The 72,089-nt window shown below is 34.5% G+C and overlaps 1 protein-coding gene and 1 pseudogene across 1 annotated transcript; both read right to left on the bottom strand.

The window, feature by feature from the left end:
• Positions 1-34,202: 34,202 nt before the first annotated feature.
• On the bottom strand, positions 34,203-65,417 carry LOC150107547 (neurotactin-like). Its single transcript, XM_090392125.1, has 7 exons — positions 65,139-65,417; positions 61,281-61,559; positions 58,711-59,032; positions 57,513-57,584; positions 55,472-55,627; positions 38,797-38,945; positions 34,203-34,508 (listed from the first exon to the last, which is right to left on the bottom strand). The coding sequence occupies exons 1-7, from the start codon at positions 65,415-65,417 to the stop codon at positions 34,203-34,205; spliced, it is 1,563 nt and encodes a 520-aa protein (XP_090248251.1).
• LOC150107548 (U5 spliceosomal RNA) lies at positions 40,878-40,991 on the bottom strand (annotated as a pseudogene).
• Positions 65,418-72,089: the final 6,672 nt, after the last annotated feature.

Raw genomic sequence — 72,089 nt, 5'->3', positions numbered from 1 at the left:
AGCTAATAGAGATTGCTGGCTCTGATTTCATGGCAATTCATTTAAACTGACAACGAGACCATTCTGTATCACCGATACGAAGAACGTTAAAGGACCCAATCGTTCCCTCCTCCCTTACTTTAACGTTTTTGTGGTACATAGAATGGTCATTTATTGTAACAACAGGAGACAGTAAATTTATTTGCTCCCCTCTGGGGAAACCTCCATTACACGCTGAGGGGAAACTAATATTCCTCTCCGTATATAACTAATATCCCCCAGTGCATGAGTTTCATATCCCTTTTAGCTTCCAATGGTGACCTCCACATATTTTACTGAATGAAAGAATGGGGAGTGTCCGGATATTGTTAGAACTTTATTAGCAACTACATTTGGCTCTTACCTCGATGAACTATTTTTCTTTTAGTAGCACCGCTTCTGGGTGTAGACAATGTAGCATCCTGGTGATATTGATTTTGCCTATTGCGAACGGAGCTAATTAGGATGTGTTGGTATTTGATAGACTACAATAATTATTATTTTCATGATGCACTATTATTTCATATTTATTCTTGCAATTATAGTTTACTTTATTCGTATTATTATTAATAATTAGTAATAATATTAATATTAAATCCAACGCAAGAAAGCAATGCTTATACAACATCACTATCACAACAGAACCGAATGTTCGACCAAAATGCCTTTGAATGATTTGAATTCATTGATTGAATTATTATACTTAATACATAATGTTACTATTAACAATCAGTCATGTATTGTATGTTCTTACCCAGAGTACAAGGAAGATCAAATGACTAGCTGCCTTAGACATGCTAAAGAAATATTGCGTACATATGCTTGCTTAATATGCAATATGTCAAATTATGTGAGCAAAAAGAATCCACTTTTTACTTAATTACTGTTGATTTTTTTATTAAAAATAAAGCAACCATAATGATATGTTATATTATTCTTGTTACTCTTTTGCATTTTACTGTTTAATATTTTATTCCCCTAATATGTCTTAGGGAATCATTAATGTTATTTTTTTATTTTTATAATAATTAAAGTTGGGTAAAATTTGACGAGGTGATGAACTATTTTACTGTTCTGTGTTTATTTTCCCATGCTCTTATCCCAATCATTTCTATGATTCTGCAAAAATATTGAACGGACGGAGCAGAACGTTAAAAACAAAGTCAATTTTATATATTTTTGACCAAAAGATCAACTTTACAGATTATCGACTCAACAATACTTCATACAACAATTGTTGAATGCCTCAGTATTTACATTCATTTTTTAAAAAAAAAAAAAATAGAAAATATTTTCGAAGATAAGTACCAGTTTACACAACCACAATCTTAATGAGAGATACGAAGGTAATATTCCCACTTGACGTACCCACTTCCTGGATGGCAGACAAAGTGCTGACTAGAAAGATAGCAATTATGATTTATTAATTCGCTAATACACGATACAAAATGATCTCTATGACGTTCATAATTTACTATCTTCCTTTCATAATTCCCAAGAAACTGAAAGAAAAAAAAAATCGCTTGCTAAGCACACATCGAAATTTTCCTAATTTTATTGGGACATTAGGTCGTAAAGGGAGAGATAAATGTCCGGAGCAGTTCACCTACTGTTTAAAACACAACAAAGACTATTAAAACAGAAAAGCACGAAGTAGAGCTCGCTCAGTCATGACTGCTTGGAGAAGTCTTTAATGCCATCATACAAATACGGGACTGTTGCAAAAAGGGCTATTATTTTTAACGAGTCTACTATAGGGCTGTTAGAAGACAGAAAATTTATTGTATGCTTTTAGAACGGGGGGATATAGGAAGATAAGGATGAGAAAGGGGATTTCTTCTGTCATTTCTTACAGAAAACTGAAGCCTCTGGTATCTGAAGAAGAATAAGGGTAATTACTCCAAATGATCTTACGGTCCATAGGAAAGCAAAGCATAAGACGCAAAGAGATAAAAATAAACTCCGGATATAAATAAAGGGAAGTTGCATTTTACCAAACGAAACGACATATTCCAACAGTAGGATTGGGTGATATACGACTGGAGGTAACGTTTATATGAGGGAATTTCTTAAGGGGAAGTTTTCTCTCATATTTATTGCACCTACTTTGTGGAAAGAGTTTAAATGCGAAAAATTTCATTTTTTTTTCTCCTGAATTCTCCCGTTTTTTTAACCAAATATTTTTCAAAGTGGTCTTTAAACATGGAATTGCAGTGTTTAATTCCCCTATCTTAGGGTGCTATAAAGATAAAAGTACGCTAACAGCGCCTCTAAATTATCCAAGTTACAACAAAAGTATGTAAAGGTACCCAAGTGGGTGGAAAAAACATGAAAAATCACTCGAGAGAAGTGCATATTTTTGACAGATATAAAACACACTTGTCATAAACATAAGAGGATGTTCTAGTCCCCAGCTTTACCCTCTTTTCCCCCCCCCCATCCCCCCCCCTTTACACACTCGCGATGGTGCCTGAAGAGCAGCCCTTCCATGTCATTACCAGTCCGACGCGAACAGCTTTTACATCGATATCGAATAATCATTTCGATACCAGTTGTGCTACGAGAGAGTACCTTGGCTAATGGGCACCGTTCACAAAGTGCTACTTGCCTTCAAACTGTTTCCGTCGACTTTAAAAAGTTTTTATGATAGAATGAGCGCACCATTACACGGTGCTAAGTCTGCAAGGAAATGATATTACCTGACTCGTAAAGTAGTTTCGGATTTCTTAGCGTAATGTCACTGTCGTAAAGTTCTAGTGAACTACAGGAGGAAGAAAAAAAAAAATAAGATGGGGCAACTTACAAAATGTGTTGCTTGACAAGGAAACCTTTACATCCGGGTACTTAAAATACTGAAGTTTTCTGAGAGAAGAATTATGGCAGTTCATCGCTTCTACGTGTTTTCGTTATTCGTACAATTTCTGTTTTATTATGGATGGTAAATAGAGATCCGTTTCGGAGATTCGATAATAAGATGTTCTCCGTTAAGAGATGCTAAAAGACGTTCTGGCACTTAAGTGTTTCGTACATTAAAGTTAGCTGCTCACTCAGCATAAACTCGAATGCTCATAATGCTATAAAAACAATCTTCGGCATATAGTAAATGCAGTTGACGATTTATGCACAGTTCCTACATAAATACACTTTTAGGGAACTATAACCCTTATCAGTTTAGCACTCAATCTCGTTTTCGCAAGGCATTTTTCTAAAAACGGAACTTTATTATGGACAAAAACTGTTTTTTTTATTTCATTTTTTATTTTTGAATTCTGTTTTAACACACACACACACACACACACACACACACACACACACACACACACACACACACACACACACACACACACACACACACACACACACACACACACACACACACACACACACATATCCAGTCCAAATATTATAACCACTTCCATTCCAACTCACAAGTGGCACTCGCATAACGGTAAAGCCAACATACAGTATATGATAATGGACATGACCTGATGGACTTTGAAAAAGTCATGATTATAGGGTAAAGAATGAAGGATCGTTGTATTCAGGAAACTGGCAATAGTGTAGGCTGTTTGACGAGTACACTAATTGAGGTGTTCTGGGAGTGGAAGGATACTAGAAGAACAACTATCGCCTGGCCAGTCGCGGACATATCTCATTGATGTGGATGGTGAACGCCGGTTGTCCCGTCTTGTGCAAACTCACAGACGAAAAACTGTGGAACGGCTGACTATGGAATTTAACCAGAGGAAGATGTCAGCGTTTTCCTGACCACAGTTCAATATACCTTCCTCTGTGGATTCCCTCCCGTCAAGGTAACCATGCTCACATCTAATCATAGAAGACCACGTCTATGGTTGGCATCTGAGAGACATCGATAGGCCATTGAAGACTGGAAAAAGAAAATAATTTGCCTTTTTGTGTGAATCTCATTTCCAGTAATAGCCAGTAGGTTGTAGGTATAAGATTATATGAAAAGCTGTGTGAAGAATCACACTGATGTTCATGGTACAACAGGAGACAGGAAGCGGCAGCATTATGGTATCACTACTCAAATAGATTCTTAGGCAATCATTTTACAGGCCCAGAGCCGCTTAAGCAGACGATGTGCGTCGCATCGGGGCACCTTCTTCAAGAGGCGCTGAAGTGAGTGGAAAAAAGTAAATAAAAACAGATTTTAATATTAGCGTTTATTAAATGTGGACATGCACTAAATATATTGTGATAAATACTAAGACTTTTAATAACATTTAACAAAAACTGCAAGTTGTTTTTTCGTAGTATAGTGCTTCCGCAAGCTTTCTTTATTACATGCACTGAATGATCATACGTGATAGTCACAGCTTTAAACCCACCGAAAATATTGCAATGTATATAGGCAAATGATTTAGAAAGTGTCTTTATTAATTTAACAGTTTATGTTATAATATTTTTGACACTTCCAGTTTTAGTAGCAAATGGCGGAAGATTATCTTCAAGACTGAAACTAATTAAAACATATCTAAGATCACGTATTTCACAGGAAAGACTGGTTGGACCATCAATCATCGCAACAGAGGGTGATATCTGTGAGAAACTAGAAACAAGTGAAGTTTTGGATGAATTTGGTTCCATAAAATCAAGAAAAATAAACTTTTAAATCATTTAATTTTTTAATACATTTCTTTTTCCATTAAAAATTAAATGATTCTTTGTCATTGTTCAATTTTTCCAGTTTGTACATTTCTAGTTGTAACATCTCATAGTCAGTAATAAGCAACTTACCTATTTGTAATTCTAGTCTATGTGCCCCCCCCCCCCCTCCATGGTGACCATTTTCCCAGATGACACCCGGCATGTTCCAATAGCAAAATGCGTCATGCCACCTTGCCGCTCAGTTATTTTTATTATTTTATTTTATCCAACACTGTAAGAACCCTATGCATACACCCAACTCACGATGGCAATGCGCCGTTTATCGAGGTGCATGTTATACATGCACCTCGATATAGGGTCCAATGGACGGAGCAGTGACTTCTAGGTATTGCCATTTTATCATTCTACCGAATTCGTCAGATTGCAATCCCTTATAGTATCTCTGAGATTACGTAGATAAACAGTTTCGGGTTTGAATCTTCTACTCCGAACATCTATGGTTAGAAATCCTTAAAACATTGTACAGCACACCTTCCGCAAGTCTCCAACGTTTAATGGAGTTCGTGCTACGCCGAGTAGCGGTAGCTCTGGCAGCAAGAAGGAAAGCCTACGAACTATCCGTATGGTGGTCATAATATTCTGAACAATATATATATATATATATATATATATATATATAAGGGACACAACGAGCTCAAAGTGAATTTCGTAACCATAATTGCAAGTGTTCATTTTCGTTTGCAGTAAAAAAAAACGTTTCTAGGATAAAAGCCTCAACCTCAACCTCTGAAAAGTTTTGACAAAGATTATTCGCCTATACAGGTCTTTTCAACCAAAGGGCTTCGTCCTAACTAACTAATCATAATTAAGTTAAACTATTATTAAAGTTTCTTCAGCAACAGTAATTTAATTTTTTTTAGTAAAAAAGCAGTTGAATTAATAATTATCACAATCAGAAATACAATTATAATTACAAATTAATAATTTTTAATACAATTTCGTATAAAATATACTATAATATTAAATTTAATTTATTAATATATTTTATTATTTTATATGATAGATTTCAAAATTAAAATTTCATCATACAATATATTTTGTTTCGCATACTTTAAATTGATGTTTTATGTATGTTTAGAAATTGAATATCGGATAGTAAAAATTATGATTGTGCGTTTGCGCACCATAAGTAGATACGTATTTGAGAAATTACACAACCAGCGTGAACAAACAATTAACAACACAAATATAAATGATTGCATACTAATATTACCTGATAAAAATATAATAAATAAACTACAGTAACAAATGGACTAAGATTATTGAGTTTGCTTTGTTAAATAATCTGAAATGAAATAGCAACTCCCCACCCCCTTTTTTTTTTGATAAACGCACCTGCGAAACAAGAAGTCTTAAATTCATCACTGATTGCATAATAGAAAACAAAACTACCACGCCTAATAGAGGATTTTCATAGTTTCTGGAAATTTACATTTACACGCATCTCATTATGCAGTTTTTGAAAGATGTCAGTAATTCTAACAGAAATTCTAGATAAAATGGAAAGATTCTGGAAGTGATTATATAAATATAGAATTATGATCTATGGAGGATTGGCAATCGAGAGAATAATTTAAAATCAGGAAATTAGTAATAAAATTTAAAAATCAGAGACAGTTCCAATGACTGCAAAAAATCGAATTTATTGTTGAAACCAAGTAAGCTATTCAAATTATAGAAGAAGAAGTGTCTACCGGGCTCTAGATACAAATATTATTAAAAATATTTGTATCTTATTAAAAATAAGAATATTAAAATATTAAAAAGAGGAAATTAAAACAACTATATAGAAAAATATCTAATAGAACCAGTAGAATATAGTGATTTAGGACGTTGTTAAACAAGAAAGTCCCCAAGCCATACTGAACAGGTGATTTTTTAAAACCACTGCCAGAAGCCCAAAGCGAGCCAAAGGAAGACAATGGACTTGGGACAAACATCCTGAAAAACTGCACCGAATAAGTAAAGTTTTATTTATTTATTTATTTTAAACTTAACGCAATAGCCAACAAGTGGCGAACTAAGTGCTCATCAATCATCTTTAATCCAAAAATTTCTTTGTAGATCCGACGTAAAGGTAAGAGACCATTAGCCCAATCAATCAATCGTATAGCATAGAGTCAGAATCAAATTTCTCAGAAATTATTATTATTATTATTTATGGTATCTCCATGAAGTCCGGAGACTCATAAGTAATTCATTCCACTCACTCACTCACCGCTCTCCACTCAAAAATTGTGAACCGCACATCCCTACTAACCACACTCTTAGACAACTTCCACGGATGGTCCCCCAGTTCTCTATTTGTCATATATCAACTATCTACCTCCTATCAACTAAATCTTGTAACCTATCCTCGTAGGGAGTATTCCACAGACCTGTCACCATCTTGGTCACTAGTCTCTGAATTGTCTCTACAACCTCCTGGTCCCAAAGAAACCCAGGTGACAAAATCTGTACGCAGTACAAGATGTTGCCAAAACACAGCCTTATAAAGAGTGATAATAACAACTTCCTTATTTTTACTTGTTAGCGAGTTTTCAACATCCAAGTAATCCTTTGAGATATTTTACCAACTTTTGCAATATATACCCTCTGAACTTCAAATACAACCATGAAAAGATAATTATGAAATATGGTAGGCATTTAAAGGAAAGGAGCCAATATAAAGCATAATAGTTATATATAATAAACCAATACGAAATAAGTTAATTTTAATTATCTTCGTTGTGATGTTAAGTTACAATGAAATAAACAGTTTCAAAACATAAAATTAATAAATTTTTCAAAATTGTTTGCACGATTACTAATATTAATTTTTAAGCCAAATTTAATAAAAAAAAACGGAGAAAGAAATGTAATATTAAAAATATTTAAACTTTTTAATATAAGCCTATTATACGCAACGCTTTTTTGGAAGAACACACAACAATACTGTGTATGCGGTATTGTTTTATAGAACTTTTCCTGCTAGGAAAGAATGTGTACTGGCACTTATTGTTTTTTCAAAAAAAAAGTGTTTATTATATGCAGTGAAAGACAGATGAAAAAAAAAAATAGACCAATGAAAAATAAATAAAATTGAAGGACAGTAGGATACGCTAAACTACATACGAAACGCAACGCAGACATTCTACAAAGCCTACAAGATCACTAACTTTTCAAGCAGCAGATACTTATAACAGTTTCTTAAGTTCACCTGGACGAATGCACTGTACGTGTTTCTTTCAATTTAAATGATCTTGCACATCTCTACTCCTAAATATCTATCTTTTTTATCACTTCGCCTCGTGATGATACCAGCCTACCTGCTTTCAATTCAATACTAGTTCTTGGTATCTGCTGTTTTCTTGTTTTCTTTGTCCATCTATTGTCAGCCATTCTCATCAAATGTCCTGCCCATTGCTATTTCGTACCTTTTTATTATGGTAGCAATATCCCTTACTGTTCTTTGTCCCCTTATATACACTTATGAGTCCTTTTATCTAACAGCATTATTCCCAAAATGGCTATTTCCATGTTTTGTTATGTAGTTTTCTCTCTTCGCTTCGGACATGGATGTTTGTAAATGTTATTAGGGGAGAGAGAGAGAGAGAGAGAGAGAGAGAGAGAGAGAGAGAGAGAGAGAGAGAGAGAGAGAGAGAGAGAGAGAGAGAGAGAGAGAGATGATCATTTCATTGTCTGGTGTCAAGCCACAGCCCATTAAATGAAGAGGCTTGAAAAAAGTTCCATGTTTGGTCTCTGGATCAGAGTTTTCGGAATATGTAAAAAAATAAAAAAATAAATGCCAAAATAAATAAAAATATAAAAAATAATCATTTAGTTCGCTTACTGTAATGTATTCGCTTACTAATGTATCACAGGTTTAAAACCTTCACTGGTCGGAAGGCACATAAAAAAGTCATGGTAATTATAGATTATCAATGTTCTTCGATGCTGGCTGAGACACACGTATGGTAAAGATAGCTCTAGCGGTTATTAAATAAAAGCAGCAAAATGCTACCATCATATAAAAACTCCTCTCTGTTGCTTGCGTATTCTTGGTTATAATGATATGGTGCTTGTACCAACACTACAGACTCTTTAACTGCCTTTCCGGTAAACCACTATTATCTGGAATTTCTCCAAGAAATGACAATTTTTGAACCTGTTTTTTATATATAAAAAACAGGTCCAAAAAATTGTCATTTTAAGTGGTTATTTTTATTCACAAATTAGTGAAATTTTCAGGCAAATAATCCCGTTAATGAATTCCGTTGATGAACAAAATTTAGCTTCAGCTTCTACTAGAAAGCCGTCTCACGTATAAACGCTTAATGGTGTTACATCAAATAGCTTGGTATGCTGCATTTTGCAAGTTGTGGCGTTAGAATGTCTAACCTAACTGTAACTCTTCGTTATCGTAGAGTTAGCAATAGTCATTTACACAAATTGGTGTTGAAGAAGTGGGCAGATTATGCAGAAATAAAGTGTATTTCATTAATGCGGCGTGAAATACTTTTTTCCTGATAAAATTCAACAATTATGTTATCAGGAAAGCTTTTTCGCTGTGTAGTAAATTGTACTGTATTATTATTATTATTACTGGTTTACTAATAGGCAAGCAATACGCATTATTAATCCTTTACCTTCAATTGTCAACTCCACCTTATTGAGGTGTGGCTTGTTTCCACAAAGGGCTCTATCGTACCCAGCTATCATTCACTGTGTGAAAAAGTATCTTCTTAGTTGAGCTAAAAGCCAATTGGACCAACTAAGTGGGACGCTGTTGATGAAAACTTACCCCACTTATTGAGGCCATGCAGGTATGAAGTGGCAAATTCCATGTTCTGTATAGGGTTTCCGGTTTCCCCCCCCCCATACAGTGTGGGTGATAGTCTGCAGAGGCATGCATGCTAAATTCCCCAAAACGTTTTCCATTTCGAGGATACAGCAAAAACGATGACGTATGCCAACTGCCAGATAGTACACGGTTTCAAACCTGTAGAACTGAGACAGCTTGCTTGCCAACTGGAACATAATTCTCCACCACGTACTCCAACAGATTTTTCGCGGAAGAGGAGTACGAGTAGTGGTTTGTGGGTGACACTGTCGAGGTCACGTTATGTCAAGGAGACTTGTTGCTCTCTGCATGGGCATAACGTACATGAGTCTTCTCCTTTGAATGCATATATGAATTCTATTTCAACTATTTTCCTAATCAAACATGAAATGGACGATAAACAATTATAGTACCACTACGATCCAAAAAACGTCTTTGTAAAACTAACTTCAACAGAAACGACAAATCAAACAAAACATGTAAAACGCGAAAAACCTCTAATAAAAAGTATTTTTTTTTTGTAGTGAAGTCATCTTGTCTATTTGGATAGTAGAGTGAGTGACCTTATTGTCAACTGGCTTTCCTGTTCCATCACTACTGATGAAGCTAAAATGCAAAAATATTTGCTCTAGGTAATGAAATAATGCAGATCATGCACATATCAACCCAAATACCCGATAATCCCTCCCGTTTCCCAATATCCTTCATTTTTTCTCAACCAGTTCTCTTTCAAATATACTGTGAAGGTCACCTTTCCTCTCGGTATGTAACTCAGATTGCGATCTTGTGCAAGTTATCTCTCACACAAAAAATCAAACTATTCTCAACCTCGTTCTTTGGAACCGCAAACGGTACCAAGTGGGATGATCTCTGGAACTTCTACTCTATCTTTCCATGCTCATACTATATCCGGCACTCCCTTCTGATCGAAACGCTTGATGTGAGCGGGTCACAAAATTATTACTACTTGTATGAAATCCTTCTCGTCCACTTTCTGAGCCATATTTAATGCAAGGAAAGTAATCGAAAAAAAATTAGTTTACAGTACCTGGCTTGAAACAATAACTCCCGCTTCATACTCAGCCTATACTGAAGCATGCAAATCCAACGTTCGTAAAGGATCCACAGCAGAAAATTCGCCTCTGTCCAAATCGAAGTCAAGCCTTTTGGTTTGGTTCTTTGCCAAGGCCATTGGACGCAACTTATGCTCGTCTGCACATTCATCATTCTCTAGTTCAGATCGCATCAACGTACCCAAAGACAAAGCTGACGTCTTAGTATTTTTTTTTTCTTTTGCTCCAATTCAAACAGAGCAGCATATGCCACTTGTGGTCTTTTTGTGAAAAGACATCAGAAAATTATTAAATAACTTAGACACCAAAAACGTCTTCCAGTGGTGGGGTTATTTTGTTTCTAGTTGTATTGCTCAAAAACAAACACCCATTTTCGTCTCTAATATCTTTTATACTCAAAATATTATCATGGAATAATTTATGACTGAGTCTGAGAGCAAGCAGATATCCAACCAGTTTCCAAAAAAAGAGGATGATAAAAGTCTACCGTCAGACAACCGATCAATCCTCTTCACATCGATCTTTTTCAAAAATAATGTAGAAAATAATCAGCATTCAATTTCTTTACTACTTAGAAGCTCAATTAATCAACTTCATCGACAGCTGATCTCTCTCTCGTAACCTAGATCTCCCACCAATAGATATATGTCATAAAAACATTTGGGGAAACATGTATACCGTTGCTCTTTTATCATTTCATGTGATCGGGTTTGGTATCGAGGCCTGCTCAGTAAATTACATCCTTTTGCCCACCATCCACCCTCTGTGGGAGTAGCTAGCATCCTCTCTAGTCGTTCAATGTTAGTTATGATAGGTTCCTTCTTTTCGTGAGGGAAAAGAAGGAACCACCAATGCAGGAGTGTAAAAGGACTCAACAATCTTGTTTCTTCTATATGTAAATGACCTGCTCTCATAGTATGCAACCACCTTAAAAAGCTAGTCTTTGGATCATCCTTGAATGGGGAGATGATAACCTGATCATGTTCAGTTCTTCCAAAATACAATCTTGGTCTTTTGTAAATTGAGGATCTTACATCATCATCTGTGTTTACCCACAGATATCAAATCCCTAAATAAGATCAGATCTCTCTCTCTCTCCTTGGACTGACATTTTCTGCAATCTCTAAGGAAATAAATACATCACATTAATAGCGTCATTATCCAGTACATTATTATTTTTTAATCAACGGACTACTTTTCACCCATCGAGCTTCTAATTCTGTTCTGAGAAATCCACCAATCATTGGAATATTGTTCACCGAAAACATGTTTCGGGTGCTGCCCCTAAAACTTCTCGATGCTGTTCAGAGGAGATTGAATAATTTCAAACACTCTCACAGATGCACCATTTCGAACTTTGATTCTTTTCTACAAGTATTTCCACAGATACTGTTCCACTGAACATGCACCATCATTATTCAGTTTTCTGTTGGATCTGTTAAAACATGAGCAGTAGATACCCCCACTTCGCTTTGTCTCGCTGCAAAGACACCGAACCTGCTTCTATTCTTTTTCTTTTATTTCATCTACCTGGGTACTCTGGAAGAACTTTTATTATAAACTGTTCCACAAAAACTACAACCTCCTACTGTTTAAGAAAAATGCCAACAAATCTCGCCCCCCTCCCCCAATCCTCACCTACGCTATACACACGCACAGCATTGATATGTTTAGGTTCTTCAACCCCTCGTATATGGAATAGATATTAAAAATATATTATTTCTTATTTTTATTAATTTCGCTAGATGTTTTGAAGCAAACTTACGGGCCACATACACGGTGATGCATAAGTCACAAAGGGATTTAAAATGTGAATAATTCATAACTAATAAAAAATCTCCAGGTTCTGTATTTCATTATAACAAAAGGAATAGAAATAATTGATAAAAAGGTTATTAAATATTTAAATCCCTTCGAGATTTATGGTCCACTCTGTATTCAAAAAAAAACAAAAACAAAAAAAAATATATATATATATATAATTATAATTAATAAAATAATATTTTATTCTATATAATCTATATATAGTAATTCAGTATTGTGACATTTTATTTATTGAAATAAATTTATTCAAATCCACAAGATAGACTTATTCTTCATAAGCCAGAAATAACATAATATAATATAATATAATACGAGTTCTTAGTTCTTAAAAGAACTGGGCGATGGACTGAGTCCTTGACTCTTTATCCCGTCATCTGAATGAAGAAAATCTGTGTGGATGGAGTGTTATTGAACTGAAAGCTCTAGTCATGGCTGGGTAAAGGCAATAGCCTCAGTTAAAACTTCATTGGTTACAACATTGCCATTTGTTACCCTGGAAGTCCTAAAAAGGACTTTTTTTTTCTAATATATATAACACGAGTCCTTTCCTTAGTCCTTATAAGGACTGGCTTAAAGGGGCGAAGCAAGAATGCTTTTCATATTCCCCGTTATCTGTAGAGGACAGTGTAGGGATAAGGTGTTATTGAGCAATCAAATCTCTGATCATGGTAGGAGGGTAACAGCAATAGCCGAGCCTCAGTTAGAACTTCATTAGCTACAGCATTGCGATCCATTACCCTCCAAGGGTATTGGATTGAATGAATCAATCACCGAATGTTTAAGTAAAGGTGATAACTCAAAAATATCGAACGATCTCTAGGCCACTCATTCGTGGGCGAAAGACCGTCCAAATCTCAGCGTTGGTTCTACTCAGTGAAACTCGACCACCGAGCAGAACCGCTCATTCCGAAGAAAATAATTCATCGGCAAGTATCCCTCAGCGGGCCGTGCCAGAGAACACCTTCCCCGGAGACTCAATTGCTCCCTTAGGACAAAATCTAAGAGAGCGAACTCATCACACAGGATAACAGCAACAACCAAACCTCAGTTAAACTTCATTGGTTCAGCATTGCCATCCGTTACCCTATATGGGCATCTCATATAAAATCAATCACCGTATGTTTAAGTAAAGGTGATATCTCAAAAATATCGGACGATCTCTAGGCCACTCATTCGTGGGCGAAAGACCGTCCAAATCTCCGCGTTGGTTCTACTCAGTGAAACTCGACCACCGAGCAGAACCGCTCATTCCGAAGAAAATAATTCACCGGCAAGTACTCCTCAGCGGGCCGTGCCGGAGAACACTTTCCCTGGAGACTCAAATTGCTCCCTTAAGGCAAAACCTAAGAGAGCGAACTCATTACCCAGGATAACAGCAACAGCCGAACCTCAGGTAAACTTCATTGGTTCAGCATTGCCATCCGTTACCCTTCATGGGCATCTCATATAAAATCAATCACCGACTATGTAAGTAAAGGTGAAATCTCAAAAATACGGACGATCTCTAGGCCACTCCATAGTGGGCGAAAGACCGTCCTAATCTCAGCGTTGGTTCCACTCAGTGACGGGCCCCGCGACCACTGAGCAGAACCGCTCATATTCCGAGGAAAATAATTCACCGGCAAGTACCCCTCAGCCGGCCGTGCCGGAGAACACTTTCCCCGGAGACTCAAAGTGCTCCCTTAGGGCAAAACCTAAGAGAACGAACTCATTAACCCAGGATAACAGCAACAGCCGACCTCAGTTAAACTTCATTGGTTCAGCATTGCCATCCGTTACCCTATATGGGCATCTCATATATAAAATCAATCACCGACTATGTAAGTAAAGGTGAAATCTCAAAAATACGGATACGGACGATCTCTAGGCCACTCCATAGTGGGCGAAAGACCGTCCTAATCTCAGCGTTGGTTCCACTCAGTGACGGGCTCCCCGACCACTGAGCAGAACCGCTCAAATTCCGAGGAAAATAATTCACCGACAAAGCCCCTCAGCGGCCCGTGACGGAGAACACTTTCCCCGGAGACTCAAAGTGCTCCCCTAAGGCAAAAACCTTAAGAGAGCGAACTCAAAAACTCATCGCCCAAGGGGGTAACAGCAACAGCCGAACCTCAGTTAAACTTCATTGGTGCAGCATTGCATTGTTGCCATCCGTTACCCCCAAGGGCATTAATGAATCAATCACCGTATGTGTAAGTAAAGGTGATATCTCAAAAATATCGGACGATCTCTAGGCCACTCATTCGTGGGCGAAAGACCGTCCAAATCTCAGCGTTGGTTCTACTCAGTGAAACTCGATTACCGAGCAGAACCGCTCAAATTCCGAGGAAAATAATTCACCGACAAAGCCCCTCAGCGGGCCGTGCCGGAGAACACCTTCCCCGGAGACTCAAAGTGCTCCCTTAAGGCAAAAACCCTAAGAGAGCGAAGTCAAAAACTCATCGCCCAAGTGGGTAACAGCAACAGCCGAACCTCAGTTAAACTTCATTGGTACAGCTTTGCGTTGCTATCCATCACCCCCAAGGGCATTAATGAACCAATCGACCGCATCTCACGGTCGATTGATTCAATTACAATCTAATATAACATAACACGACCTTCTCCTTCAGTAAACTTATATGATAATGATATAAAATAATTAAAGGTTTCGGAAATCTTTTAAACTTTCATATTTTATTTCAAAATAAATTAAGTTAAATTTTCAAAAGTTCTATAAAATATAATTTCTACTATTATTTCTATAAAAAATAAAAGAGATTTTCTATAAACTATGTTTATATTTTTAACGCAAGTCCACTAGGCTTGAAGCGACTTACTTTTCACAAGCCAGAAATAACATAATATAATACGATAGAACTTTACTGTCTTTAAAGGCGAAGCATAATGCTTTTAATCCCTGCTACCTGATAAGGTTAACGTGCAGGGAGAAATTTATGAGCTATGCTCAGTCCGATTTGGGCAAGTCATAAGTCCTGAAAGGGAACTAGAATGGCCTTAGGTCGTCTATATTTGCATAATTCCAATTCATCATAATTTGCTGCTTGTTGAACTAATTCATTTGGGTGTGAAGACGATTTCGAGAAGTACTTTACTGCTAGAAATTTCAGGTAATACACACTGCTTATCCTTGGAGGGTAATGGATGGCAATGCTGTAGCCAATGAAGTTCTAACTGATAAGCCATTCCTTATATATATATATATATATATATATATATATATATATATTATATATATTAATATATATAATTATCAGTTATAATATATATAATATATATATTATAACTGATAAGCCAGTCCTTATATATTATTATTATTATTATTTGTGAATTAAACGTATCTCATCAACTTACTCCACAGGCCAATGATGAGATACGTTTAACTCATCATTGAGGGGTGATTCTAAAACGGTCGTTGATTTTTCACTTTTGAAAAGGAAAAATCCTGAAAAGGAAAAAAAATGGAGAGACTAAGCAAATTTAAGAAGTGTAAATATATCTAAAGACTATGTGGAAGACAATTCTAGAAAGGAATGAGTTTGCCGAGCAAACCCAGAACAGTATAACCAGGAAAAGAAGGGAGATGACCTGGCCCGGAAGACCCCGCCCTGAAAGGGCTTGGGACCACCTCGATGTTGGCCTTCGCAGTCCGGGTTTGTTCAAGTCAATCCCAACCTGGGGAAAGAAAAACTTTCGACTGCGAAAACACTAGACATACCTGTGGGTTAAACGCTGATCAGGAAGGAAGATCGAGATAGCGTCAACACCTACAACTTGAAGGTGTTATAGGTGCAAACACAACCGGATTCCCCCCCTGTATGATCTGGCAGATGGTTGGTGGGTCGCACCATCTCCTCAGGAACCGCTCTTCTCCCCGTAAGTACCTTTCCTGCTCCAGGAAGCGGCGGAGGTAGGCTGAGAGACAGTTCTTAACATATATATATATATATTATTATTATTATCGCATCTATCGGAGATAGATGCGATCCTCCTCGTTAAGAAGGTGTTTTTTCCTGATTTTCCAAATGTGGTGTTTAATCACATTTATTAGGAAAATCAGGTGTTTCTTGTTTTTTGTTACTGGGGGAGGAAACTGTAGCAAGACTACTTCAGCGAATGTGAGCGCTGGGATTGCAAACACTTCAGCCAGTCTGTGCCAAACACGCTGTACTGACGGGCAGTGAAAGAAGAGGTTCCCTACGGGTTCTACCGAGCGCCGCAGACGTCGCAGAAGGGGTTGCACGGTCGCGAGCTGTAGGCTGATTTTACCAGTTTCACCGGGAATCTGCCGTAGGCGATTCTCCAGGCTAAGTCCCGGTGAAATGGTTGTCTCCAGCTATTTTTTATGTTGGTGAACAGCACCTCTTCGTTTGTGCACAGATCGGGCTTTTCCCAGTCAAAGTTGTCAAACATTTTCCAGTACAGCTTGTTTGGGCTGAGCTGAAGTACTCGAACTCCATCCGTTGCCATTTTTTTGAAAAGTTTGCATATTGTGTAGTACCACTCTGGCACCGTCTCCGCACATGGTCCGGCATGGCCAGTGATCCCGAAGTAGGGTAGGAAAAATCCTATGAAGTATTTAATCAGATTGCCTGAAGGGTGATTTGATGCCAATGCTTTCCGTAGGGTCTGAGCAGTGTTGGTTAGGTGGCAGTATTTGAGGATTGGCAGGCCGAATTCCCCTTGTGTCTCCACACAAGGGGGATTCGGAAGATGGAGAAAGGCCCTGCGCACCTCGTGTTTCCTGTTGTTCCAGAAAAATTAGTGATGTGTTTGTGAATGGCGTTGTCTTGTGTCCCTGTGATGTTTGTGAGATTAATGGTGTGCATAAACATCGGTTTTAGGACTGTTTTGATAACTGTTGCTCTACCTTCGAATGATAGGTAGTTGGGATTGAAGGGTTTGAGTTTTTCGCGACATATTTCTATTAAGTGTTGTGTTTGCAATACTGGGGTCGCTAGGAAGGGAATTCCTAGTATTGTTAATGGGCCGGTTGTGGGTTTCAGACCATAAAATACAAAGTAGGATGCAGGACATATATGGCGCAGAGGGTGAAGCTTGACGCTTTTCATATTCCCTGTTGTCTACTTCGGGAGCAGTGATGGGAGAGATTTGTGAGCTATTTTAGATCGCCCTGAGTGGGCAGAAGTGGTTATTCGTCGTTGGGTGTTAGGATGGCTTTCGGTCTTTTATGCTTCCAGTAGTCATTACCGTCATAGTTTCCGGCTTGTTGTATCAGTTGGTTTGGATGGGTAGATGTCTTCATAAAGAATTTTTCAGCTAGGGAGCGTAGTAGTGGAGAGATGTAGGGGATATTTATGTCCCGGTGGATCTGGGCGTTCCTGATGAACCACGGGGCGTCCAGAATCATTCGCAGGCATTTGTTCTGTAGTCTTTGTAGCTTGAGGATGTTTGTCTTGGAGGTATTGCTCCAGGCTGGGGAGGCGTATATGACTGTGGGACGGATAACTGTCTTGTACAGTAGTATTTTATTTGTTGAGCTTAGTTTGCTGTGTCTGTTGATCAAGGGGTATAGCTGGGCGATAACTTTTGAAGCTTTGGTGCATATGCTCTTGATGTGGCTGTTGAAGCATAATCGCTTATCGAGAAGTATTCCTAGGTATTTTGCTTCAGTTTTCCAGGGAATTTTAGAGTTGAACAGGGTGATGTCTCCTTTGGTGGATGCTCGTCTTCTTGTGAAGAGTATCGTTGTACTTTTCTGGGGGTTTAATTGTAGTCGCCAGTCTTTAAACCATTTTTCTAGATTCAGGATGGTGTCTTTTAGTTTTTTGGTGACGAGAAGTGGTTGACGAGATCTGGCTAGAATAGCCGTGTCATCAGCATAAAGGGCGATGGTGGATGTGAGAGGATTTTGAGGGATGTCTGCCATATAGATGTTGAACAGGATCGGGGCTAGTAGTGATCCTTGAGGAACTCCAGCGAGGATTTTCCGTTGGGTTGAGACTGTTTCATTGATTTTGACTTGCATCCTCCTGTTGGAGAGGTATGATTTGATCAGGTGTATCATGTTTAGTGGAAGGTTAGCGATGATAAGTTTGTAGAGAAGGCCTTGGTGCCAGATCTTATCGAAGACCTTTGAGATGTCTAGGAAGACAGCTCCAGTGTGTTGATTCCAATTGAATCCTGTGGTGATGTATTCTACTAGTCTATGGATTTAATGGGTGGTGCTGTGATTTTGACGGAAGCCGAATTGTTCTTCTGGAATGATATTTAATTGGTTGACATGATCTTGGAGTCTGATGAGGATGATTTTCTCAGCTATTTTCCCTAAATTGGATAGCAGGCTGATGGGACGGTAATTTTCAGGTAGGTGTGGGTCTTTGCCTGGTTTGTGAATTGGGATGATGTCAGCTATTTTCCATGACTGGGGGAAGTGCTGCCATTTGAGAATGGAGTTTATGATGTTTGCCAGATGTGCTATGGCTTTGCGTGGTAGTGCCTTGATGACTTGGTTAGTGATGCCGTCAGGACCTGGGGATGATGATCATCAACCATCTCAACCTGATCTTGAGATGGTTGATGATGCCGATTATTTCGGTAGGTGAGGTAGGCATTATAGGACTTGGATTGACATCGGGACGATTTACTGTGAACCTGACTTTACGATGGATCTTGTATACGTGGCTGATGTTTAGGTTATCATATGCAGGACTGCATTGTTTCTCTAGGTTTCTTGCTATGGCTTCGGCTTTGCAGCATCTGTGTATGCAAGGTGCTGTTCTGCTTGCAGAGGGGGGGGGGATTTGCGCTTGATCCTGAGGTTGTTTAGGAATTTCCATATAGAATGATCTGCTGTGGAGATGGAGGTGAGCTTGTTGTCCCATTGCTGGTTCCTGTGGTTCTGGAGAGCTTCTCGGAAAGATTTGTTTAATCTGTTGAGGGCTGTTTTGTCCTGGGGAGCACGAGTGTTGTGATATCTTTTTCTTTGTCTGTTTTTTTCCCTTATTAAGTTCATGATTTCTTCCGGGAGACGATTTTGTTTGTGGGTAATCGTGGATACTGTGGCTGCTGTTATGGCTTTATTGATTTGATTGGTGAGGTTCTTTATTGCCGTGTCTATTTTTTCCTTGGCTTTTATATGGGGAACCGGACCAATGTGTTCTGGTAGCACTTTCTTGAGTTTCTCCCAGATGATGGAGGTTTGGGGGGGGGGAGGTGACTGATCTTTGTTCCCTAAGTGAAGTAGGATTGGGTTGTGGTCTGATGATAATTCGTTCAGTGGTTGAATGCTGTGCTTGTATTTGATGTTGTGTAGAATGGCGATGTCTAGGATGTCGGCTGTGCCAGTTGGGCTGTGGTGGGTTGGTTCACTGGGTCCTGTTACGACAGTGTTGTTTAATCCTGTGTAGCTGAAGAGGATACGGCCATTTTTATTTGTGGTTCTTCTGTTCCAGGAGGGATGTTTGGAGTTTAAGTCCCCAGCGACGATGATGGATAAAATACGAACTTTTCCTTTAGTAAACTTATATGATAATGATATAAAATAATTAAAGGTTTTCAAAGTCTTTTAAACTTTCACATTTTATTTTAAAATAAATTAGATTAAATTTGCAAAAGTTAAATAAAATATAATTTCTACTATTATTTCTATAAAAAATAAAATATACTTTCTGCAAACTATGTTTATATCTTAACTTTTCTTTCACTTTTTATTACGCAACATTTTTATTTATTGTACTCTACAGCGAGAAACATAAACATGAATTCATTCTCTTCATTATCCAACCACTCAAATCTTATTTACACTTAATATTAGTGTAAATATTTGAGTATAATATATATAACAAATCAATGACAATATAAATGATGACTAAAACCTTAATATATACCAAATTAGCTTTCTATTTATTATTCTATAATAGAGTGCGATTATGAGTTGATTATTATCAGGAATATCTTACACATCCACTAACACTCTTGAAATGTTTGAGATTTTAAGACTTCAAAGTGATAGAAATTTATTGCTTCTGAGTCAGCAATATTCAATCAACTATCCAGAAAACAGAAAAATGCTCTCTATGGCCACGAAAGTTCAATTCTTTAGCGATTCAAGGGAATTCGATAGGCAGCAAATAAAGTATAAAAAGTTCCGATTCCAGAAAGTCTGACAAAGAACAAACTATTGTTGGAAGCTAAGTCGATAGAAAATAAAGAACCAGCTAGTGCTGAGAAAGCTCTCAGAAGTTTCTACTAACTCTCTTTTTCTTACTTCCATTCTTTCTTTCTTTCTCTTGTTACATTTGGTGTAAATGCGGCCACCCTTTGTTACCGACAAATCATAGAACACCTATCTGCCGTTACCACCAGGTTACTGGTAATTGTAGCTGATAACCTGCTTCCTGTTTCGGGCTCAACTGGGAGGACTACAGGAAGGTCACTGTGTGTAAAAAGCTTTGTCGTACTTTGTGCTTCCTAAGAAAGGTACAGACGACGAATAAGAGCCATTTGTCTTGATCCGCGGGCGGTAGAAGCAATAATATATATATCGGACGTAATCCCGACACTGATCTGGTAATAACGGTGGCTGGCCACGGAGAGAAACACATTTAACTTGACCGTAAATAAAACGTTATCCACTGCCATATTGATGCACGCTGTGTAAGACACAGGATGAAATGTGTTCATTTCAGAGTTTTATAAATTTTTTTCCCCCTTCCCCAACCTCTTCAGATGATAGGGATGAATTCAAGTTTCGTTCCCAATAATTTATTTATTTAAAAGTTGCAAGAATTTTCAACATAAGATACCAGAGGGCGTGCAGTTCATAAAGTAACTTTTCTTTAATGATGTTGATTCGTCTGAAGATAAGTTTGTTTATTGACTATTTTTTTTAGCGTTGCTCTTTAGTTTGATATTTGCTTAATGGGTTTTAATACAATCAGGGAGACGCATAGTGATTAATAAAAATAGTGAACTTTAAGTATGAAAAAAAAATTTCAGTGATGATATGAAGAATAAATTGTAAAAGAAAAACGTGTGCCTACTGGAAATGAATAGGCTGTGATTATGCGTTCAGTGTGCCCGTGGAATTTACCAGTTATAATGTTTGATGTGGTCTGTTACCCGAAGTAGAATCATGTTTGTTCGATGCTTGTTTATTTGTATTAACCCAAAATAACTAAGGCTATGAGAAAAGCGTATTATTGTTGTTACCTGCGTGTATTCTGTGATATTCTCCAGCTTGGTTAGCCAAGTGGATAGCAAATCTGCTTCTCCAAGCAACAGACTCTGGGTTTGAACCCCCACTGAGCATGCATTTTTGTAAAAGCCTGCTCGCTTGTATAGCTCCCTGAGTTTATTAGGTTTACCTAAAAATATGCATATCTTCTTTGATAAAAATCCTAAGTTCTAGAAGGAGGAAATATTATCACTCTCTCTTTAAGACCGGCATTCTCTTTGATTGAAAAACTGTTTGATATATATATATATAACACACACACACACACACACACACATATATATATTTACCTTGGGTATAATATATGTTAAAGATACCAAGTTATTTTAAACCTGGTTTTTACTCCATTTCCCAAGTAAGCAAAAATTACGGGTCAGTTAGACTTGCATTACATGCAGGCGAAAACTTGACTTATTTGTCTGTTTGCTTACTTGTGAAATGGAGTAAAAACCAGGTTTAAAATAACTTGGTATCTTTAACACACACACACATATATATATATATATATACACATTGGGAGCTGAACCTAGGGTCAGTTCGACCAAAGGAACTTTGGTTGAACTGACCTGAGTTCAGTGCTGAGTTCTGATCTTCTCCGCACTAACTGTGCTATGGAGTCGATCTGTTTGCTAAGAAGGAAGTCATCTCTCCTTTCCTAGGTAATGAAATACTCTGGTTTAAGAAATTACAATTAATTTTTTGAGAACAAGTAGGGAACTCACTATAGTGTATGAAGGTAACTTGAGATGTATTTCATAATAGTTGTTGACTGGTATGATCAGAGTTATCGCTGTGTTTTCAGAAATAGAGGTTTGGCTATTTTCTTTTACTCAAGAGAGAGAGAGAGAGAGAGAGAAACCAGTGTGAGTGAAATCATCTCTCTCTCTCTCTCTCTCTCTCTCTCTCTCTCTCTCTCTTATATATATATATTCATTTCTAAAGGGAAAACCGCGTTTAAGGCACAACTCTAGTTAAGGTAATCATCAATATTCATGCAATGCCTTCGACCACTTCCGTTTTTCATTGTTATTTGTCTCAGTACATTTTTCATAAGTGGACGTAGTGCTAATATTGTTGTTCTTGTGTTGTCACATAAATGTTTAGTTGTTTGCATTATCTAAGTTTTACCAAAAGTTTTTTGGACAAGTTTTAAGGACATCTATGATCGATTCATGCCCAGCTGTGATTTGTAGTCATAGGGATGTTGGATAATTTCATTGATGTGTGGAGACGTCATCATTTTAAACATGTCTCTTACGTATATATGGTGGAAGAAATGAAAGACACCATAACAAAAGGAAGTTTTTTTTTCTTTGAACACGCGAGAAAAATTTTCGATAGAACTGGACGGAAGTGTTTTGTATACAAAAAAGGACGATTGTGAAGGAGGATTTCGTTGAAAAAAGAGAGAATAAGACCGCATCGATGGGAATATAAATAAGTTTTCACATCGCTTCAAAGAGCCAGTATGGGTCCTGTAAAGGGAACAGGGGGAGGGAATAAAAACGGTAAAGAAATACAAACAAAAGCTGAAAACTGTGGAAAGTATCTGAATATATTCACCGACTTGAGTAAAAGTAAACATGACTAAGCTTGTCAAATTTTCATGGCAAGAAGTATTCTGGTTGGAATATAATGACGTTTATAACGAACGAGAAATGTAGCTAATAATTAAGATAAGTATGAAGTCTATCATTCAGGATTACATTCCATTTTACGGTGACAAACAAATGAATGAAATATTTTCTTAAATGTGACTTACACTCACTATAGTATATTAATACTATGGACGTTGTAGGATTCGTTTTTTATAGTTTTATTCCTTTTACATTGTTTTTTGGTATTTTATTTTAAATTTCAAGCTACTTCATGCTTCCAATAAGCAGGATGGTAGTCTCGAACAATGAGATTTATCTATCACACAAACACAAATGCCCAAGGCAGATTCGATACAGCTGCTTGGTGGTTGGAGATACTTTGACTTTTGTGATTGCCAGAATATATTTAAGAAACATTATGCCATTATCAGCAGCAATTCAGTCCATTTATTGATTTTTTTTTATTTGCATCGTAAACAGTTTGAGAAATGATCAGCGAACTAATATCAAAAAGGAGGCAGGAATATAACTTCCTCTCATGCAAGCTCTGAATGATGTGAAAATAATAGTGAGATGGCAATTTTTCATGTTACGTAATAACATAATGAAAACACTCATCGAAATGATGTGTGTGTTTTTGGTAGACACATATCCATAACGTGTTCGATGTTTCGTATGGAAGTCAAAACCATCTTCCGGTTTCAAGGCAAGCAGCATATGTCTTCATATATTCGTATCGAGAACTAATCACAGAAAGAATAGAAACTAGCCAATTTGCATTGAACTGATTAAGATCGTCAAATGGATTGTGGTTGGGGATGGCTAGGATAATGAATCACTTCTATAACAGGAATAACATCAAACATGATCAATTCTCATCTTTGGATAATATCAGAATGACTGCAACGGAAACCATTTGAGAGATGGCAAAAATTAAGTCATCTTTATCTTTGGGTGACGTTATGATGACATCACCTGGGTGTAGAAGAAGCAGAAGTACGGGAGGGTACAAGATGTGCCCAGTATCTTTGATGAAGGGGAAGATTGCTCGACTGCCGTTTGAGCATGCGAAAAGTTTTCTGTATTGGGAATCCTAAAAGGCATATTTAGATTCGTTGATAATTTTGTAGTTGTTATAAGAAGCTGTGAAGATTCAGTGAATGCTAGATTTTTTTAGAGAAAAAAATGCTGGCACTGCTTTGATACATTCGTTAAAGAACTAAGGTTTAGGTAGTGCTCGGAGGTTTGGATGTAGTGCGAGATGAAGGTCTTCGTTCCGGCACGGAATACTTCAGTATTCTGTCACGACAATTGTTTGGATCAGGAGAGCAGATCATGGAAAGGAAGATTGGAAATCCACAGACGACTTCCCATTTTCGAAATATTATTAAAGTTCTATTGGAAAGGAAGCATTTACGAGGCTATTGGTCTGAGGTGTCAAGAGTTGACATCTACATTATTTGGAAGGAAAACTGTTAAGAAAAGGTCACTTAACTTGGAAAGATAATTGGGAATTGTTTTCTTCTGAAGGTAGATAATTTGTATTAGATCTTTACTAAAATGAAACGCATATTGAAAGTTCTGCCTTGTCAGTAGAATTAGAGAAGTAAAGCCAGTTCGAATCATTAACACTGACGTTACTATGAAAAATACCCCCCCCCCCCCCACTGACTGTTTGGTTGTTCAGATGCAATAAAAATTGTGCTTAAGTATTAAATAATGCAAAAAACAGTAGTAAGGGTTTTCTGAATTTGAAGGTTGACGGAGACAGCAAATAAATGCGTCCTCATGTGTGATAAGAAAACTGTCAGCCAGAGCGGATCCTGAAGAAGGATCACGAGATGAGCACTAGTTTTTCATTTCATTCTTTGAAATGATGTCGGATCAGAAAAATGCATAGATACCACCTTCGTAAAGAAAGTAATTAGTTAAAGTGTAGTTTGAATAGTTACGTGGAGAGTAGTTGTTGAGGTTCCGTGAAATTAACTGATAGAGTTTACATGGAGGTTTGTGATTGCGACCGTCATTTTTGTTTGACTTAAAATCGCTAATGCTAGTGATGGGAAGTGTTTTTTGTTGTTATTTTGTTCATTTTTTTTTTTTTTTTTTAAATTATGTTTGATACTTTTTTTGTAGGAGACTTATTTTGATTGGCATAGTTCTATATTTCATGTTCGTGATGCGAAAGAGTTAGAATCTCCGTAGCTCAACGTTTTAAACGTCAAACTTCAAACTCAACGTCAAAGTTTTAACGATACCATTCGGATGGAAAAACTTTGATTCGAATCTTGTTTAGGACGGGAGATGGAAGAGTTCTTGACATTAACATGGAACTCGAATGGAAGATTGATTGTCGTTGTTTGGAATTATGGCAAAGTGGCTAAGGCGTTTGAGGCCGAAGTATTTTGGATGAAGAAAAATCCGCTTGTCTGAGAACAAAACCTTTCCACCTCTTTATGAGAATCACTAACTGACCTTCAGACGGAAAAACGGTTATGAGAGTTTTTTTTGATCTCGACGGTTTCGAAACTAGTTCAAATCAACAATATCATAAAAAATGATATTGTTGATATCAACGGAGCTTACAAAGACCCTCGGTAAAGATGAAAAGACAATATTAAAACAGGTGGGAGCGGATACCTTATAATATTCGACATCTTAATCATAATTAATACTAATTCTCTTTTTTAATGAAACATTACGGGCATCAATTCAAAAATTATCACTCTTCAGTCATGCAATAGAAACTCTCATGCTATAAACTGTTCGTCAGCTAAGTTTACTCAATGGAGGTCAGTAGAGGTTTTTAATAGAAAATACAGCCCACAAAATATGAAGGCTAAATTCTATTAATGAAAGAACTAGAGCGCCATATAGAAGTTAAAACATTCCCTTCCCTTGCATCCCCATCCCTTCTGCAGATCTCTCGAGAGACTGATTACAACTGGATTTGGAATTTAGTTGTTCTTTACCCGAAATAATTTAAGCATAATTGGAGGAAACGGAAGGACTGGTTTCTAAAGTAGGAAGAAGAATAAAATGCCACCGACACCTTTACAGTTTGCTTCGTTCAACATTTCTGCCAGTTATTCTGCAATAGATTGTAGACTTCATCTAAAAATATATGAAGTAAAGAAATCTGATCTCAAAATATCGGAGACTTAAAAAGTAATAAGTACTCAGAAAGTAGGAAGTTAGTTGCAATTTAGAAGCGGCTTCTTGGCTGACATTATTGATTTAATTGTTAAAAATTAAAATTTCCATTGATATTCTAGTAATACTAACAACAAAAACCCCATTGGTTGCATTATCGTAATCTTTATTAAGACAATGTAATCATTGTTTTCATAAGGATATTAAGGTAAATGTAATCATCAAATGTATTACATTTCCAAAAACACATTCAGAATTATTTTTCATCGTCTTTTTTCAATTAGGAAATCGTTCCTTAACTAAGACATAGCGGACCATCAAAAAAAAAAATATAATAATAATGTTGAAAGTGTGCACTTTGCTTCAATAACATTCACGTTCTCTTTCGGTTCTCTGTTTAAAAAGAAAGAAAGAAAGAAAAAAGCTACACGCATTTACTAACTGCATTAATAACGAAAAAATCAGCAAAGCCCTCTAGATAAAGACATCGCAGATTACACCATAAAGTTGCTTAGCCAACTACAGTAGTAATAGTTAAAAATCCATTAAACTCTGAATGGAATCTTTAAAAAGAACATTTAAGTATTGTACTTTTATAAGTTTCATATAAGTTTTTATTTTATATGATTTCAAAGCACTTCCTTCTTTCATGTTGAAACGCTCGTGTAACATTTTTATCAAATGCGTTCGATATTGCTTTTATGTTTATGAGGAAGAGACCGAAGCTCTCGGAAGAAAAGCAGTTTAGTATCGGTTTCCTTCCAATACAGAAAAAAAAATCAGTATTGAGGAGGAAAAAAAGCCAACATGATATCGGGTATTCCACTGAAATATCCAAATTTCCTTACTTTAAAATATTCATTTAATGGATTAGTAACTTGGAATTCTAAATAAATAATAATACAAAGGTAATGAATGAAAAGACGCGATAGAAACTGTTTGATTTGAGTAATATACGAATAGAAGAATGTAATTCATGAGAAAATTTTCGGTCTGCAATTGACGATGCCTTATTCTATATTTCTCATTTTGCGAGCTATCTAACTTGACTATTTTATATAAATAATTATTATAATCGTAATAAGCTATATAATTAGAAGATTATTTATCCATTTTTCCTAGAAATATTCTTTTAGTTTTAATATAAATCATACACCAAAAAGTACCCAGCATAATTATTTTATAATAAATTTAATAATTCCATGATAATAATTTTTACCACAACAAAATATGAAAAGCATCTTGCTTCACCTCTAAAGACATAAATGTCAATTGTAAATAATAATTTCATAGTCATTTAAAGTGGGTATTAAAAATTAAAAAGTCTTATTTTTTCGTTGCTTGTTTTACCAATAGCATTTATTCTCTTAGGATTTTCGAAAACTTCCATTTCCACGCACGTCACATGCCATTATGATAATTTCTCGGTTAGTGACATAACATTAGTATCAGTCGAGGTGTGCTGCGGTTATTAACAGTAATACCAAATAGTATTACCATTCTGTTGCTTTAAACATAACTAATTATTTGAGAACTCATTACTGGACGCTATAATCGTGTTTCATCTGTATTCTTCCTGGGCACCTCCTTCAATGGTAGTTCAACCGTCACTACCTTCTGACAAAATGTTGATTTGTGGCTACAGTAGTAAAGTAGCGATAACGAATTGAATTGTTAAGCTGATAATTCGTACTTGATGCCAAAAGATGTCATGTATATCGTACAAGTAATTAGCATAGTTAATTTAACAACTCCAATTGAGAATATGTGACTAAATAATGGTACATTGTCATCATCGCAGTGGTAATAAAAGCATTCACACGGAGTTTGAATCACCTTTGCAATGAAATGTGCAAGCATGTGCTACAATTTAAAGTGAAGCACATCGTGTAATCATGAAGTGTACTACTTCAATATTACATACTTAGGCAACTCGTAGCAAAGGTGGATCAAGTTCCAAATATTTTCATTTACAAAGAAACAACAAACGGAAAACATATGTTTTTCCTTTCTTGAATTTGATAAGAATATCTATCTTGCTTTTCCATGTCCACCCAACCAACTATTAACCAATAAATTTGCAAAGTTTCGGAAAATGAACACATTGAGTTTGTTTCGTATTCTCCCCTAGTTGACTAGGTAATGCATTTCTTTAAGAACTAAGTTAAAGGAGCTGATTTATTATTTATTATTCTCTCTTACCAAGCTCATCTTCTGTAGATATTAAAGCATTCTTTCTCTCTCCGTGGTTGGTTTGCTATGCGGTGCTTATTAAACCACTTTGGCAGCTAAACGTTGAAAGCCGTTTCTTTCAAAGCAGACTATGTCCACATATTTTATATACGAGGGGGGGGGGGGGTCTGGAAAGTTCTAGTAAACAACTAGAACAAAAATGATATTAAAGCAACTGATATAACCACAATAAAGAACATACGAGGATATAAGAACATAAGTTACCTTCATAACTCTGCTACTAGATGTGTTCTTTCTTGTGGTCATAATCAGTTGCTTTAATATTATTTTTGTTCTTATCAGAACTTTCCAGACTCAAATAGTTCTCAAATACTGATTTCATGTGCCCAAATGTTTGCAATGTACCAGCTGTAGATCAAACATTTTAGCTACTCAGCCATAGGTATTATGGCATATACTGTGTGGGTTAATTTCTCTAATATTCGCCTTTTGAGTATAAAAGTGGAAATGAGATTCAGGAGAGAGTAGCCGAAAAGAAACAGACAGAACTAACAAGAGTAAACAAATAAAATAAAAATAAAGGACTACATTAAAATACTATAAAATATTATAACGGAAGAAAAACCTCTAAAAACGGATAAAAACAATAGAACAAATTCGGGGGATACCTTGCTAGTGAGATTGCATTCTGAAAAGGGCTGAGGTCCACCTCGATGTTGGCCTTCGCGAGACGGATTTATTCAGATTATCCCTTCTTCCTGAACCTTGGAATAAAATCAATTTAAACTAAATTCAACTGAGATTCAAATCTGAATTAAAAAATTTATAAAACTAATTATGTTAGAGATGGATGCTAATTCCAATTTTTTCCTGTACTAGTGACAAATTGTTAGTGGCATACACCATCTCTTTAAGGACCATTCTTCACCCAAGAGGTATCTTTTCTGTTCTAAGAATCGAGGGAGATAAACACAGAAACTGTTCCTGATTCGATTATAAATTCCGTTTTCTTCAGAGAGGAAATATTTTTAGGTCTTCCAAATGTGGTACGACATTTATAAGAAAAATCGGATAATTTTGATTTCTCCTCGAAAAAAAAAAAGAAATCAATTGTAGTAGAATCACCTGAGAGAATGTTGGCACTGGGATCCTGAGCGCTTCAGCCAACCTCCGCTAAATGCGCTGCATTGGTGCACACTGGTAGAAGGGGGAACCTTACAGTTTCAGTTTTATAGTAGACGTCACAAAAAGGGTCACAGTGTCTTTGGCGATATTGTGGTTTCAAAAATTTTATCGGGAGTCGACTGTATGCGATCCACTAAACCAAATCTCGGTGAAAAGGTTACCCCCCAGCTATTTTTGATATTTGTAAAGAGCACCTCCTCGTTTGGGTCTAGATCTGGTGGTTTTTTTTTTTTTTTTCAATACCGAAGAAATCAAAACGTTTCCAACACAGTTGGGAGTTAGCTGAACTACTTGGACTTCGTTCACTGAAAGTCTTTTTAGCATTTTGCATATGAATATGGTGATGCCAGAGTGATATGATATACCACTCTAGCATTACCTCTGCGCAGTCCAGATTGGCAACTGTTCCCAAAACTGCGGGGAAATATCCAATAAAATATTTAATTAGAATGTCTGATGGGTGATTTGATGTTTTCCTTGTTCGAACCATGTTAGTAAAACGTGAGTTTTTTAAAACGGATTGGCAAAACTCTCCTTGCTTGGTGGGGGGGGGATACAATTATTTATACGGTGTGTGTTACTTTAATTGTATGTAGTAACATTGGTACTATAATGGTTTTAATTATCTTTTATTTTCTTTTATTTCCATTGTATGACGATTAACTTGGTTGAAAGCGGAAATTTTGTCGCTACAGGAACTGAACAGTTTCTGTGTCGGGAGCATAGGGATCGAATCCAAGAAAGGATATTTCTGGTATTATTGCGGCCACCCATAATGGTTTCAAACTACAGTATACGAAAGATTGGCAGGGCTGAATTCCCCCCCCCCCCCAAAAAAAAATTGTTTTTTTCTGAATTAACGCAATCATTGACTACGTTGTACTATAACAGTATGGCGAAGAAAGTGTAGATGGAAGTGGAATCGCTAAGATTTCTACGACGACATCGCCAGCATTCGCAGCGGTCTTGTTCTCTTTGGAGCCTATGGACAGCAGAACTCCTCTCACTGCGTGAGAATAGACAATTTTATTTAAAAAAGGTTCTAGTGCTAGAGATAAAAGAAGGGGAGTAGCCTTGTTGTACCCCCCTTTGTGTACGGGAATGGGTTCAGATAGGAATTTATGGCAATAAACGTTTTCATTCTACTTTTGATAAGATAATTGTCTTTACACAACGAGCCCCACCGAATTCTTCAAAATATAATTTAGACTAACACTATCGAACGCTTTTTCTCTCAAGTTCACTAGCAGGAGTTCTTTGCTTGTCATGAGACATATACTAGACCATCTCTTAGCAAAAATAGATTGAGGCCCAATGAATTCGAATATTTGAGTGGTGATAAGCACATTTTCTATGCCACATTTCTGAGAATTACTATGAGAATTACTAGTTATTTTAGTTATATTTTTGTTTATACGTATTTACTTATGGATACAATAAACAGTACATAAACAAATTACATTACATTAACATTTCTGGCTAGATGGGTGAAGCAAAATTGCTTTTCATATTCCCCTTTTTCTTGTAATGAAAAAACTTTGAATGGAGTGTTTGTGAGCTATATGCTCGCCCATTGAGGGTAGTGAAGTTAGCTGTTTCAGCTGAACTTAAGATTAACTTTGGTCTTTATATTTGTGTCTTTCTGCTTCTCATCTAGATTTAGGAGAAGGGAAGAGATATAAGGGATACTTGTCTTGGTAAAGAACCGCTCAGGAGAAGGGAAGAGATATAAGGGATATTAACTTCTCTATGGATTTGGGTGTTTCTTATAAACCAAGGGACATTCAGAATCATCCTCAGGCACTTATTCTGTAATCTCTGAATTTTTAGGATGTTTGAATACATAAGCAACTTATAGTCCTTATAAGGACTGGCTTAAAGGGGCGAAGCAAGAATGCTTTTCATCTTCCCCGTTATCTGTAGAGGACAGTGTATGGATAAGGTGTTATTGAGCTATTAAAGCTCTGATCATGGCAGGAGGGTAACAGCAATAGCCGAGCCTCAGTTAGAACTTCATTGGCTACAGCATTGCCACCCGTTATCCTCCAAGGATATTGGATTGGATTGAATGGATCAATCCTACATAAGCAACAAATTTAATTTAATTTAATATATATAATGCATATGATATTTTAATTACTATATAAAGAACAATATTAATTTCAACACGAATATACTTTATTAATAATTTAAAATTATCTAAATATTCAAATTTTTATATATGCACTTAAATTACTAAGAATATTGGAATATATTTTGTGCAAAATGTTTTGTATTAATAGCATATTTGGTTTGTGCAACTTATGCCATTTAAAAGAAGAGAAAATTGGTGTGCTATATATCCTTTCGATGCCTAATACAACAACAATATGTGAAATTTATTTTCTTTACTTTTACTTTTATATGGCATAAGTTGCACAAACCAAATACGCTATTAATACAAAACATTTTGCACAAAATATATTCCAATATTCTTAGTAATTTAAGTGCATATATAAAAATTTGAATATTTAGATAATTTTAAATTATTAATAAAGTATATTTTAGTCATATCTACCTATATTTGCATTATTATAATAAAAACAGGGTAATAACTTGCAAATATAAGAGGAATTTGTACTTTGAAGACCCCACCTTAAAATTTAATATATATAAATATTTAAAAAGGCGACAAAAATATTGTGAGTTATATTATGGAAGGCCGATCGAAGAGGATGAATCGATCGACCGTGAGATGCGGTGATTGATTCATTCAATCCAATACCCTTGGAGGGTAACGGATGGCAATGCTGTAGCCAATGAAGTTCTAACTGAGGCTCCGCTATTGCTGCTACCCTCCTGCCATGATCAGAGCTTTAAGAGCTCAATAACACCTTATCCCTACACTGTCCTCTACAGATAACGGGGAAGATGAAAAGCATTCTTGCTTCGCCCCTTTAAGCCAGTCCTTATAAGGACTAAGGAGTTATATTATGATTATATTATGAAGTTTGCTAAAGCCCCAGTTTCATCATGAATTCAACGAGATTTAAGTGATTGTTCACTTTCGTATTAAAAATATTCTTTTACACGTAGAATTAAAAAAAAAATAGAACCGTATTTGGTGCTTTTTGTTTGGATTTTTTGGATACGATTTATCATTCGGTATTTCAATTCACATTCCATTAACTAATCAAACAATGAATATAGTTCACCTGTATTTGTACCTGATTTAGTTAATTCTTCATTTTCCATAATAATATTTATTACATTCTGATAGAATTCGATTGCTTTTGCGGCAACTAACAAGTAGTTGTCGCAATCAGCCTTTCTATATTCCGACATTCTTTGCAAACGAATATAGGAATATAGAGAAGCTGATCGCTAGAAAATTAAAATACGTTCAATTTTAATTTCGTATTCATGTTCTTTCATCATATGATATTTAGCTGTGTGTGTTTCATTTCATAACAATAATCAAAAGCAGATAACACCAATAAAATCCAATCACATTTTTTTACGATTACGGTTTATTATAAAGAATTGCATTTTAAAAGATGTTAATACAATTCACCAAGATGAGAATGTAATATCATCAAGGTTTATATTGACAGAAGTATTACTCATAAGAAAATAGGTGATGAACAGAGCACGAGTTGATATACATCCCAGTAGATGATTGGATGAAGACAAGTTTTTATAAGAATTGTCGGTATTGTACTATCTTCTTGACCAATACGAAATCAGGAAAGAGAGACAGATTATACAAATCGGAAACACTGAGGAGCCACCTGCCGAATGTTGTTTAATGCTGAATGATTCCCAACTGATCGTATCATGTCCAAAGGGATGGGGGATTCCACGAATTCCTTCTCTCTTTCTATACCATAATCCAAATGCTAATCCAAAGCGACTCGTATTTGGAAGGCACTCCGCATGTAGGTACGATAGTAAAGGGTTTTAGAGAAGGTGCCGTCGAAATAGGTTTAGGAATAGAATTTTGCGTTGGTGAGCATAGATCGTTCAGCTGGTAGCTACAATCACATATATTGGACGTCTTTCTCTTAAAGTCAGTTCAATTTTATTCAAGAAAAAACTGGCAAAAAAATAACGTCTTATTGAGTTGCTTAGTATTCAAACTAAACTTGGACACATCTGTTTTTTTGGACTTTAAATTGCGCACATGACCTATGGATTCGACAAGACATAGTTTTGAGACATCAGCTTCACCTTACAATAGCTTTCGCGCACATACACTCACTCACACACACACACACAACACAACACAATAATTTTTTGGCACGTAAGTAAATATTTCGAGTCTTAGAGCATGGTCTTCAACAGTGTGAAATATTTTTTCTCCGTACTTTGAAAGAGGCGTGATATTCATCTCCCTGTCGGCACAGAATCTGCATCCTCGCTTGGCCACGAAGGTGTTGTGGATTAGTTGAATTTTTCTGTTTTGTCTTCTAACTGACCCAAGCATAGACGTCCAGTCCATTCTGATTCCAGAATTTGCACTCTGGTGATGAACTCTCTACGACAGTCACATTGTGAGATAGTAGAGCAATTTTCTTGGAGTATTTCATCCATTTCGAGATTCCAATCTCTGCTCCACCTGTCCGAACAAAGGTCATCACACTTTCGCGTATTAAAGATTGGAAGGCTTCATCTTCTTCGCTAGGATTAGGCAGGAATGTCGTCATTTGATCAAAGAAAGCTATTATATCCCATAGATGCGAGCTGTAAGCTGTAGCATAATCATAAATCCTGATCTGAAGGAAAAAAAAAGGGAATTAAAATGATGTTAGTTGTATATAGGGTAAAAGTCTGATATGTAATGATTATTGATTTTTTTTATAAAAAATAATTTGGAATAAAATCTAATAGGTTGTATCTGAAATTTTAATATAGTGTTTTAATAGTCACGTCCTACAAAAATTTTAAATTTCAAATAATAATAAAGTTATTTGTATATATAAATAATAAAAGTGCAAATAATATAAATAACAACAAATAAATAACATAAATAAACAAATAACATAAATAAACAAATAAATAAAATAACATAAACAAAAGTTCAAATAATATAAATAAAAATAAACAAATAAAAGTATACAGAAATAAATTTGAAACATTTGAGCTCGTGGAACGCTTCTCTGAGATTTTCATATATATTTTAGAAGAAATAGAATATATTTTAGAAAGTTTGGAAATGAACCACGGAAAATCATAAAAAAATGCCTATAATAATAGTATACTTCTAGAGTGGCATCATATTACAACTTGAAACTACAAGCTTTTTCGAGCTCATAATATGAGAGACAACTAATTCATTGTCATTTGTAGCAAGCGTTTTATATTTTTAAATCTGTACAAAACAGTGGCATAATACCAAAAGATATTGCCGCTATTTTGAAATTATCATAAAATACCGCTCCGTTTGCTATGATAATCTCGTTACTTTCGGCAACTTCAGTTTCTTTCTAAGAACAAATAATTAATCTCTTTAGGAATACTCCAAAGACTACGAATCCAATATTTTAATCATAAAATATATCCATTCGAGATACCGATGAGATGAGATATCAGGATATAGAATTTTGAAATCAGCCGTTGATACCTTTATTGTGAATATAATTTCTTCTTCTGGATAGTTTCATAAATATTTTTAAGACTTGTTATTTTCGATAAATATGTGTTTCTCCATGATGAGTCATTCAAAAAATTAAGTTGCTTACCTACTCAATTATATGATTTTCTAGAAAAATTTTAAATCTTACAAGTTATTCACCTTTAGATGGCATTGGCATCGTTTTCTGCTTCGAAATTATAATAGTAAATCTGTTTGTAAGGTATTTTCGTCACTAGATGAATGAGATTAAACATTACTTTCATAAAGTTTTTTATTTCTTAACATTTTCTGACATAGAAGTTTACCGCTGTATATTTTCCAATAAGAAACATCTTCCTTCATGCATAAATTGGGCAACGTATAATATTCAAACATGAAATCATGAGCATCGCTTCACATCCATAGTCCTTATAAGGACTATGCATATTCTCGCTTAAAGGGGCGAAGCAAGAATGCTTTTCATCTTCCCCGTTATCTGTAGAGGACAGTGTAGGGATAAGGTGTTGTTGAGCTATTAAAGCTCTGATTATGGCAGGAGGGTAACAGCAATAGCCGAGCCTCAGTTAGAACTTCATTGGCTACAGCATTGCCATCCATTATCCATTACCCTCCAAGGGTATTGGATTGAATGAATCAATCCAATAATCAACTTCACATGCATTGCGACAATTTACCATAATTGTAATATTATGATATCAACTTTTTAAAGGTTTATTATTTATTTTTAAAATATTAAACAAATTTCTTAAAATCTTCTAAAAAGTCTTAAATCTTTTAAAAAGACTTTTTAAAAGATTTTAAGAAATTTGTTTAATATTTTAAAAATAAATAATAAACCTTTAAAAAGTTGATATCATAATATTACAATTATGGTAAATTGTCGCAAGGATAGAGAAGGGAATCAATCAACCGTGAGATGCGGTGATCCAATACCCTTGGAGGGTAATGGATGGCAATGCTGTAGCCAGTGAGGTTCTAACTGAGGCTCGGCTATTGCTGTTACCCTCCTGCCATGATCAGAGCTTTAATAGCTCAATAACACCTTATCCTTACACTGTCCTCTACAGATAACGGGGAAGATGAAAAGCATTCTTGCTTCGCCCCTTTAAGCCAGTCCTTATAAGGACTATAAGGATGCATGTGAAGTGGTAGGAAGACGAAATCGACCGTCAGATGCCGTGATTAATACCCTTGGAGGGTAATGGATAGCAATGCTGTAGCCAATAAAGTTCTAACTGAGGATCGTCTATTGCTCTTACCCTCCTGCCATGATCAGAGCTTTATATAGCTCAATAGCACCTTATAGCTTAATAGCACCTTATCCCTACACTGTCCTCTACAGATAACGGGGAAGATGAAAAGCATTCTTGCTTCGCCCCTTTAAGTCGGTCCTTATAAGGACATATCCAACATCATCATTCCAGATATTCTACACGTTTCTTACTTTTCTCAAGTAGTTATCCATCCCGAATCAATTAACGATATTCGCGGTCGACTATAAGGACATGGTATCGTGAAACACTAACTTTTTAAAGCAATCCTACTGAACCAGACCTAATCACTACCCGCGCTGCCCGTAGAGGACAAGCTATATGCTCAATAAATGCTTCATCAGATAAACCTATATGATTAAGGGAGTGAAACCAAGGACTTGATCTCCACCACATCAGTTTAATCAAAATCATATCAGTATGATTACTCGTACATGAGAATTATGTAATTTCTTTCACTTATATTTTTGGTGTATTTAGTTTTTCCATACAGTGAGTTAAAAGATTTCTAACACTGTAGTAATCATTGCATTAATTGATGATTAAAAAAAAAGTTAAATTTAAATGAACCTAAGATTATTGCTAATAACCGGGATTTCCAACAATTTCGAATCGCTCGCTTTACTTTTGAATTCGAGTTCTCAGCACTACAATAATTAAAATATTGAAAAACGCGTTCAAAGATATAAGTTCTGTAACTTCACGATTCTATCACTTTTAGAAAGTAGGGTTTCTTAGGAGTAAACTAATGTTTGATAGTCATTCTCCTCAAAAGTTTGATATTTCTTCGAGAATAATAATAATAATAATAATAATAATAATTTTTTTTATTGATTGCTAAAATATTTATACATACAATAAACATCTTGTGTGACATTGCATCTTATAATTTTACAGAGTTCAGCACTAAGTGCTGCAATTCCTACATTCGATTTCAATTAAAAATTTTAATAATAATAATAATAATAATAATAACATCTGTTAGAATGTGTAGATGCAACTGTGTGTTCTTCCAATTATGTAGACACCATGTTTGTTTCTGATAATTGTCTTTCTTTTGTGAATGACCAACAAATTTATCAGCAAGATTGCTTAGTTTTCCAATCGCGTTGAACTCTCATTGAAAGGATTTCTACTGTACTTAACAAACTGGAGTTTGTTAAGTACAGTATAAATCTTTGTGAAAATTAATTCAAAATAAAATAACACTGAAATAATTATTGATATAAAAAATATCAACCGATTTTATATCCGTGTGAAAATAAAATTGAGAATGTATTGAATGAATCTACTTCAGAAATGACAATGAGTAGTTATCACGTTCGATCACTATTTATAAATCATTATTTTTATTCAACGCTTATATTAATTTTAAATGATATATATAATTTTAACTTAAAATTTTTATCTTTTTAAACTGGTAATAATATTTTATTAAAAAGATTCCTAAACCAAATAATTAAGCACATGTTACCCTTATGAATAAATGCAAAAATGTTCTGAGAAATGGAAAAATAAAACAGCTGAGTTTTGTGGAAAAGAAAGATGGTATATTCCCTGGCGATATGTCATCGAAAAGTTAGTCGGCAGCCACACGCATTTCCTTCTTCTTCGACAGAGTGGTTATTTCCGTTATAATATTCAAGACATCACACTCGAAACTGGTAATGCATTATATTTCTTTTCCGGCGCAGTCTATTATACAAAAACTGCTTCGTGAAAATTTATGAAGGAAGAGGGAGAAGGAATGGAGTTTTGGAGCTGTCAAAATTCAACATTACTTCGTGCACCGACTATAACAAAATTCAATTCATTTGAATTGCAGAATAAAATTTTATATAAGTCCGTTTATCCATTCCTTTCCATTTCATCTTTCTCTCCCAGTAACAGAATAAAACTCTCACTCGTTCGCATTGGTAGTTTTTTCTCTTTTTTTTTTATTTATTAAATATGTGAAACGAATCCTATTGAACAGCTTTATCAAGAAGAATCGTTATTAGCCTAAAGGTCATCAAGTAAAATAGTTTTAAGAGTAATCACATCAGGACATTAAAAAAAAAAAATAAAAAGAAAAAGATTGTTTGAACAAACCATTAAAATGAATAACATGTACGCCATTACACAAATAATTAAGCAAAAAATATTTAATTTTCTTACCGGCTTGGATGGCCTTGACGTTACTACATAGCGATACACAGGTGACCTGGAAGCTCGAGATAGATCTTCAGCAAGCACATTAACTGGACATTTTTGCCTGACGTCTGAAACCATTGTTGTGTACAGGTATTCCGGTGTTACTTCTTTGCCTGAAAGAAGAGATGGAAAGATGGCTAATGCATCTCTATCTCCAGTAAATGCACTCATGCGAAACAAAGCATTCTTACTGAACAGTATGGGAAGAGTAGAATGAATCTCTTCTGATACGTTCATCGCAAACAGCATAGGCCAAAACAAAATCATGGTTTTTAATTGAACTTTGCACTAAAAATAATTTAAAAGTTAATACTGTTTTTATCCTCATTTTATAACTATCAAAAGTTTCATCTATTAGCATAATATGTTTTGGTTCAATAATAATAATAATAATAATAATAATAATAATAATAATAATAATAATAATAATAATAATAATAATAATAATAATAATAATAATAATAATAATAATAATAATAATACTTAGAGATTATTAATAGCATAATTGTTGTGAAAATATATTTGAACACTGATGGCATAGATGATAACATCATCATTACGTACTAACAGTAAAAAAAAAAGTATTTTTGAAGTTGTATAACTTTTTGAAGATATCGTTAGCGATTCTAAGTTTTAGTTCATTGAAGGTTCCTTAATAATATTAATGAATTATTATATGTAAAAAAATATGACAAATACATGATCTTTAGTCCAAAAAGACACATTCCATTGCATTATGGATAGCTATTTGTTTAATTTTATGATACAGTTTTAAATATGACTCATCTAATTCGTAACGTTTCTTTAACTATCAGACCTCATGGGATTTTTAAGGTTTTCTGTATTATGGGATATTCGCGAGTTCAGCATTTCAGTAATTGTAACCAACCTATCTGTCACACGATATTACAAATACAGAAAACACAAACATCTCCCTCCCCCTGTAAATCAAAGCACACAAAAGAGCTATCAGCTGCTGCATTCGAAACCAGATATATACCAAAAATTGAAGCAATTACTATAATAAGCCTATCGACACATCCTGACCATAAACTCCCCATGGAATCCTTCTCAATAAACAAAGATTCAAAATCTAACAGTAAAAGGCGGTTCCAATATTTAATTTCCAAACTGAAGTATCGAAAATTTCAGTTTCAAAATCATTTTTATGATAACATAACAATAACCTCCGACCATCAGTTTTGTTCGTTTTTTTTTCACCTAGCACACCGCCTCTCTCTCTCTCTCTCTCTCTCTCTCTATCATCTCCTACTTATCAAGACACATGAATAAATTCTCCAGTACATTTTTATCCCATTTATCCCCGACTTTTCTTATTATACAGTCTAACAACTGTATAATAAGAAAAGGTGTAATTCTTCTTCTTCTTCATTCTATCAGCGGAACGTTAACTCTTAACACAAAATACCTTAACATAAAATTCCTTCCCTCAATCCTAGTCTAAATCGACCAAATAATTTCATTTCTTTTTTACTTTGTCCATTCTGCTCCCTGCCTTCGAAACTAACTCTATATATTCAACCTCTTAACCAGTCCCTCCTTTCCTTAACTGAATACGAACTGTTCATATCTAACTCACCTTCAGCTGTAAATCCACCCACCCACACACAAATAAAATAAAACGATGTAAATTGCGTGTGCACTTTAGAAACCAAGGTGACTACTTGGAGGTCTCGTGCCTGTCAAGTACCCCAGATTAAAACCTTCAAATATAAACTTTTGAAATTAACTTAATGAATGGTAGTACCAGAACTATTGTTGGTTTAACAATTAAAAATTGTTAATCGATAATTTTCATTTTCGGAATGTCTTGGACCAGCTATCTTTGATTGGCTACAGGTGGGGATTTAGCTTCCCTCTCAGTTTCCAAAAGTTAGGTAGGTGAAAGAGCCTCGCCTATTCCCTATAAAGGAATAAAAGACGTTAGCGGATTGTTTATTTATTTATTATCGAAGAAGTGATTTGCATTATCACATTGAATACAAAACAGTGTAATGTATCAGCTGTTCTTCTTTACCAAATTAGTTCCACAATGTGGAAACACAAAAATTTACTAAGAATCTCATTATTTTACTCCTCTAAATGGTAATTTTTAGTAAAAGGCGAAAGATTAACCCTTTGTAAAGTAATGAGAGATATTCAATGAGTCCTTGTAAGGACTGGCTTAAAGGGACGAGGCAAGAATGCTTTTTATCTACCCCGTTATCTGTAGAGGACAGTGTAGGGATAAGGTGTTATTGAGCTATTAAAGCTTTGATCATGGCAGGAGGGTAACAGCAATAGCCAAGGCCTCAGTTAGAACTTCATTTACTACAGCATTGCCATCATTACCCTGCAAGGGTATTGATCACCGTATCTCACGGTCCTATCCCCATCCATTACCGTCCCAGGGTATAGATATTAATATAAAATTAATTTAAGAAAATAAATGGCGTTGGAAATAACATTAAATTTTGTATTTTTTATATCATAAGATGAACTAATTTCTTGAATGATTACTTAAATTTAGTGTTTTTGAATAACTATAACTTCTATTATTTATATATAAAATAGTTAACTTGAATATTTTTAAGATAGGATAATAAATGAAATATATTTCGAAATTTAAATTATTCATATTCATTTTAAATATTTCAAGCTTTTGAAGATTTGCTTGAGACAATTTTTATAAATGTAAAATGCATATATATTAAAAATAAATGACAAAACTCATGTTTTTTTTAATAAGCTAAAGGAATAAAAGTATTGTATTATTTACGAAACATAAACTTCGAGGTTACTTATTTTAATTCTGAATAATGACATTATTATAGTAATTACCGAGTATTTACTTTGATGTTGGTACAGCGATAAATAAATAGCAAAATATACTTTGATGTAACCCGCTGAAAGAATGATAGAGCTAAACCCTGGGAGGGTAATGGATGGCAATGCTGTAGCCAGTGAAGTTCTAACTGAGGCTCGGCTATTGCGGTTACCCTCCTGCCATGATCAGAGCTTTAATAGCTCAATAACACCTTATCCCTACACTGTCCTCTACAGATAACGGGGAAGATGAAAAGCATTCCTGCTTCGCCCCTTTAAGTGAGTCCTTATAAGGACTATAAGGATGTAACCCGCGTGTAGTATGTCTACATCACAATACTACTGCAAAGTTTATATATAGTTGAAAGATGTAACGAAATATAATTTCATTATTCCAAATAAAATTAACTTAATTAAATAAACCAAACTTTATTTAATATCAGTTGATATCTGCTTTTTTATTCAAACCTAAATAGCTCTTGTTCTAAGACATTTTTTTTTCAGCGTATCCTTTCCGCTTTTATTTATTTGATTATGTTTGCATTTCTATGCAAATAAGTTTTGCAGTACACAGGCTGATAAAATTTTGCTGCACAATATGTTTAAGTAATTATCTATTCATGAAAGCTGCGAAGTAAAAATTACGAATCTATTGAAAAGATCATTTTCACTCTTTTTAATTATCAATTCTTATTTAAGATAAAAAAAACAGATGTCCAATCATATTATAAATAGAGAATATTGGAAGAAAATCATGTAATTGATCTAAGATATGTATGACCATTCCACCATGCCAATATTTTTATGGATATTACAGAACATTTTTCATTTTTGTTCAAAAATTTTCCAAACCAAAAATAGGGTTGTTTTAATTATAACTATATTAACTATGTAGGAACTGCAAGGAGTAAAATCTTATGCAAAAGACAGATATGTGCTAAGTGTTTCAATTTTTTCTATAATTTGTTTAAATAAATTTTTGCTTTACTTATTTAGTAAAATAATTATTAATATTTTTTGATTTTTATCTAATGTAATTATTAGAAATGATAAATTTTTTATACACTTAAATTGAATAATGATAGAATAAATATATAATAAAATATTAAAATTATAATTTGGAAGTCCTTTTTAGGACTCCCAAAAATATATATATATTTTTAGGACTCCCAAATATAAATATATATATATATATATATATATATATATATATATATATATATATATATATATATATATATTCAATAAAGTGGATACCTTACTGTCTTCTTCAGATAACGGGAAACATGAAAAGCATTCTTGCTTCGCCCATCTAGCCAGTCCTTTTAAGGATATTACATTTGTTTTACCCAGCCATGACTAGAGCTTTTAGCTCAATAACACCCCATCCACAGAGATATTTTCATTCAGATGAAGGAATAAAGAGTAAAGAACTCAGCCTATCTCCCAGTCCTTTTTGGGACTTTATGATATTATTTTCATTCAGATGAAGGAATAAAGAGTAACGAACTCAGTCTATCTCCCAGTCCTTTTTGGGACTTTATGATATTACATTTGTATTAAAATTTTCTATATATGTATATTTTATTTATTTCCATAATGTTTCATCATCTAAAAATTATCTGTAAATCCATGAATTTTTGTTGAGCATTCCCTGAGAGAGTTGACTAGAGCCCACCTCCCTCCCTCGCCAGTAATGTGAAGAGTCGTCCAAGAATTTATTTTGAACCAACAAAAAAAAGTTGAAGCCTGTAAGCCAAAATGCACGTTTTCTGTGGAAAAGTTATGGCTAACTGCAGTAGTTATTTATTTTGTTAATATCAGTCCTGTCAAATAAAAGATTACCTATCATACATTTCGAACTGTGGTTGAATTAATGTTACGATAATCCAAAAAAATCTTCCGTAGATACCAAATATTGTACATTTTTCCCAACCACTTCAGGCCTCCAACAAGCAGTAATTAAGCCCCATTACTTACGGATGGCCAAAACTGTATAATAAGTACCAACCGAATGCGAGCATTTATAAACTAGATATGCGGGAGCCGATTAAACAATAATGTGTTCCAAAAATGTTATTTTTAATTTATTTGGAAATGAAGGGACCTCATTTAATATTTAGTGTTATTCCTTCATACATAAACCATAATGCTATCAATAAAAATAAAATGCGGTTTAATTTATTGGAATATAAGTTAGCTTATTTAGCAAACTTTATTCATGATTCATGAAAAATTCGTTTGAATATAAATTTAAAACTAAATATAAATTGACAGCAGAAATTTGTTAGTATATACTAATTAGATTTTTTCTCTAGTATCAATATCTGATTATTCAAGACGCTGTCTCTTATGAAACAAAATTAATCATATCTTCCTACAGAAAAGCTCAGCGAGAAAGTTGATATTATAATTAATTTATGTATAAGTGTTTTAAGTTTATTTTAATATTCAATATATATATATATATTTCGAAAAATTGAGATTTTAGTAGTCTTTTTTTTTGGGGGGGGGGATTGTAATGAGGACTGTTCTAGACTATCAACAGATGTTTCTCGTTTTTCACTGGCTTAGAGAGATCAGGAATGAAGGCAGATCATCAGAACTGGCTCAAGAAACTACTTAGACACAGTAGTTTTAGAGATCGAATAAACTGTCTTCAGCGGACAGCTGTAAGACAACCTAAGTAGAGAAATCTGATCTTGATTGCAGATCTGGTTATAGTATAATCAAAGGTAAGTAAAAGTGAAATGAAAACTTTATTGGAAGAAGAAAAAAAAGCAGGACTCTCTGGTAGCAGTATTCAAGTTAATGAGGTTGTCCACATCCCACGTGAAGAATAGCAAGGAGAATCATTGGTATGACTTCCTACTTCCATAACCAATGGTTTAAGGTAGCGTTTACCAAATGGTGGGTCACGAAAGCTAAAAGCAAGGTCGCCTAAAAAAAAACTCTCGAAAACCTAGGTGTTTCGTTTTTGGGTTTTCTTTTTTCACGAATTCTAAAATCCAAGTAAATAGCGTTTAATCGGGACTAATGAATAAATAATTTAATTAATAGAGACGAAAAACGCGCTCCGTCCGCGTCGCCATTTCACAGTCTCTTTGTTCGCGGTAAAGTAGCTCAACTAATGGCGAGGCTGCGCGGTGGCAACCGCGCCACCAGACCAGCCGGTCTGGCGTTTGTTTTAATCGCCCACCACGTACTCACTCTGCTTGTTCAGTTTGAGTTAAGCATAGAGAGAGAGCGTATTTTTTTGTATTTACTGATTACGTGTACCTTGCCCAGTGGGTTCGGCTGAACAACCGTAATTATTATAATTGTTTCTAAATAATTTATTTCATTCTTTCTTCATCTCGCTTGCCATTGCCCATTTAACGATGGATAAATGGGTAATAAAACAACAAACAAACAATGTGCCGGTTACAAACTCTTCGATTAGCACCAATGTACAATCGAGTGACGTGCACGAGTTCTGAGAACAGCACTAACAAACGGCCTCACGATGTGTTGTCTACTACTCTTACAAAAAAGAAGATGTACTGACCCGACAGTATTCTGAGGATTACATACAATTCGGTTTCATCAAGGGTGCTGATGGCAAACCATTATGTGTTATTTGTTGTGCGGCACTTTCAAAGGAGTCCATGAGACCTTCAAAGTTGAAGCGACATTTGGAATTGAAACATCCGAACTAGTAATAAGCCAATAGATTTCTTTATAAATAAAACGAGAGAACTAATAGCTATCAAGAACACTATGCCTTCGAATTTTTCTCAGGGAGCTCAGTCTGAAAACTTTGTAATGGCTTCTTATGAGATATCAAAATTAATTAACCAGTTTCAGCAATTAATTTTGCTGAAACTGGTTATCCTCACTCAGAAATTAATAGATCCAGCAATGAAAATGTTAGCATCTCGAATATGTGATAAAAAACAGGAGAGCCACGTAAATATGTTGACGCTATCAAATAACACAGTGAAACGTAGAATCATGAAGATGGCAGATAATATCGAAGAAACTGTCGTAGGTCACTTAAAAGAGTGCAGTTGTTTTTCCTTGCAAGTCGATGAAAGTACAGACATATCGGACAATGCCAATTTAATGTGTTTTGTGAGATACGATTGTGACCATACAACTCACACAGAATTTCATTTTTGTAAACCTCTGAAAAGAACAACAGCTGAAGAAAGTTTTAATTTGATTGCAAATTACATCAATGTAAATGGTATTGAATGGAAGAAATGTGTGGGACTGAGTAACGATGGAACCCGCTCAATGGCAGGCGCACGTACTGCACTTTTCCCCAAGATCAAAGTCGTAGCACCAGACTGTGTATAGGTGCATTGTGGCATTCACAGAGAAGCATTAGCCGCCAAAAGAATGCCATTGCTTTTAAATGCAACTAGGCAAGAGTGTGTACAATTTATAAACTCTATAAAATCTCGTCTATAAAATCCATTGAATTCAAGAATATTCTCTGCATTGTGCAAAGAAATGGGGAGTGAACTTGAACATCCTTTACACTGCAGGGTGCGATGACTCAAGAGGGAATGTTTTAAGAAGACTTATTGAAATGAAGGATGAAGTTTTAATGTTCTTAGACTAACATCCCCCACCGGCTAGGGATGTAATATTTGAGTTCAAAGACAGTTTTCATGATGTCAGTTGATTAATCAAGGTTGCCTACCTTTGTGACATTTTTTATTTTTGGAATAATTTAAATCTGACATTACAAGGTAGCAATGCAACTGCATTTAAAGAACAAGAGAAGCTGGAAGCTGCAACCAAAAAAAAAACCCAATTTGTGGTCCCGTCATATGGAAGCAGGGAATTACAAATCTTTTACAAAAGCTAACAGAAAGAGTATAATATGAGTTCCATGCCGGATGAGATTTCAGCTGTATCAAGGAACATATGCCAGGACTGCAGGTTAGTCTCAAGGAATATTTCCTCCACAATCAACAACAACAAAGCATGAATAAGGAAACATTTTACAGGGAACGCAGAATCTGAAACAGAATTGCCGGATTCAGATATTGAATCTATAATTGAACTGTCGTGTGATACGGCACTCAAAGACATCTTCAACACAATACCACTCACGGGTGGGTTTTTGGCTGTCTTACGGTCAGGAGTACCCAGTTTTAGCAGAAAAAGCGATAAAATTTCTAATGTCTTTTGTCACAACCTCTAAGTGTCAAACATGCTTTTCAAAACTGGTTTTTCTAAAAAAATAAATATAGAAACCGACTGGAAGTCGAACCGGATTTAAGAATAACGTTATAATCTTTTCCTTTAAAGCTGAAGTCTCTAGTTAACAAACAACAGCATCACACGTCTCATTAATAAATTACTTGGCTTTAGTTTAATTTCTTTATATTTTTGTAAGAGTAAATGCTTCTTTATAATAATAAAAATAAATGAAAACTCTATGAACATTCAAATCTATTTTATTTTACCTATTGGCCATAAAAAGTTTAGTGGGTGACGAAGATGAAGTATTAAAATAATAGGGCCAAGGGAAAAAAAGTTTGGGAAACCTTGGTTTAAGGCATTGGTTACTGCCATCACTACGTAATCATAAGTCACGTGATAGTAGTTTAAATTCGGAATTGTCCAGATAAAGTCAAGTTTCTTGTCCTGTAGCATGCCACTGCACTGGAAGTTGTTTTTCAGAGATCCCTAAAAGGGCCTGTTCATTCTTTAAAAAAGTAAGAGAGAGAGAGCGAGATGGTTTGTATAATAACAATAGACTGCATATTGGAACATTATGACGTCATTCACAAACGTTGTGGTAGTAAACAATTGAAGAATATTTATATTCACGCTACAGAATAACGTAGGCATTTCAAAATTTAATTAATATGATAGATTTTTCATATTATATTTAACATTCTAAGGTAAGTTTCAAATGATAACTCAAAATTAAATCTGTCATTTATCTGAAGAAGCTGTTTTCTGGTTGAGTTTACCGTGTCTCTTCTTTCGATTATCAAGTGACAGCTTGTCTTATTCAGACTTTTCGGTTTAGCACGTTTCCATGGCAAAGCTGTTACGAGAAACTAATCTGATAAACTAGTCTTTGTTTAAAAACTTATGGGTTACCATCAAACAAGCAAAGTTTGCATCAAACGCTCTTTGTCAAGAAAATGTATCTCGCAATGGAAAACAAATCTTATTAAATGGAGGATTTCTTATCCAATTACTTGTTCGTAATATTTAAAAGTAAAGGATTACCATAACGAAGAATGTGAACAAACGTAGGTACTATGACGACCGTCTGGATTTTATTACAGACTTTATGATGTTGACAAAGGTAAGTTTCAATTGCTGTCATGGACTCGGATCCGATACTGAATGATATGAACATGGATCCGATACTGAACTGTTCAAGAACTATAAATATTTGAAAAAGTGCTACGGAATTTTAAATGATTAAAATAAGACGATCAGATACTTATTTCGTAAAGCATAATGATTTATTTCTAATTACATATGTGAATTATTGAAATATTCATATTTTCTCCTTGTGGAAAACATAGAGCTTCTGGAAATTCTGCTAGACATATTTCGATTTGGAATTCTTCGATTGCATCATTATTTTCATCACATAATCCTACATCATGTGGAATATTTGACTTTGACATTAAAAAACGCAGAGGACAACTGCACTCTATGACTGTGAGGCACAACAACGAACTTCAATGGTCGCTAACGTTCGATGTACACGTTCGATACATGGAGGCACTGTCTTGTTTATTGATCTTGAGAGTATTATTTTTGAGAAACTATTATAAACGTGAATTGTAAATTCTTGAATAAGCATTTTGCTAAGTTTAGATGAAGGATTTTTATAACTTAAAAGACCTATAAGCTACCGTAATTAAGTACATTATTTCTGGTTCACTCGGTTTTCATGTTCTCCTAAGTGGTTGAGTGAATGGCAGATGAAAATTCTCTACTTCGTGTGGAATAGAACGCTACGATTTCCACCCGAATAACATTTATTGTGCACGAGAAAATTTTGAAAAACCAGAATTTTGAAATTAATTTTTTTTATTTATTTTCGAAAATCACTTTTTTCTCTTAATTTCACAAGTGTCCTCCAAAGTATAGGGATGAATTTTTCCATTGTGTAAGCATAAAAAAAAACGATAAACACCCATATCATAGCGATTTTCTATCTTTTGTTAGAGGAAACTCACTTCCAAATGCAATACAAAACCTTGAACTTTTATTTTTACTAGAAATGTACCCAATCCTCTTTTAGTAAAGTGCTTCCCTAGCATAATAGCGATATTTTCCCTTTTGTTGATTAATATCGAACTCTGTCCAGAACGGAAAGAATTTTAAAAAGATCTTTGCAGCTGACGATGAGTTAAAGAAGTTACATAAAATGACTAGAATACTTCAGAACACTCCATGATTTAGTGGGCCTGCAAGGGGACCGAATCCACCGGAGGTCATAATGGTTTGGCTTATGAATATATATATATATATATATATATATATACACACACATGTATATCGAATGATGTGCCTTCACAAAGTCGAAGCGTTTCCTTAAAAACTTTTATCCTTTTCGTAGATTTTTTTAAAAATTGATGTTACATACAGAGAAGGTTAGCGAATTACGTGTTTATGAACTGCACAGAATAAAAAAAAAAGTATAACTGGTATTCAAATGGCTTCCTCCCCCCAAAAAACACGCAGTCATTCAAAGAAAAAGGCACGTCCTTTAGTCGAGAAAACTTGGTTTTGAATTCTTTCCAGGACGTGAAGAATCTTTAACCGAAGACGAAATGGCCAATCTCATACAAATGCAGTAGAGCGTGCGTAAACTTACATCCTTCCCCCGCTCATCAAGGCAGACATCGGGTCGTTAAATACATGCAGTTAACATGCTACAAATACCTCATGGCCTTGAATTGCAGGAAAAAGCACAAATAGTAACAATACATTTAAAAAGAAAATACATTAAAAGCGTGTAAATATGGGCAAAAAACGTTAATTTCTTTTATATAACTCTTTATAACAAGATTTTTCTTATTTACTATTTACACCCAAGTTTAAATGACCTAAACGTGGACAGTATTCACGAAAATTTCGTTTCTCTCCATTTACATCGGTTATAAACCTTTCAAAACTCACCAGACCGAAGCAAAGACACATATTGGATTAGAAGATGATGTTCATGCTACCAAGAGGAAAACACGATTCCTCAAAAGGCAGCCAATTAAGCAAACTATCAAGGAATAGGCTTTGTTACGCTATTCGAAACAAACAATGCATTAATTTTCTCCCTTTTAAATTAACGTTCTTGTGCGCCTTAAGTTTATTTAACGCGTTCTCTGCAAGTGTAGAAACTATTGGGTAAAGGGGCTTATTTCAACCCCGAACCTTGTGTACTTTAATTATCTCAACTAAAACAGATTACCGCTTCGAACAATAGGGCATTCATCTTTACAAACTTGGGCGATTGGAGATGAAGCCAATTATGCACGGAAAGTACAAAGTTCCAACGAACGTTACTTTAATTTTCATACAAACTCTGTAATCACTGTGTTACAATGTAGTTAAGTTGATTACTAGAATTCCAGGTCAATTATCTCACGACGGTTAACAATCGAAGTCCAAGTAATTAGTACAATTATCAAGAGTCCTTAGTCCGCAGGAAACTCACCGTGACAATATACAAATGGTTGGTGCCTGTACATCAATTAATTGATCTTCATATTTTAAACAAGCTCCGTTGACATATAATTTAATATCTTGGTAAGCTGAGCGACCCTTGACATTGTAGGAGAAATTTACGGAAGAGGGGGATACGATATCTGAGGGACGGTGGGCTGAAGTCACTACCACAACCAACCCTTCCTTGTATACGGATTGCATTTCGTATTTTGCATAATAGAGTTGCCTAGTAATGGAGTTGTGCTCAGACTGCTTGCACTCCTAGTCAGGTTTCCGTTCAAACTTTTCTCGTCTCTCTCTCTCATTACTTCATGGTGGCATCTGCTATGCCTTGGTAGCGAGAGAAAGTTCAGCCAAGGATGAGAATTTGTCGACCTTTAGCTTTCGAATCGACAAACAGGGTCTCGTTTGTATAGAGTCTGTTCAGTCTTACAATTTTCTTGCGTTCTTAATTTTGCTCAAAAAAATCAACTAATCGAAGATAAACATTTAAAACATCGAAGATATATTTATAATCTAGTGAGTGATCTTTTTTTTTTTTTGATTAAATGCGCCTATTGTGCTATTATTCAGCAATACTTAATAAATGAAAATATTTCAAACAATGACACCCTTTTGATTGGAAAGAACAGGGTTCGAATCCAGTATAGGATCCAAAGCATCGCGTTTAAACCGAAGGTGAGTTAACCAATCTCATCCTGTAAACAGGCCCGTGAACATTGAAATAACACACACACACACACACACACACAGAGCAAAAATTTGGTTTCATAAAATAAAACAATATTTTTGTATCACTATTTAAACTTAAGCTCATCTAAACATTTATAACAGTCAACAACATAATGACCTTGGCAAACCTATGAAGGTTATTTTTCTCTGGAGGATTTTTCTTTTTCCGTTGCATCGGATTACATTGGGTACTAATGCTACTGATGGTATCTTTCAGATAATAATGAAAAACACCCACATTCTTTACTCTCGATAGCAGAGTCTAATATCGTCATGGAAACATCGAAGTCTACGTCACAATACAATTTTATTATAGACAACAGCAAACAATATATGATTTTGAAAACGGTTAGGTGACTTTTTTCAAGTACTACTATCATCGGCACAAATATATGGAAGAAGAATGGGACTAGTTGATCACACTTAGTATTCTACTAAGACATTTTCAATCATTTTAGATTACATAGTACAGACTCTAGCCAGTATTTTTATTTTATACTCACTCGTTACTTTTATTAGAAATTTATATCGAAAAAAAAAAATAGGGTTTATGTTCATTGAATTCCGTTGTCTCAAATGACCTAGTGACCTAGTTTTAATAGCTCCTTCTGCTAACAATTTAACAACAGAATTAAGATCAATCGTACATTGATTTTCAACATTCTACATTTGGTCAATGAAGCTTTAGTTTTGTTTGCGAAATATCAATGCAGAACTGGAAACAAAAAGTGAAACTAAAAGTGTTTCAGTGGGTAAAAGGCATTGCATAACATGAGGTTATGAAGTGTACATCTGAACCTTTAAAAGAGTGTGTGGATTAATGTTGATAATGAAAAGAATAAAATAAAGTTGAAACTGTAGCAAGAAACGCGCTTCTTAAGTAGACTTTATGCATGAGAGTTTGAATCGCTTCGTAATTCCTTAATATCCTGTCAAATACGAGAACACCAATCAAGGTTCTGCAGAAGAAAGTATTGCAAATGAAAAAGAAGTCAAATAAAACCGTTTGTTTTTTTTAGTTCCAAGGAACACAAGAGCCTCTGTAGCTCAGTCGGTATAGACAAAGCCGTTTAGTTTGAAAGACCTGTGTTCGAATTCAAGTAAGACGCGAAGAACGTTTATCAGACCTTTCCATCTGAAGGTGAGTTATCGGACCTCATACGGAGGTGTTAGAGATATTTCCATTCAAGATTTGCCTGGTATTTCGGTTTGATTTTTTAATTGTTCATTTGTTCCATTGTTAGGAAAAGATTTTTATCATCATCATCATCATCATAATGCGTATCAAGGATTTAGGCTAGCATGGCCTGTTCCGGCCTTAGAAGTCATCATTGAATCGTTTAAGAGGACATCCTGGTTTTCTTTTTCTTAATGGCTTGTACTTTAAGGCTTGTTTTGATAATCTTTCTGTTTTCATTCTTTGAACGTGTTCCATCCATTTATGTTTATATTTTTTAATTTTTTCTATTACTGGTTCTTGGTTTAATTCTTTCATAATTTCTTCGTTTCTTTTGTGATCAAATATGGTATACTTTGCAGTTTTTCTCATAAACTTCATTTCTGCTGTTATTAATCTTTGTTTGTCTTTTTGTTTTATTGTCCAGATTTCGCTTCCATACAATAAGACCGGTAGGGCTAATGTATTGTATACTTTTAGTCTGGTTTGTTTTTGAACTAGGTTTAATTTAAATATAGAGTTAATTACACCTGTTATTTTTAAATATTTTGCAATTTTTACGTTTATATCTTTTTCATTTTCATATGTGATCATACATCCTGGGTAGTTAAATGAATTCACCTGCTCTAAGATCTTGTTATCTATTACTATTTTAGTTCTTGCTGGATCTTGTCCTTTAAAGGCCATAGTTTTTGATTTTTCTGTGGATATTATCATGCCATAATCTTTGGCTATCTCATTTAGATCTAAAATAGCTTTCTGTAAGTTATCTTCAGAATCTGTAATTATTATTTGCTCGTCGGCAAAGAGGAGAGTGTTTAAGTTTACTGTAGGAGAAAGTTTAATTCCTTGATGTAAATTTTTATTCCATTTTATTATTATTTCATTTAAGTAGATATTAAAAAGAGTTGCTGAGAGGGGACATCCCTGCTGACCCCTTGTTTACCTCTCTCGTATATGATAGCTCGTGATTTAATCTTATTTTCATTTGATTATTTTCATATATACTTGTGATAGCTTTTAGGATATTATTTGGTATTTGTCTTTCTTTTAACATATTAAATAATATGTTTCTTTTAACTTTGTCAACTGCTTTTACGGAGTCAATAAATGCAGTATGTGTTTCTAAATTGTATTCTCTTCTTTTCTCTATTATTAATTTTAGGCAGAAGGCTGGGTCTATACATGATCGTCCTTTTCTAAATCTATTCTGTACTTCTAAAATAAAGTTTTTGGAATATTTCATTAGTTTGTTATTTAAGATTCTGCTATATATTTTGTAACAGGAATTTAGTATACTGATACCTCTATAGTTTTTAGGGTCATCTCAACTATCTTTTTTAAAGATAGGAATCACAATTGCTTTTTTCTATTCAATTCGGGGGATACCAGTTGAGTAAATTTTATTTAAAAATAATAAGAGTCTTTCTTTGACTGTTTCTTGTTTCTTTCAGGCTGATTTCTAATTCTTCTTTAGTTATTTTCTTTTCATTTTCGTTAATTGTTTGCCAAGTGTCTTTTTTAAAATATTTGTCTGTCCACAGTTCTGTGCAGTAATTTAGAAATTCTTCTAATTTCAATTCGTTGTTTAATTTTATGTTTTCTTTAGTATCTGCATTTAAGTGTTTTAAAAGCTTATATAGATTGGGTCTTATTTTATTGAATTTTTTGGTCTTTCATTTGCTGCTGCATTTATTATCGTTTTTATATTAAGCCATTCTATTTCTTCATTTTGTTTTATTTTATCTAGATATTGGTTAATTCTTTGTTCATATAGCCATTGTGCATTTGTGTCTTTTTTGCTAGTGCAAACAATAAAAGGTTGTAATATAGCAAGTTTTTAAATGAGTAAGCTTTTGCATACAACAGTTTATAAGTAATATCACAAGCAAAGAGTATTGCATATAAGAAGCAAGTATTCTTCGAGTAATTTTAAAATTTTGTCAAAGTAGTAATGTTAAATGTCGAAATATTTCTTCTTTATAACAAGAGAACTATTTTATTATTTTCGTTGTGATGATGTGTGTGATATTATTTCATCCTTAATCACATTCGTGAATGATGGCGTCTCATGAACTACAATAGGTTTCGTTTCGATTGTTCATTCTGTTTTACTCTTTGCACTTGTTCATCCTGTGCTATCGAATTAATGTTCGATAGTAGTTCTTGTGCAATTGATTTTTCTATAATGTGGCTGGTCTGATAAAAACATGTTACTGGCGAGAATAAACGGCTCAAAAGCATTAGAATGCGGTGGAATGAAATATGGATAAATTATGCAGGATAAGCAACAACTTTTTTTTCTCACTGTGTTTAGAACCCAAGTCACGTTTATTCAAATGTTCACACTAATACCAAAAATATGAATTCTACAAGACGTTATTAAACTCGTGTAAATGCCTTGCTTTCGTGAATAGATTGTGAATTACAAGTAGGTAAAATGGTCTGCAATGTATTTAATTAATATTATTTTGGTGTAAGTGCATTATAAAATAAACTTAATTACTGTAATTAACTATTTGGTAGTATTCATCTCAATATTAAAAAATATATATATAGAAACTAAATATTTTCTAATATTTTCTAACGCTATTAGCAAGACTGTACTGCCTACTAAAACAGCAGAAATAGCAGACATCAGGTAGTTCTTCTGACAGCTAAAAATATACCACGCACTACAAAATAGAAGTATCATCAGGATACTTCTATTTTGAACGACAAAATGCTAATTGGTTAGAACAAACATTTGCTCTAACGACAATGCTTTTTTTTTTTGTTTTGTGTTTCAATTGAGAACCCCACTGCTTATATCAAATTTTAGGTTCGCAATTTAGGAGATTTCTGGTGATAAATTTGATTTGTCTAAGAAGTACTTCACATATTTCAGATTTAGTGGGAACGAAATTAATTGAAATTAAGCAAGTAAAATCTATGAGGCCGGTGTGTTAATTTGGGTGATTTTTCCGCCATTTTCTGTTTTGTAGGAAGACAAAAACTTAAGATTCAGGAAGAGAACCCTTCCATTTCCGTACGATAGATTAAATATCTTCTACGGTAATGGTTCTCGGCGGCATCCTAGTCAGGATTCGAGCCCAGAGAAAATGCCACCTCATGCACTACCGAGGTGCTATACTTAGAGAGAGAGAGAGAGAGAGTTGATCCACACAGTACAATGGAAATACTCTACAAAGCATGTAAATTACCTACCAGCGAAGTTAGAAGCATTGTAAAGACTCAAAGCCATTTGACTGATGGGTCCGAAACTATCGAGACTGGTCGTTACATATTTCTTATATTGAGTCCAGGTCCAGGAATGAAGGTCATCTGGTCCGGGCCAGAAGTCCACTGCTTGTGCCGCTGTTCCTGAAATAAATGAACACACACACACATAAACACCGTAAACAAATATACACGTTATCAATGCAAGTAAAAAGAAACATTAGCAAGGAAATAATTTTTAAAGGCATGAAAACATATAAAGTCACGTAGTACCTCTTCAGAAACGAATTCATTATCAAATTTTTATGTGTTGTCATCTTAGACATTGAGAAAAGACTATATCTTTGCTTGAAGTAGATTGGCGATCGCTTAACCTGAATAGGTTTGATTTTTTTTTCTGAAAATAAATTCTACATGTATCGCTGCACTATTCTTTACACTCTCTGATCAGGGTATTATTATTATTATTATTACGTGACACCTCCAAGGAGTCCAAAGACTTATCGAGGGAGAGCACCTACTCTACAACTCTCCTTATCCACCGCTCAATCCACCAACTACAGCGAACCCACATCATCTACTGTCGACCACCACCCCGAGCATTTATAAAGACAATGACAAACAACCATTCCCATGGAGGGATTCGAATCCACAGCCTTTGGGCTGGAGAGTGGATATGCTAATCACTCGGCCAACTAGGTTCTGCTTTTATATTTGTGATTTTTTCACTGACAGAGTGTTTGAGATGGGCATTCACATATTTTATGCAACACAATGTATATATGTGTAAAAAATGATTAGAGAACAATTTAAATATGAGTTTATTTTTTAACAGTTAGTTTTTAATTTTATATTTATTAAAATTATAAAATAATCTAATTCTTAAAATTGATTATTAATTCCTGTCAAGTTAAAAGAAAAACAAAATGTAATATGGTAAAACACTCGGTACTTAAATAAAAACAGGAAAGCGAAGAAAGAACCAGATTTCATGTATAATACTACATAGTAAACCAACTATCTTTGATTGTTTGGATTAGTAAAAGTGTGCTTGGGAGCAGAGCATCTGCAGTGTAGATCCTACTAATTCCATCTATCGGAATAAGACTCAATCGATTTAACTTAGATAACCCTTGCATAAAGAAACTTCCAAAATACACTGTTTACGGAGAGAGAGAGAGAGAGAGAGAGAGAGAGAGAGAGAGAGAGAGAGAGAGAGAGAAAATAATTATAAACTCTAGAAGAACATATCCAGCTGGCAGTCGATGAAATATCCCCAAAACATCTTTCGCGAATGCCTCTAATATCAACCTATGAATATTTTTTTCTCAATGCAAAAGAGGAAGATTGTCTCGATTGATAAAAATAATTGAAAGCCGGTAAAAAGGATAAAAAGCTTTAGAATTTCCTGCTTTGAATAATGTCAAGAATGAACTTTCCGTTGTTAGTTTTGTTCTCGTGTCCCTAATCTTCAATCAGCTCAAGTAAATCAGTCAAATATTGGTGTCGGTTATCTCTAAGTGCCTATCTAAATCGCATAATACGGCTATATTTCTTTAAAAGTAAATAATTCTTATTGCCAAATGATTTTTACGATTCTGAATTGGTTTATGAAAGCTATTAATGAAGAAAATGAGGTGGGCTTCTTTGATTTTATAAAATAATTGTAGAAAAGTGCAGTAAAAATTCAATTTTTGACATTTGTTTGAGATAGTGGAGTATAAATTAGCAGGAAAAACTCGTAATTCATTGTTAATAGTGCAGCGCCACCTAGTATGTTTTTTAATTTTTTTTTATTACTGATGTATTGTTACTTGTGTTACCGTTCGTCTGCTAGTATTACAAAAATCCATTGTTGATGTAGACTAAATTGGATTCCTGTTATTTAGTACGTTTAAGTATACATTAAACTATCGGCTAAACAAAAACTAATAATCGAAGTCCTGACGCTGGCACAAAGAGATAAAAGGACGCAATTTTTCTTTTCTTAATTACAACTTCATTTATTAATTAAAATTTTTGCACTTACCAATTAATACTGGAATCCCATTCACTTGTTCACTTCGGATTACGGCAGATGGCGGGGCTTTAATAATATCCCCTGGAATTAAGAAAAACAATTGCACTACTTTAACGAGCATTTAAAGTGCAACCAAATATAAGGCAATTTATTTAGAAGAGGAAATTATTTCTGCTTACTTATTATAAGTATAAAGCATTGTGTTATTTTACGTAATCCCCAACTGTTTATAAGGATAATAACTAAAAACTCATTCCTGGCGTTTTTTCAAATTTTTATAATTAATTTATAATTAGCAGTCATGGTAAAATACTATTAAATTATAATGACGCCGGAATCCAATTTTCTACCGTAATTAAAACTCAACCCCTAGAGTACAAACATTGAGTTCAAGACATTACAACAAGAAGCTCAAAAATTTATTGGAAAATATCACAAACACGAGAAAACTTTTGTTGCGTATCTTATTGGAGAGGATAAGGGAATCCCATTTGGGGATTTGAAATGCTTCGGGCAAAACCAATCTCTGGTACGAAAAATAAGATAATAAATAATAAAGAATTCAAACAGAAGGCTTTCGTAAAAATAAATTTTCACTCTTTGTCGAAGACTTGAATGTAAATTGCTGTCAAAGGACGTATTCGGAGGATAATGTGGTTTAAAAATGCATCGAAGCATCTATTTATATCAAAGAGAGACTTAGGCTCAACGGGTTTTTTTTATTAATACCTTTCTTGGACATCTTTGATGAAACAGTTTGCTGCTAGTTATTTATTGAGTACGCTTATAAGCATATATTAACATAATATCACTTGTAAATTTTACAATCTGTAAACTAAATTATAAAACTGTTGTTAACTGAAAACCACTAGAATTAAAATTTTATTGGATATCTTTTGTCCTGCGCATGCACGATTGTTGATTTCGTAGTTCTTGTTTTGTTATGAATGTACAAAAATATCTTTTGTCTTACTGCGCATGCACGATTGTTGATTTCCTAATTCACATGCTTTGTTAGAAATTAACAAAAAAATATCTTTTGTCCTACCAGTAATATAGCGCGTGCACGATTGTTGATTTCTCAATTAACGTGATTGGCTATGAAATGAACAAAAAAAAAAAGAATAATTGTAAAAATGTTTATTTATTTATTTTTTATTATGAGATTTTTGTAATAATGAAATCAGTGAAATCAGCAATATCGTACCGTCTGTTACGAGAAGTTGTTCTGGATATATTCCTTGAATAGGCAGGTCGTTCTGATCTCTTATTCGGAAAGATGGATCGTCTGTTCCCAAGTGTGAATTAATAGTTTCACCAGCTGGCTTTCTCCGAAGACACTCAGCATCCATGCAACCAATACGATGCAGAAACTTGCTCCGATTGTGTAAAGACATTTCGGGAAACGTTCGATTAAATATAGCCGTAGGACCAATCAACCATGCAGATCTGAAGAGTCCTTGAACACTTGGTGTTGTCATAAGAGCGAGTATAGAAGCTCCTCCACCATCTGCACCGAAAAGAGTCACCTGCAGAAGAAGAAGATATAGAAAAACTTAAAAGAAGGATATCATAGAAAGAATTTGGCATATAATAATAATAAATAATGATTTTTTCTTGAAAAATATCGTAAAATTATCATTTGTTTTAACGAGAGAGAGAGAGAGAGAGAGAGAGAGACTGAATGAATTTAAAAAATAAATACATCTTCCTGATATATTATATTATTTTATTTATTTTTCAGTTTATGTTATAAAAATCCCCAACAGTTTTATGTGCGATAAATCTATGTCAGTAATTTAATTTTTAGATTTTTTTAAATTATTAAAATATGACTTTTGCAATTTTGACTGAAAGGGATCGCTGCTTTTCAGTGTTAAGGTGAATAAATAAATATAATGACACACCTAAAATTGTCAGACAAAACACATAAAAAAAAAAACTGAATTCACGACAGCAACACGTTGTTTCATAACTTCAACACTCCCACACATCGCAATGAGCACCGTGGCTTTTAAAAATCCCCCCCCCCCCCATTATTTTAGCATCGAACGTACGCATTTCTTGAAACAATTAACACAATTTAAAATGCTGTTTCAGTTAACTTTGCGCGTGAGTCATCAAAATTATTCCCGGGCTGGACAGCACTGGTTAAAAGAATAAACTTCAAATAGTTGCCAAGATAAGCAAGGATATTTCTTTGCTCATCTTGGCAACAAAGATATGTCAGCAAATATATTTCTAAATTGCATGAAATCTTAATCACTAAACAACAGGAATACAAAAAATGAATATCTGTTTACCGAGATGGCGTTAGTGAGAAAAGAAAGTCTTCAGAGACAGAATATAAAAATACACTCGTTTTTTAGAAGTGCAGAGATTATTTAATGTAAAAAAATGTGTAAAAACAAGCATAGAAAGTTTTCTGAATAAGAATTTTCACTTTGTTTTTGTTTCAGTTTTGTTCTCATCGAATCAATTAACAATTGATTAACATTAACAATCTCATTCTCACTGAAAACAAATCAATAGATTAACAGAAACAAGTTACTAAACGATGTAATTTAATATAATCATGGATAAATTGCTCTCCTTTTTGAGACAATCTCAAAAAAAAAAAAAAAAGATTGGTTATCAATGGAAAATTCCTTTCCCCCATGCATATTGTTGCGAAGGGCATATCCACTGGGATAACCGTGCGGACACGTTTAATTATAATACATTTAAAATGGTTTAGCATTAGTGTCTATAATTTTATAAAAGTTATTAAAATAATATCATTCAAATATATTGTGTTATGAAATTTCATAAAATGAAATAATTTGTAATAATTTATTTATTCAGATTTTTCCTTTAGTTAATTTTTATTGATATTATTTAGTACACATTTATTACGTTTTTAAACATTTCAGTAAAGAATTTTATTTATATAAAATAATAAGACTAATTTAAAGGTAAAAATTCATAATTGTATTCAAAAATATCAAATAATTAATTATAAATAGCTCAATATACTGTAAATATTTGTTATATTTAATTAAAGTTAGAATTAAAGTATTTAATTGAAATTTATAAAAACATTTTTATATTTTAATTAAAAAAAAACAGTGTTTTAAAACATTTATTTAACTTCTTTAAAAAAAAACAGTGTTTTAAAACATTTATTTAACTTCTTCAAAAAATTGCAAATTTATCGATTTACATTGAAAACTTAATTTTTTAAAAAATAATATTAAATAATCCGAATTGTCTGATTTTGCACACTTATAAAGAGAATTGTTACCATTAAAATGAAATAATCCTTGATGATAAACAATGTAAGCTTAAATTATGCGTGATATAAGACTTATTAAATCATCATTTTTGAATCGTGCTTAAAAGATTGAATAATATACTATTTTAGTACTTTAGCTATATTAATTAATATATTAACTAATATGCTAAGCTAAAATTAGCTAGTCTTTTGCACACACATAAATTAAATAATATATTAAAATAATTATTTTAATATTTTTCTAAAAGTTTGCACGCGCAAAGAATTGCTCGTCGTTTTTAGTGCGTGAGTATTTTAGTTTCATCTTCATTTATATATTTATATCATTTATATTTAGTCACATTTTAAATTTAAACTAAAATTATTTTATATAAATTTCTTTTAAATTTAAATTACATATTTTGTTTTTATTTGTAAATTTCTGTAAATTCTTTAGACACAAAGAAATATTTTAATGTTAATCTATGTCTTATTCAGTCAAAGTAATTTGTACCTTAACGCACCTTCTCTGGATCCCCTCCAAAGTTTCTAATATTGTCTTTAACCCATTGCAGTGCAACCACTTGATCCCAAAGGCCATAATTTCCCATTGAGTCTGTCAGAGGGTTGTCAAACAGCATATCTAAAGCCATAAATCCCATTGTATAGAGTCTGTAATTCATCGATACAAACACGACGTTGAGTTGGTGAGATAAACTGCCAGAAGGACATATACCCGGATGGTGCCCGCTGCCAAACTGAAGGAAGCCACCGTGAATCCAAACCATTACTTCCAAACCTGCCTTAAGACAAGCAAGAATATCAGCTTTGTAACAGAAATCATTTTCATTGACAATAATTATATTTAATGATCTTCAGTTAACAATGACGCAAATCAAACATAATATTAAGAATAATTTCTGAATGGATAACTGTTAATTAAAATAAATTTTATTGATTCTTTTACTTTTATATGATTTTTATTATAAATTTTATTTTAATTCAGATTCGCCAATTTAATTTTTAAAAGTGATTTAAAAGGAATAAAATAATATTGCAAATGAATTTATTTTGCAATATCATTTACTTAAAATGTAGTGAGATTTAATTACTAATATATAAATTGATAATTAAAATAAAATAAATTAAAATAAAATGTACCAGTTTGTTTCTGGATCGTACTGGAAAATCCACGTCTGATCACATGTGATTGAACTTCTCCTGCAAGTCCGGCTTCGCTGTCAGCCGGACTTGCAGTGGATGAAGTAAAGGAGAAAATGGCAGCGCTACTGAAGCAGATAACACCTGATGACTTGCTCTGCTGCCAACAATGGAAAATTCGTATGCAACGGTGTATAGATAGAGGAGGGAAGTATATTGAAAGGGATAACAATTAAGTTGTGCAATTGTAATAATAATCCACATTTTTACAACCAGTCTCGTTATTTAATAGCCGCACCTCGTACTTCGTTTCGTCTAGCACGCTGAAGAAATACACTCAGCTGTAGTGATGATGGAAAATCACTGCCCGCTACTCTACATACCCCCCCCCCTCTCTTTCTCTGGTGTATACAAAGGAGTAAGGGATTATTTATTTTATACTTAAAACGACAAATTAAATAAATAAAGCGTATTCTTTGGAAATATGTATAATACATGATCGTTGGTTGGATTTAATAAATTACCGAATTCTCATCAGATAAAGGCAGACGACATTCTTGATCGAATTTAATTCTGCTGTTCTTATTGTTATAACAGATCCACTGCAATACATTAATCATGTATATCAGTATTAAACAAAAGATGCACATGAGGGATAACAATAGTACTCAATTAAATCTCACACGTTTGTTAGCAAACATCAGTTAGGGTCATTCATCATCATCTGTAGGCTTAGTCGGAATTCAATTGTAACACAAAGGGTGAGTTATGATGTCCTTTCGCCATACGCAGCGTATTACAAACTACAATTGGTAAATGTTGCACTAATACTGTTTCTCAGCTTGAGTAAAGCAATAATGGAACGAAGGTTTATCAGAGAAGCACTTTATTTCTTGTATTAGAATTTATTCATCTGTTATCCAAAGGCAGGCTTTTGAATGTCAGACGTAAGGTTTCCTTTGAATAGATAAAAACGACTATAAACTGACATAAAATAAAAATTTTTATTACTCTCTTTCCGGGTAGATTTATAGGGCACTCTGTTAGGTTACAACAAATCCATGGTACGTAGCTTTGACCCCCCATTGAAACAGCCACAGAATCGTATGAATGCTTCGTAGAACGGAAATGCACTAAATTTTTCATTTATTTACAGTAGATAAAGAAAAGGTTGATGCATTTCTGCACTTCTCAACACTAGTTTTATCCGGATGTTTGTAGCTTATTTTCTTAGGCAGTATAACAAAACCCAAAAAATAACGCGCAAAACAAAAACACTGAAAATGGATTAACTCGTATAGGAAAGTTCGGCGAGTTGTTTTGGTACAAAAATAAGATAAAAAAATGTTTCTTCTTTGAAGTTTTCGAAGCATAGTTTGAAGTAAGTGAGCAGCGCTAATTTATTCTGTATTTCCCTGCAGGGAATTACTGCACTGAAACAAACTTGATGGTGAGAATTTATAACTTTGTTTTCTTTAGGATTAGATGTTCGTCATGAAAGTTTAATGCACACTTTATTTGTCTCATAAGATATTAGTCCTTGAGAAGTCCTTCGCTTGCTAGATGTCTGACTATACTGGTCTATTGCTAAAGGTGAAAATCTAAACGCTATGAATCATAAATATATGGTTCGTTTTTCATCCGATTGGTGCATTATTAGACTGTATCGTAAACCATCATTTAGATTATAAACCTACTTTGGATTGACGAGTATCACTGCTTAACGGCGCTCGATCTAGTCTGCATTCTCAAATTAAGAATGCCAACATCTGAACCTTCAGGCTCTGAGTGATTTTCATTTCTTGAACAGCATGGCGTACTATTCAAGTTTAAAATAGCAAACTATCTAAATAGATTTATTAATAGTTTAACATAATGACAGAATGATTGCTGGTTGTTAATGGCATACGTAACTTCGTGGTAATTTCTATGACAGTAGACTGAAAAAAAAAAAAAAAAAAAGGCTGTTACAGATTCAACTTCATTCTTTAACTAGAAGATTTTTGTGTTTTACCATCGATCTTTAACCCAGGCAGGGAGCTTTTCCCCTCTTTTCTGGAATATTGGGTTTTAATAGCGCAACTCAAAGATATCGACCGTAGTATTTGCACTATTTCAATAATAATATCGTTTAGAGCATAGGTTCCCAAAGTGGGCGGTACCGCCCCCCAGTGGGCGCTGAAACCTTCTAGGGGGGCTATAGTGGGATCAGATGCATTTGGGGGCATTCAGGCGGTCTAGGGGTCGGTGGCTCTTTATAGAAGAAATTAATAATATATATTTAAAAATTAATTATTTTCGTGCTTTTGCGATTAGATAATCATTTAAAATTTAAACATTGCATTTTAATTCATCTTGTGCCCGTCTTACACGATCAATTTTTTTTATCAATTTTCTATTTCAATTCTTTAATCCTTTGAAAATTTACCATGTCAGATAGAAATAGATGTCAATTTTCTATGTCAATGAGAAAATAGAGTATGTGTATATATGTCTGTATAATAGGGGATAGGGGCGTTACAAAATTTATGTCTTGCAAAGTGGGTGGTGGTGGTCCGAAAAAGTTTGGGAACCTATGGTTTAGAGTTAGAAACGTGACGTGGCGGAAGTTGTCTGCTGCACTGTTATCATCGCATAAACTTACAAACCATTAGGTGAAATTTCACTGAACGACCGACTAAGTTCAAGATTAAGGCTGCTAGGTTCGTCATCTAAGATCCCCATCTGAGATCAGCTTCTTTCCAGTTTCAAAAAAACGTTGAGACTAAAAGAGTGTATTCTCTCTTTGGGGAGTAAAAAAATACATTAAAGGATTTATTTTGTATTATTTTTTAAATATATGTTAACGATAGAATCTAAAATAATAGATCAGGTTGTAAAATTTACAGTGGTGGATCTAATAATTCCTGCGACCTCTAGGATTGTAAAGGCGTGATCACAAGGACTGAATCAGGATCTTGACCCCAAGTCAAGAGATCATTTATTAGAGAAAATCGCTAAAAGTGGTGTTTTAGTAGTTTCTGCAACACACACACACACACACACACACACACACACACACACACACACACACACACACACACACACACAATTTTAATATATCAATTGTGAAGAGAGGGAAGTGACATTTTCTGCTAATGTATCGACTGTATGGAATTTATATTTTAAGCATTCTGCTATTTGCGTACTGATATAAGAAAGCTAAGCTATATAGGACTTACTGAGATGTCCGGTTTTGGAGTCCACACATTAAGATACAAACAATCTTCATCTCCTTCGAATTCTTTCGTGTAAGGATTTAACTGAAAGCACACAGGAGAAAATTCTCTTGCTCTTTGGCGACGATGTGCCTCACACCAGGTGTGATCAATCCACAATGGAACAGGCTTTCTCCACCTTAATCGACCAGTAGGCGGCTTGGCGTAAGGAATACCCTGAAACACAAAAACAAAAGAACTTTTGAGTAACGCACGCACGCACGCACGCACGCACACACACATATATACCGCGCAAGACACTAACTACTGTTTTCTAAATCTGTCTCCCTTTGTTGAACAACTAGTTCCGTGGCCTTTAATTACACCAATGCCTCATTCGTATTCTATTTGAATCTTCTTTTTGTTTCGTTATCATCATTCATTAGAAGCTGTCTGTCATTCTAATTCCCAAATTACATTTGACATTCTCTCGAGTCCTCAAATGACTAATGTGAAAGATGAACGAAGTAAAGAGATATTAGTTTACTGTACATCCATTTAAATAGCACATCTGGGATAAATATGCTTACTGTTCGAATTATTATTACAGGCCAAACCAAGTAAAATGACCAGGGCATTATTCCTATTTCTATGCTCTCTAAGAATTGTAATTAGATTAAAAAACGCATTGTGTTTGTGTGTGTGGGAGGGGGGGGGATTACTATCTTATAGACGATAGCAAGTTGTTTAGCTATTCTGATTTCTTACAAATGCCAAATGTGACGTTGATGGACAGCAAAACTCACCTAAGCAGTTTGTCTAATTTTATGGAATAGAATAACAAGAGATCGATTAAGTGGGCTTGTCAATTTCGGAACAGCGGGAGAAGTAGTTCGTGACTGACGTTGGAGAGGCAGACTGTGATCTTATGGCCTCGAGGTAATAGGCTCACAGTACGTGTTGTGATAAATCTGTGTTTATTTACTTTCAGAACGGCTTCGAAGGCATTTGTATGCAGACTGTACAAAGAATAGGACAAATTGATTAAGCTGTTTATTCTGTGAGTGCATTAGTACTAGTTTCGATAAATGTAAATGGATTGATTAAGTAAACAATAACAATTCTATTTACATAATCCAGCTAGTATCAGTGAATATCATAATACATCGATTATCTTTCATATAATGATTATTTGAAGTTAAAAGGCAAAATGTGTAAATTGTTCGGAGATGACGTAACAATTGTGAAAATCAACAACAAGGAATTATTGGCTGTGGATTTTCTAATTGCAATTAAAGTTTCAGCCTGATATCAGCTTTAATTATTAACAGCATAAACCTTTCCAGTAGTTTAATAGTAAGTCGCCACTAATCCTTTCAATTCACGCATTAAGAAAGCAAATAAAAGGATAGGCATCATTTACATAATGCTTTTTTTTTCTGGAAATGTTTTTTTTCACTTTTTTCCTTTCTACAATTCTTTACGTACTCTCCTTGAAATAAAAACAACCAGTGTTACATTCCTAACTTTTTTCGCAATGTTTGAAGTCGATTACTTCTAAATTGCTACTTGCAGGTATGAACAAATGATCACACCTGAGTTCCCTTAAGTGCTTCGATATCGTTAGCTCATTAAGGATTTCCAATTAACCGATGACGTCACAAGAGTGAAGAAGTTTGCCAAAAGAATACTGGCTTGGTGCTTTATTATAAGCTTAATGAACAGCCCTGGTAAAATGACTTCTAAAAGTATTTTTTAATTGTATAATTTGTAGTATAATTGCTATTCTCTAAATATGTTCGTAGCATATATATATATATATATATATATATATATATATACATACACAGAAATGAAACAGTGAATACGATCATATAAAACACAGATTACACATTGTTAATGAAAGTGTCATACACCATTGCGCTAAATTCAAGTTAAAATTATAGTTTTCTTTAACATTATTTCACGAAACAATAGATAAAATAAGTTATCGTTACTGGCTGCAATTGTTACTAAAGAAGAAAACTCAAATGAATGTCATTAAGCCTGTAAGGTTTATTTATTACGTGTCTGGTCTTAACGACAGCCATCTTAATGGGATATCAGATTATGAATATAATTATACAAATTAGAGAGGGTTCAATTTGCATTGTAAATAACCTCTGTTGACTAAATGATCGTGCAATGAGTGCTTTAAATATTCAGAATTTAAATAACTTTTATCTTCTCTGAAAACAGATGGTGATTAGGAAATGCAAACTTTTCTTTTGTTTGTTTGTTTTATCTGATTTGGAGGATAGTGGAGTTGAAGAAAAAAATGAGATAGAGAGTTAGATGAAGAGGCAAAACGAGAAAATGCGGAAAAGGATGAAAGTATAAAAACGCGAACTAAAGTTAAAATGATCATTATGAAAAATATGGATTTGGAAAGAGATAAAGTAACTAATGAACTAAAAGATCTAAAGTTGATATAGTCAAAGTTTAGCTTTTATAATTACAACTAAAGGCATTTAGTTTATTTTCTAAACTTGCAAGTCGATAGTTTTGTTAACCTGTTAATATTTCGCAGTTTTATCAAGTTTCAGCATTATCGTAACTTGGACAGTTTTTCCTAATAGAAAAACTGTCCAAGTTTTTTACTCTCTCTCTCTCTCTCTCTCTCTCTCTCTAAGGAAAGAGAGAGAGAGAGAGAGAGAGAGAGAGAGAGAGAGAGAGAGAGAGAGAGAATATACTCCTGTCGAGCGTTTCTTTCCCGGTATTAGGTGAGAGAAACTCTAAAAGGGTTGCTTTAAATAAAGAATAAGAAGCTATGGAGCAATGAATATTTCACTCCATCTGTGGAAAAGGCCTTTGTAACCTTACCACTATACCATGCGGTGACTTCACCCCAATATCTAATATGATTGTGCCTTATAACGAATCTCAAGCTGCATCAACAGTCGAGTAGAATAATCACAGCCGCATTCAAGACTTGGCCTATTCAAGAAGTATATTAGAGTCTCTAATATCGATCAGCAGTGAGGGATACAGAAGGCATAGGATTAACTTCAGAGGTGAACTTTAGAAAGACACACACACAGAATATCTGAACACAATTTGTAAAGAAATGAAAAGATACAGAAAAATACATCAGGGAATTAAAAAGACGATAGAATAGAGAAAGTTATTTCAGAAGGGAGGATCGTGAACTAGGTAGTTACTCAGTGGGAGATGCAAAGCACCAATGGGTAACTATGGTACTGAGGAAAGGAAAGGCAAGATCTCTTCTTGGTTATAAACTAGTATATGACAGGACACTTTATTAGCCATTAAACTAATCTTACCAATGTGTCAATGGTGGTGTATGCACCTTACACAGATGCCAAACGAAACAGTGAGGGTTCTATGAAATCTATAGACCGTTTTGGACTGTCTGTCAATAAGAAATTACTCTTCATTCTAAGCGACTTCAGTGCAAAAAGTAGGAAATAGTGGGAGAGTTAGGCCTGAGTGTGGTAGGTTTGGGCTAGAAGAATGTAATGGCCGTGTGGACTGTTGTAATTTTGTCCATGCTAACCAATTGGTTATTGCTAGGAATCTACCCAGCGAAGGTCTTAAGAAACAACCAAACTTTAATGGAGAAACAAGTGAGGAAAGCAAATTTGTGTATCTCATTTGCAATAGTAATCCGAAAAACTGCTGTGAAGAAAAAGGGAAGTCAAAAAGAGAAGTCAGAAACTTATCTAAACTTATTGAAAAAAGAAGTCAGAAACTTATCTAAACTTATTGAAAAAAGAAGTCAGAAACTTATCTAAACTCCAGAAGGACAGATCTATTCCTAAAGAAATATAGCTGAGGATTCTGGATGCATCTGCTTATTCAGTAGCTACTTATGGATGTAAAAATTGGAATCTCAAGAAGTCTAATAGAATAGAATAGCTTCTTTTGAGATGTGGTGTCGGAGGAGACCGTTGAGGATTTGAAATCCTGGAAGGCGAACAATTGCCTGAGTCTTAGAAAGGATCGGCAGGCCTAAGTTTCCTTAAGCACATTGACAGAAGAAAGCTATATAATTTGAAGAGATCCGTTAGTAAAGAAAGAGATAGAGTTCCTGGGAAAAAGAGCAGTGGCAGTCCCTCAGCGAAGTGGATTCATGGTACATCTGAAGTGCCTGATGTTTAGAGAGCTAAAACTTCCAGAAAAGCTCACACAGAACCAACTGACGAAAACTCGTGTAGATGGAACATCACCGAACTGTTATGATCTGTTACGTTATCTGCTAATGTCCAGCGAAATTATGGCTATGAACTCTTTTTTCAAAGTTTAAACACTATATTAGGTTCAACAGTTTTTTCATCAGCTGTAGCAATTTTAAATAGGGAATATAAAACTGTCTTATGGAACGAATGGATTAGCTAATAAATAAGTCTCGATGAATGAACAACGAAACATGTTTTCACGAATAGGTGAAAACGAACATGAGAAACCAAAAAAATGAAATAATGTTATCAAATCAATTATTAAAAAAAAAACCCGTCCAACCATATTTTTAACTCCATCTGTAGCTCTCTACATGTGGGTTTATTATACACGTTAGTTTCCTATTCGAAATGTGTTTTATTGAATTTCTATTTAAAAAAAATCCAGGTGATTACACTTTTCGAAGTCCCTTTTTTTCTCAATGCTTTCTAATGTAACGGCTTCAGTGATCAAGTAGCTGATGACCTAGTTTTGCTTCTTTTTTTTTTCACGCGTAATTAGCGATCCTTTTCAGTAAAGAGTCTCATTATGTTCCATACAGGACCACAGAAATTGATAACAGTTTGAAAATCTCCGCTTGAGATTAACTCTGCAGGCAATTATTCATTTTAACCCAAATCGCTCTCCACACGCCATAGTTTAACAAACGGGGAAACTTTAGGGGCTGTTAAATGTGAAATAAATGAGAAGGAAGAGGTAGTTAAGTGAGATATCAATTTTCTACTCAGCGTCTAAGTACGAAAATAAGAAGAAAAAAAATATTTTAATAGAGTCGCACCGCGTTCTCATTTTGGTTAAGTAATGAGTTTGTCCTTGGAACTAGAAAAAAAAATAATTGCACACATTTAGGAAAGAAAATTAATTGTTAAAGTTAAATGTCATTGATGGAACAGACAGACAGAACGAAGCAAAATAAGAGGTTTAAGAAATCTTTTGCAATAAAGAAGTTACTTTTCATGTTTTGAACTAAGAAGTTTTGACACAGATTGCATCATTCGAGAACTATTTTACTGCCAAACAGGTGAGCACGTGATTAGCAAGAACTATTCCTAATATGGCCATACGTCAACGATGTATCGCTTGAGGTCTTCAGACTCTTATCAAGGGGTTTTGAGTCAATGAAGCAGAGTTTATACTTTTTATCGCAGTATATCTAGAGTCGGTGTCGTCTGTTGTCTTTAACTTAGATTACGGATTCAAATTTCACGATGACGTGGATATTTATGAATGGATTCAAGTGGTGAGTTTCAACGTCCGGTGTGAGCCGTCGCTGCTTCATCGAAAATAACAATATTATTTGTTCGGAAAAACCTGGGATTCAATAACATTTGGATACCAAAAATGTTTATTGTGGGTTTTTTAAACGGAGGTGGGTTAGCCAATCTCATACGGAAAGGTAAGATTTTTCATCCAAAAACTCACTTTTTTCTTCTCAAAAGTGAGTAAATACACGAACTCTCCATATGATGTACATTCATTTATTTAATCAATAATTAATTAATTGTATTTAGTCCTCAAGATGGTGATAATATTCTTCCTAAATGAAACTATTACCCTGCTGAAATGGAGACTCGAATGGAAGAGGCTTCAAAGAGTTCCATGCTTGGTTTGTTGAGGGAGAGTTTCCCAGATTATCTAACCCTTTGCACACCAGTTACTGGAGCCTCCGTTGCTCAGTCAGCTTCGACAATGCCCTCGGGATGGAAAGACCTGGGTTCGAATCCTTTTTAGGGCGCGAAGATCTGTTATCAGGGCTTTTCAACGAAGATGAGATAGTCGATCTTATACGATGGAGGTGTGATAGAGGAATGGAACTTTATGTGGACGCAATCACATTCATAAGAAAAAAAGAGATTAAAGTATAGATTGGATTGAGTTGTTTTGAATTACGCCACAGTATAATGTGTGTGTGTGTGTGAGATTTTTCTGACCGGTTTACCTAGTTTGAGGAAAAACCTTACTTTTCCGAATAAAAAGAAAACTGTCAGAATGAGACCGGTTAACTCCTTTAGCTGAAAAACTCAGAACAACCTGTTCTAGATGTTCTAGACCAGATTAGAACTTATCGTGTTTTTTTCTTTCTTTCTCTCCTTCCCTCCCTATAACCAAAGAAAAATTTTCGCGAGTTATTGGGGTCTGTGCAACCGAGATGCTGAAATTAATGAAAAGAATAGTCTCTTAACCATCTTTTAAGAGCGTGTATTGTCGTCTTTGTTTCTCACAGCCCCCCCTCCCCAACAAAAAAAAAGAAGAAAGAAAGAAACGGTTGCTGTCTCTCTCTCCTTCTCTGGTAATGAGATAAAATCAAATGAATAACCTACCAAAAATCAAAAACGATTTTTTAAACTAGAATCGATAATCACAAATAATAAGCAATGTGAATTATTTGACATTTTATTTTGCTCATGTCAGTAATTGGTCGTATTAAAACGGCACAGGTGACCTAAGGTACACGTTAATTCTGCTGCGTAGTTTCCTGTGTGTGTGTTCATAACTTTATTCAACTGCAAACCTTCCTTATTGCTTACTCGCTTGGTGAAATTCGAGTTAGTAGATCGACGATAATTGGTCATGCTTCGAGGGGAAAAACGCACTCTGCTATGAATATATATCGCAGTTTAATTAAGCATGGTTGAGTACTTTTATGAGAGACAACACACTTCTCTCAGTCATGCTCACATCACCTAAGAATGGGATGTACATTAACGTGGCAGTTGCTCGTGACATATTGTCAAT

The sequence above is a fragment of the Typopeltis vanoorti genome, chromosome 4 (assembly GCF_054136105.1).
Source record: "Typopeltis vanoorti isolate ZY-2024b chromosome 4, IOZ_Tvanoo_1.0, whole genome shotgun sequence".
Classification (NCBI taxonomy): domain Eukaryota; kingdom Metazoa; phylum Arthropoda; class Arachnida; order Uropygi; family Thelyphonidae; genus Typopeltis; species Typopeltis vanoorti.
This window is presented reverse-complemented; position numbering and strand designations above follow the sequence as displayed.

Excerpts from the sequence above, each read along its gene's own strand:
- LOC150107547 (XM_090392125.1), bottom strand. The coding sequence starts at position 65,417 with ATGTGTGTGTGCGTGCGTGCGTGCGTGCGTGCGTTACTCAAAAGTTCT. Across the intron at positions 61,560-65,138 it reads CTCCAAAACCGGACATCTCA|GCAGGTTTGGAAGTAATGGT; the intron begins GTAAGTCCTATA and ends GCTTGTCTTAAG. Across the intron at positions 57,585-58,710 it reads ACAACTTCTCGTAACAGACG|GGGATATTATTAAAGCCCCG; the intron begins GTACGATATTGC and ends TCTTAATTCCAG.